The 72089-nt window shown below is 34.7% G+C and overlaps 1 pseudogene; it reads right to left on the bottom strand.

The window, feature by feature from the left end:
• Positions 1 to 35631: 35631 nt before the first annotated feature.
• LOC140600077 (high mobility group protein B1 pseudogene) lies at positions 35632 to 61542 on the bottom strand (annotated as a pseudogene).
• Between the last annotated feature and the right edge of the window lie 10547 nt (positions 61543 to 72089).

Below are 72089 nucleotides of genomic sequence, written 5' to 3'. Positions count from 1 at the left end.
TAAATAATCTGTCAATCATCTATCATCCATCTAAGGTAGTTAAAATTATTCCTTGAGAGACTGATATACATGGAAATTCTGGCTTTCTAATTTTGAACTTTAAATTATTGCCAAAAGAAATGCCACATATATAATAATGCAGCTATTTACTTTTTCAGCAAACCTTTCCATTGGCATTATTTGAATGGCTTTATCTACAACTTTTTCTTATATCATTATTTTAAAATAATATAAAATGACAGCCTAAAAGAGTTTTCTCATCAATATTATTATTGCTATTTATATTAAAATTATAATGGAAACAGAGACAGAAAAAAAAATCACACCACCAGGTTGAGAAATAGAGTCCTACCACACAGGGCAAAATGCCCTTCTACTTTGTATTCTCAAACATAATCCATTCTGTCTCATACAATTTTAATTTACACATATCTATTATCTGGACTTAAATAGAATTCTTTCCTCACTAATTAAATACATTGGTTACCCAAATAGGCACCATTTTTATTCTTGTCATTTTTTTTAAAAAAAGAACAGACATTTGTAAATCTTAAAAAAAAGTTTTCCAGATTTATTAAGGTAGAGATGGTATGCATAAAAGTGCACATATTTAAAGTATACAATTTGATGAGTTTGGACCTATATATTTATCTGTGAAACTATCACTACAATTAAGATAATAGACTTCACCACCACCTCTAAATGTTTATTTGCATCCTTTTATTGTTGTTTGTTTTATGTCTTTAGGTTTGCATATATATATATATATATATATATATAAAATTATATATATAACATTTGTATATATATACTATAATAAATATAAAATATATATATATTTGTAGTAAGAACTCTCAACATGAGATTAAAAACAAGGAGATATCACCTCATATCAGTTTGGATATCTATTATGAAAAAACAACAAAAGAAATTGGAGTCCTTACATACTGTTTGTGGGAATGTAAAATGGGGAAGCTACAGAAAACAGTATGGAGCTTCCTCAAAATTTTAAAAATACAACTACCATATGATCTACCCATCCCATTTCTGGGTATATATCCGTAAGAATTGAAATCAGGATCTTGAAGAGATATAGGTGTCTGGGTGGCTCAGTCAGTTAAGTGTCCAATTCTTGATTTTGGCTCAGATCATGATCTCAGGGTCATGTGATAAAGCCTCACATCAGGCTCTGTGCTGGTGTATGGAGCCTGCTTGGAATTCTCTCTCTCCCTCTTCCTGCCCCCCTCACCTTGTGTGCTCTCCCTCCCCTCAAAAAAAAAAAAAAAGAATAAAAAATACAATAATTTTTTTAATAAAGCAATATCTGCACCCCATACTTATTACAGCATTATTCACAGTAGTCAGGTATAGGAAAAACCTGAATGCCCATTGATAAATTAAAAAATGTGGTGTATACATATAAGGGAATACTATTCAGCCTTAAAAACAAAAATTCCTGCCAAGGGCAAAATGAGGAAACTTAAGGGTATTGTGCTAAGTGAAATAAGCTAGTCTTGGAAAGACAAATATTGTATGGTTCCATTGAATGAGGTTTCCAAAATAGACTCATAGAAGAAAAGAGTAGAATGTTGGCTGATGGGGTTGCAGCAAGGGAGAAATGAGTGCTTGTCTTTCCACTGTAAGTCTGTCTGACTTGATTTTTCTCCCTCTATTCTAATATCTTCCTAATAATTCTCTTATTAAAGATTGGTATTGGGCAGCCCCAGTGGCTCCGTGGTTTAGTGCCGCTTTCAGTCCAGGGCATGATCCTGGAGACCTGGAATCGAGTCCCACGTCAGGCTCCCTGCATGGAGCCTGCTCCTCCCTCTGCCTGTGTCTCTGCCTCTCTCTCTCTCTCTCTCTCTCTGTCTGTCTCTCGTGAATAAATAAAATACTTTTAAAAATCAATGTTATTTGAGCAATAAAGTTTCATATTGCTTTGATTTTGTCAACTGCATATCATGGTACAGATGAAGGAATTCCTCTGTTTCCTTCCAATTTCTGCTCAACCCAGAGAGTCTGTTAGACTCATATGTAATTTTGTTATTGGTATTATATGTATGTGAATGAAGTGATATCTTTAAAATATGAAAAAAACCCACTGTTTAACCTAGAATATTTAGCAAGAGGAAATATATTTCAAATATAAAGGTAAAATAGAACTTACCAGGCAAAAAGAAAACAGAGAAATCATTGCTAGGATAGTTTCATTTAAAAAATACTAAAGTGTATGTTTTTGCAGACAGGAGAGAAATGGTACCAGACAGAAATTCAGATTTATGCAGGAAATAAAAACTCATGATAATTGCAAATAAAGGGTAAAACAAGATATTTTTCTCAGTTTCAATTGTTAAAAAATGTTGACCATTTAAAACAAACATAATTATGATATTTTAGGGTATTTATAGCATATTTACCAAAAAAAAGTATATTCAAGTCTAATATTTTAATAATTATGTTAAATTTAAATAGTTTATACCTTCCAAATTAGAGGTGATAGTTATCAGAAATAATATAAGACCCTTCTGTTACTCACTAGAGGAACTCTACTTCAAATATGAGAATACACATAGAGTAAAAGTAAAAGTGTGGAAAAAAGATTTAACATAAAAACAAACTTTAAAAAACTGAAGTGGGATATGTTAATACTAAGTGGACTATAGAATAAGCAGCAAGGATAGAAGACTCATTCCATAATGATAAAAAGAAGAATTCATCAAGAAGTCATAACAATCCCAAGTATATGCACATCTAATAACAGTATGAAAATAAGCAAGTAAAACCAACAAAGGGTATAGGAAAAGACAAATCCAAACAACTTGGATATTTTTTAAAATGTTAATTTTCTCCATTTTATCTACAAATAAGTGGAACCTTTAAAATCACAGACAATATTTTTTATATAAATTGGAAAGTGGATTTAAAAATGTATACAGATGAATGTTTGTCAGTGTTTTCCCATAAAAGTATTCAATATATGCATAGTGACCCTGAATAAAATATTTGCCTTTTAAATGAGCTCCCAATAAGTCAATTTATAATTGGATGGACTAAAAAATCAGACAATTATTTATAAAGTCTAGAATTCAGAAGAGAGTCTTGAGACCAGAATTCAGGATTTGAGATTCCCCATAAAAATGGTTATTGAATACAGTAAAAGAGACTAGAGTTTCCAGAGTTCATGTAAATTTTTTGAGATTATTTATTCATGAGAGACACAGAGAGAGAGGCAGAGGGAGAAGCAGACTCTCTGTGAGGAGCCTTATATGGGACTCATCCCAAGACCCCAGGATCACGACCTGAGCCAAAGGCAGTTGCCCACCCACTGAGCCACCCAGGTGCCCTAAACTCATGTGAACTTAAGAGAACACACACTTTTGAGAAAAGTGGAATAAGAAGATCTTGGATAAAAAGCCATAGTAAGGCCAAGGGAGACATTTTTCAAGACATTTGTTGAAAAAACAATTGTTTCCAATTGAATTACCTTATTCTCTTTGTGAAACATCAAATGATCATACAGATATGGAACAATTTCTGGAATCTACATTCTTGTACTTTTAAAATTTCTTTTTTTAGTTGAGAATACTTGACCCAGAATGTCACATTAGTTTCACATGGTGATTCAACTCTGTATGTGTTATGCTATGCTCGCAAGTGTAGCTACCTACCATCAATCATCATACTACACTCTTACAGTACCATTTGCTATATGGCTTATGCTGTATCTTTTACTCCTATGACTTGTTCCTTTAAAAAAAAAAAAAGATGTTATTTATTTATTCATGAGAGACACAGAGAGAGGCGGAGACACAAGCAGAGGGAGAAGAAGCAGGCTCCATGCAGGGAACCTGATGAGGGACTTGATGCCAGGGCCCGTGATCATGACCTGAGATGAAGGCAGCCACTCAACTACTGACCCACCCAGGTGCCCCTGACTTGTTCCTTCCATAACTGATAACCTCTATCACCCAGTTCCCTTCACCCGCTTTTCCCATTCCCCATTGCCCTCCCTCTTGGAAGTCATCAGCTTCTTCTCTGAACTTATAGGTTTGATTGTACTTTTTGTTTCTTTATTCATTTTCTTTTGGATTCTACATATAGAGGAAATCATATGGTATTTGTCTCTCTCAGTTTAACTTGTTTCAGTTAGCACAATATCCTCTAGGTCCATCCATATTTTTGAAAATGGGAAAATTTCATCATTTTAATGGATCTATGTATGCTACATATTCTTAATTCTTTCCTCTATCAATGGATATATCTTAGGTATTGTAAATAATGTTGCAATAAAGATAGGACTGCATATGTCTTTTCACATTACTGTTTTTGTTTATTTTGGGTAAATAACCCAGTAGGGGAATTACTGGATCATATGGTATTTCTATTTTTAATTTTTTAAAGAACTTCCATACTGTCTTCTGTAGCGGCTACAATTTACATTCCCGCCAACAATGCACAAGTGTTTTTCTCCATATCCTCACCAACTCTTATTTTTTGTCTTCTTGATTTTAGCCCTTCTAACAGGTGTTAGATGATATTTCACTGTGGCTTTGATTTGCATTTCCCTGATGATGAGTGATGTTGAGCATCTTTTCAGGTGCTGGTTGGCCAGCTCTATGTCTTCTTTGGAAAATGTCTAATCAGGTTGTCTGCCCATTTTTTTATCGGATTATTTATTTTTTTTAGTATTGAGTTATATAAGTTCTTTATATATTTTGGGTACTAATCCTGTATTGGATATATCATTTGCAGAAATCTTCTCTCATTTCATAGGCTGCTTTCAGTCAAAGCAATCTTAAGAAGGACAAAACTAGAGATATTGCAATGCCAGATTTCAAAATATACTACAAAGCTGTAGTAATCAAAACAGTATGATATTGGTACAAAAGTAGACACATAGATCAATGCAACAGAATAGACAGCCCAGAAATAAACACTTATATGGTCAATTAATCAATGACAAAGGAGACAAGAATATACAATGGAGAAAAGACAGTGTATGCATTGGCACCTAGGTGTCTCAGTCCATTAAGTGGCTTCCTTCAGCTCAGGTCATGATCTCATGGGCCCTGGGATTGAACTCCACATTCTCCCATCCCTCTCTGCTCATGCTCTCTCTCTCAAATAGGTAAATAGAATCTTAAAAACAACAACAACAACAAAACTGACCAGTTATGTGCAAAAGAATGAAACTGGACCACTTTCTAACACTATGCACAAAAATAAATTCAAAATGGGTTAAAGACTTAAATGTGAGCCTGAAACCATAACAAATCCTAGAAAAGAGCATAGGAAGTAATACCTCTGACCTGGGTCATAGCAACATCAATCTAGATATGTTTCCTAGGGCAAGGGAAACAAAACCAAAAATAAACTACTGGTATTACATCAGCATTTTCCTTCTTCAAAATTTTTCATTCTCTTGTATCAAAATTGATTTGACTTTTTGATTCTTTGCTTTCTGTATACATTTTTATTTTATTTAAATTCAATTAATTAACATATAGTTTATTATTAGTTTCAGAAGTAGAGTTCATTGATTCATCAGTTGCATATAACACCCAGTGCTCATTATATCATGTACCCTCCTTAATGCCCATCTCCATTACCCCTGTCTCCCACCCACTCCCCTCCAGTAACCCTTGGTTTGTTTCCTCTAGTTAAAGGTATATTATGATTTGTCTCTCTGATTTCATCTTATTTTATTACTCCCTCCCTTCTCCTATGATCGTATGTTTTGTTTCTTAAGTTCCACATGTGTGTGAAATCATATAGTTGTCATTTCTGATTGACTTATTTCACTTAGCATAATACCCTCTAGTTCCGTTCATGTTATTGCAAATGGTAAGATTTCATTTTTTTGATAACTGAGTAATATTCCAGTGTATACACACATGCATCACATCTTCTTTATCCATTCATCTGTCAATGGACATCTGGGCTCTTTCCATAGTTTGACTATTGTGGATAGTGCTGCTATAAATATTGGAGTGCAGGTGCCCTTTGGATCACTATGTTTGTATCTTTTGGGTAAATACCTAGTAGTGCAACTACTGAGTCATATGGTAGCTCTGTTTTTAACTTTTTGAGGAAGCTCCATACTGTTTACCAGAGTGGCTATACCAGCTTGCATTCCCCCAAAACAGTATAAGACATTTGCCCTTTCTCTGCATCTTTGCCAACATCTGTCATTTCCTAACTTGTTAATTTAAGCCATTCTGACCAGTATGAGATGGTATCTAATCATGGTTTTGATCTGTTTTCCCCTGATTCTGAGTGATGTGGAGCATTTTTCCATGTCTCTGTTGGCCATTTGTATGTCTTCTTTGGAGAAATGTCTGTTCAGGTCTTCTGCCCATTTCTTGACTAAATTATTTGTTTTTGAGGTGTTGAGTTTGATAAGTTCTTAAAAGGTCTTGGATAGCAGCCCTTTATCTGACAAGACATTTGCCAAAATCTTCTCCTATTCTGTAGATTGTCTTTGGTTTTATCAAATGTTTCCTTTGCTGTGCAAAAGCTTGATGAAGTCCCAATAGTTCATTTATGCCCCTGTTTCCCTTGCCTTTGGAGATGTGTCCAGCAGCAAGTTGCTTCTGCTGAGGTCAAAGAGGTTGCTGCCTGTGTTCTCCTCTAGGATTTTGATGGATTACTGTCTCATATTTAGGTCTTTCACATTAGTTTATATTTTTGTATGGTATAAGAAAATGGTGCAAATTCATTCTTCTATATGTGGTTAATAACCAGATAAATATGTAACTGCAACAAAAGGTAGACTTTCCACTCAATGCACTGTAAATACTGGTTCATTTAAACAACAATAAAAAAAAAACTCATTTTATTTCAAATAAAGTGTTCTGGCTAAATTTGAGAATAGCTCACTGTGCCTCCCTTACTCTCCAAGACAGTCTTATTGGTAATCCAGGTTTTGAATCTAAATATCTAAAGTTTGTTTAATTCATCACATTAAATAAACTATAGCATAAATGATTTTTCTGTTTCCGTTTAGTATGGATTGTGGATTGTTCTTCTAATATATGATTTTGCTTTACTGTATTTCTAGAAAATTTTGCTATTGTGTTTATAGAGAAGTGTTCCATTGACTTTGTGAGGCTTTCTACCTCAGGGTTCCCAATTATCTTTGTGTTAGATTATCTTTGCCTGTCTTGTTATTCTAAGGTTTTCTCTCTAATTGGTCCAAGAGCTTTGTTATTTTCATGTGGATTCAGTTGTGGTTATTTTAATCCATTCCTCTATGTCATTAATGAGGTTTTTAGCTGTGCTTATTCTGGTTTGTAATTCTATTTTTCCTTTTCCTTCTGTAATGCTATTTATTTTGCACTAGTATGTTTCCCTCCTCTGCAATTTCTGTATCACTAAATTCTACTCTTTTTATCTCATATTTAAACTTCAATTTTATTAAATTATTCAGTATTTTAAGTTTTCTTTAGTGTGAAACGCAGATGGATAATGTTCTTCATTTTTGGCACAGTGTGCTTTGTTCCTAGTTTTATGTGCCTTGTGCTTCTTCTCTCTCCCTCTCTCTCTTCCTCCCTCCCTTCCTTCCTTCTATCTTTTCTTCTCTCCATCTCTTTTCCCTAGTGATATGTTTGCATAAATACCAAATCAGTCCTGTCCTTACCTTCCTAATATGTAAAATGAACATCATTTTGCATGTCATTTAGTTGTGCTGGCAAATTATAGATGAATCTCCCTTGATTCTTCCAACTTACCTTATATTTTTTCACTATTTTTTGTGATTGCTACAGCTTAAGGATTGTGTGGGGATTTTAAATTTTTCTAGTGGAGTTATGGAAATTGGGCAGATCACAGCTTTGCGTTTCAAAAACATGGGTTAAATGCCAAAGTTACATATCAAGCTGTACATAATTTAATTTATTCATGTCTTTTCTTTTGTCTACCAACATTACCTAATGCCTACTAGTAATCCTCTCTTGACTGCCCTTTTCCTTTTATTAAATAATCTGTCTCCTCCTACCTAGTAATCTTTTGCTATTTATCTATTTTATTTTTTTATTTTTTAATTTTTTAAAAAATATTTTATTTATTTATTTATTCATGAGAGACCGAGAGAGAGGCAGAGACATAGGCAGAAGGAGAAGCAGGCTCCATGCAGGGAGCCTGACATGGATCTTGATCCCGGGTCTCCAGGATCAGGCCCTGGGCTGAAGGCCGTTCTAAATCACTGAGCCACTCGGGCTGCCCCTATTTATCTATTTTAAAACATGTATAGAAATGTGTATGTTGAGGGGCCTGAGTGAGTCAGTCAGTGAAACATCTACCTTTGGCTCAGGTCATGATCTCAGGGTCCTGGGATTGAGTCCTGCATGGGGCTCTCTGCTCAGTAGGGAGTCTGCTTCTCCCTATCCCTCTGCATGTTTTCCTGCTTGTGTTTTCTCTCTCTCTCAAATAAGTAAATAAAATATATTTTTTAAAGTGCATATTTCAATTAGAGTAAGGGCATTTTAGGAACTGGCTTTACTCCATGTTTACATCTAAATTGTTCTCTTTAATTTCAAATTAACTAAAACATAAAAACATGCAAAGCATCTTAACACATTCCAGATCATTAGTATAATCATATCCAAACAACAGACAATGTTTGGGTTAAACAAGAGAGATGATTATTTTATGACTACATAGAGTTATTCTTAAGAATGAAAGGTGATTGAATAAGGAAACATTTAATGTTCTTAACTAGATATTTTTAAAACACAGGCAACCACAAACACTTTCACAAGTGCTGGAAATTCGTTTATTGAAGGTAACACTTATTCTTGAATTAAAATAAGAAACAATTGTTTATCAACATAGTATTTCCTTAACGTGATAAAATCTGTCTTCTACCATTTATATATTTAACCATGATGACCTATCACAAGTATTTATTCAAATTAACTGAAAAATTGTCAGAACTAATATAGTCAGTAATCATAGTTTGGCATATATATAATACACCAAAATTGTTGGGTTGAATATAAAGCGACAATTATCAATTAAACATGTCATGGGCTGTACATGTAAACTTTTCAAGAAATTCTCAGTAACTATATGTAAAAAACAAAAGAAAACAATACAAAAAACCTGTAATGAACCACTGCTTATTCTATTCCTGAGACAAGAATGCTAAAAATCTTACATACAATTGTGAATTTCTCTGTTCCTTTTTAAAATTTTAATTGTGGGGTGCTTGGGTGGCTCAGTCGGTTAAACATCTGACTTGGTCTCAGGTCATGATCCCAGGGTCCTGAGATTGAGCCCCACTTCGGGCTCCCTATTCAGCAGGGAGCCTGCTTCTCTCTCCTTCTGCCCTTCCTCCCTGCTCATTGTCTCTCACTCACTCTCTGTCTCGCAAATAAATAAATAAAATCTTTTTAAAAAATTTATCTTTGGTCATTTAGTGACATCTCAGTTTTGAATTTTAACTTCTTGTATCGAGAATTTTGTCACAATGAAATATTCTTCTTTAAATCTCATAATTCTTTTTATCTTAAAGCCTCCCTGTCTACTAAAAATATAGGGACATTGACTTTTTTTTGTTAGTGTGTTCATTGTATATCTTTAACTCTTTTTAAAAACTTTCTTGTACGTTTCTATTTAATATCCACTTCTTATAAGCAACTTTTAGTTGACATTTGAAAAACAAAACAAAACAAAACAACTTCCTAATCCTGTCTAACAATTTTTGGACTCTTTTACTGAAATATATACTCCACTTATATTTAATGTCATTACTAATTTTATTTGGATTGAAATATCTGATCTCACTCTATTATGATACCCTTATTGTATATTACTTTCCGTTAATTTTTGCCTTCTTAAATTTGACTGAGAATTGTTTTAATTTGCTTCCTTCTAAGAAAATGTGTTTTACTTTCTCTTACTTTGTTTACTGTTATTTCAATATATTTAACTGTTTTTTGTTACCACTTTTTTTCATTAAAGACTATACTGAACTTTTGAGTGAATTGTTTTCCCAATTATCACCGCTGTCCCCCACCGCAGCCTCCATGCTCCCCATAGGCCGCTCAAATCTGCCTTCTTTTGCAGGACTATTACATTTCTGCTTCAAACATGTTGCTACTTTTACTAAAATCTTTGAGAACATTCCATACTTTGAATCTGACATTGTATGACATTTTCCCTAGTAAAATCTTTTTTTTTTTTTTTTTTTTTTCAGAGCCTGGCTTACTACATAATTTGATCTATTCAATATGGCTCTTTCTTTTCTTTTTTTTGAAAAAGGTGATCCGTTTATCTGAGAGAATGTGGGCATAGTTGTATCCTCAGAGAACAAAAATTCTGTGTCACAGAGATGTGTCTGCCAGTAGCTTATGGGGTTTATGTGTATTATATTCATATCTGTCTCAGCCAAGACAAATGGGCTGCTACAAGATTTCTCACAATTAAAATTCTCAGTCCCTTTATTATTTTCTGAAAGTCTTCCGCCAAGTCTAAAGGACTACACATTTCTCAATCAGCTCTATGTTTCCTTTGAGTTCATGGTATCAAGTGGTACCATATGCAGTTCCAGGAACCATTCTTTCCCAGGAATCTCCTCACTTCAGAGTGTGTTGGCTTTGCCCACAGTATACCGCCTATTTTTAAGAACTTCATTTAGCTGCTTTGAGAGTTGCAAACAAGTCTTCCCTCACTGACAGTTTTTCCTCTGAGTCTCCATGATTCTGAAAGGTACTTTTCACAACAATTTAAGGTTACTACTAACAACGTGTTTCATTGCCAGTGAAATTTCTTATATCTTTTATTTGATTTCCTATCAAATGAATGCTCTAAATCTAATATCTTATGCCTGGAAAGCATAAACTTACCTTTTTATTAAGTTATATTTTGGGGCACCTGGATGACTCAGTTGAGTGTCTGCCTTAGGTTCAGGTCATGATCCAGGGTTCTGGGCTTGAGTTCCTCATTGAGCTCCTGCTAGCAAGAAGCTTGCTTCTCCCTTTCCTGTTTCCCATGCTTATGCTCTCTCTCTCTCTCTCTCTGTCAAATAAAAAAAAATAATAAAATAAAATCTTTTTTAAAAAGTTATATTTCTATCTATCCCAATGATTTAACAAGGTTCTATTGTTTTTTTCAATTTTAAGCTATCATTACAACTATAGTTTCCTCTGGTGCAGCTTTCTCTGAGAAGTAAAAAGTAATGGGGTTATGCTACTTGACATTATCATTACCTAAATTAATAATCAAGTATATCCTTCTTAGTACCTGGGAGGAATTGAAGGGAGTCATCCTTTTCCCTGATGGTGGGCTAAGATATGTAATCTCTTGAATGTGCCCTTGGGCCAGAAATACCAAAAGTGGGCATGACCGGAGACATGAAAGGTACACACTTTGCACATAGTGGCCACCTGGTAATCATGTGTTTAATTCATGTAGTTGCAGCTGTTGTGACATGTCTTCGTGGGATATTAGGGTGGGTGCAAAGAGCTCCCATCCTTAAAGGCTGTGCAGACACTGCTAGGCAATGCAAAAGAGTGCTCTGTGAGAAACAGCACACCCTGTACTGCATGCAGCCTCAGCCACAACACTGACTGGAAGAAGAACTATTTTGTTTGAAAAGAACACATGAGGTTTGCTGGTGAGTTGAGTGAGAAATGAGAAAAGTAAAACAGTTTGTTGCACTTTGGTAAAGAGCTTGTCTATGAGGTAAAGCATAGCTCTGATTTACAAGAAAATGTCAAAATAACAGAAGGTTTTAACAGAAAGAAGCTAGTCAGAGCTACAAGAAAAAGAGGTAGCTTTGGAGGTTCAGTTGAGATTCCAGTAAAGAAAAAATAACCTCTTGGACTTGTATACTGTTTTTGTAACATACAAAATATAGGGCATGAAGTAATTAAATATTAATGCCCTTTAGCTGATGTTTCCAGGAGAATATTTAATTATAAAAGCAGTGTTATTGTGCAGCACAGTTGGAGACAGGCTTCAGGGAGACAGAAATATTTGGCAGGAATTCCGATGCGGACCATTTCTACATGGTAATGAGTGGACCTTAACTGAACAAGCACAATGCTTTATCAAGGTTTTATTTTAAGCAACAGAAGAACACTCTAAAATAACACATATGTTTCCATTATGTAATGCCAACAGTAGTGCTAGCATCAGCTCCAGCTCTCACTATAGAAATAAGCCTAAGAGTTGTGAGTTTGGAGTGTAAGATATTAGGACGGGAGCACATTTAAATACATAGAACATTAGGTCAGTAATCTGGTTAGTTTCTCAATTTCCAATGAGCCTTTTGGGCTCCATGTGTTTGATCATTATAGCAGATCTGGTTTATTGCCCAATGGTTTATTGTTTAGTGGTATTGATGACCTCCAAAGGAGACAGAAGTCATAAACTTGTAGGCGCCAGAAAGGAAACTTCATTCTTTGCTAAAGAGATAGCAATTGGACACCATATGGATTTAATGAGGATGGCCACTCCATCCAGAGTCACAGTGCTATGGTGGCTAGGACAGCTTGCTCCTTGTCCTGTGTCCCTTAGGTCTCTTGTGGAATAACCCAATTGCACCTTGCCTTCACGGTCTTCATTTCTCCCCATGCTGCTTCAGATAACTTGCAGTCCACCCACGCTTGTGATCTTCTGCTAGAATATACCAACACCAACTCCCAAGTGGATTAACAGATGTGGAAAGCAAATCTTTAACATTTTAAGGATATTTAGTTGTTAAATCAAGTTCATAAAATAGAAAAAAATAAAAAAGATTGATAGTTTCAGCTATGTTGAAAGTAAGAACTTCTGTTAATCAAAATATGCTACCAAAATGATTGAATAAATATTTTCAATACATATAAATGTGAAAATCTATCTAACCTAAAATGTAAAGTAGGAGAAAAGAGTCAACATCAGGCCCATGATATCTTCTTTTCTTTGTGGGACATGCAGAATGATAAGTCTGGACCAGACATTCTTGGAAAAATGTAAATGAAATATTTACTAACAGAATAATATCATTCAGCAAATTTTATATAAAAGCAAAAACAAAACAAAACAAACAGACAAAAAACAAAAAAAAATCCATTTTTGATGCCTGGTATATGTTTCTATTATAAAAAATAGAATCTATGAATTTGGAAGGGGACTGTATGGATTTGGCTGTATGGAGAATGAATGTTTAGTCACATACGTATATTCTACCTATTGCATTGATGTAGCATAAACCTAGGAAGTTCTCCAAACCAAACAAGATTTCTTTGAAAACATTTCACCAATATTCAGCACTCATGTGTCACTCAAAACCAAAGGTATCACAGCATGAAAGAAATGGACATTATTTAGGACTTGTGCCTGATGGATCGGTGCCCCTTTGGTGAGGGATGTTGAGTCAGTCCATATTTGCTTCTGCTTCTGCTTTGTATCCCATGACTCATTAGTAATGTTTATGTTGAGTAAGATCTATGTTTCTTTGAGTATGTTTTGGCAATTCATCCATTCAGGCATTGGAATAAATATTTCCCATAAATCAATCAGAATAGAAAAGGACCCCACAAAAACAAAGAAAAAAATAAGAACACCTATTTCAAAAACAAAAAGTACAGATTTAACCAGATGTTCATTCTTTATTAACCAACATAGTAAAAATTCTACTAAATATGCAATAATAATCAGTATGGGCTAATTTGTCAAACATATTGATGAGAGTTTAATGAAAGATAATGACAAGTCATAGAAGAAAACATATAATAACATTTGCATAAAGTTAAAAAGCATAAAACCAGGAAAAACCAGTCAGTATACTCCATAAAGAAATATACATAGAGTTAAACTATTAGGAAAAGCAAGAGAAAAACAAAATAGTGGTTATTTCTGGAATAGAGGAGCATATGATTACAGAATGCTATACAACTAGCTAATGTATGGTAATGTCCTATTCTTTAGCTTGGTATATGGTTCAAAAGTGTTTGTTATATTATTTTTCATACCTTACATTTATGTTATATATGTATTGCTATAATATTTTTTAAATTGTATTTTGAATAAATCAAAAAGTGGCTTCCATCAACTAAGGTCACCAAAAAAGAGGACATTTGGCAAATTCGGTATTTACTTAAGGCTATGTTGAGAGTAAAGCATAAACTTACCTTCTTGCTTCTTTTTTTTTTTTAAGATTTTATTTATTTATTCATGAAAGACACACAGAGAGAGGCACAGACAGAGGCTGAAGGAGAAGCAGCCTCCACTCAGGAAACCTGATGCAGGGCTCGATCCCTGGACTCCAGGATCACTCCCTGAGCTGAAGGCAGGCCCTCAACCGCTGAGCCATTCAGGAATCCCCCCTTTCTTACTTCTAATTGCCTTTCTCTTTTTGGATATATACTTCTAAGAGAAAAGACAATTTTTACTTTCAAGAACTATTTTTGCCCTTTCGAAAATTTATGGACAAAATGTCAAACTTTTCACTTTTTATAAATCTCATAAAAAATATTTCTGACAAGTTTGATAAAGTGTTTTTTCTGTTTCTTGCTGCCATAACTAGGCATTTTTGAGTCATGAAACATACTCTTCCAATATATCAGCTCAGCATAATTGTGTAGGAATCACACAATATAATTTTAAAATGTTCACCATGGCTTTTATAATGGGCAGAACATACAGATTATATGGTTACTTGCAAAATGTATATCTATATGCACATTATCTGATAGAATTGTTAGTTTTACATAACATTGTGGAAAGTGAAAACCAATGTTGACATTAACAAATAATGTTTACAGTATATTTTAAAATTTTTATCCATTTACTTTTATGAGTAAGCATGAAGTTGTTTTTGCTACAATTTGGGAATTTATTTATTTTTTATAAATTTTTTTGTGAATAGAAATAAATACAGGTTTGCTACTAAAATACATTTTATAATAAAATTATAATAGGCATACCATTCCATAATAGCATAGACATTTTAACAAATATCTTCAATTGATATTTAGTACAGAGGTGATTGATTTTTCATTAGTACTTGCTAAACAAGAAATTTTTTATTTAGTCATTAGTATTTGCTAAATGAGATTTTTAAAAACAGTTTTTACAGTCATAAAGCTGATTTCAGATTTTTGTATTGTGACTGAACTTCTGATTTGTGGGTTGTACTCATCACTAAACATTGTTTTTGGCAACACAATATTCAAACATTAACCACTGGTGGCTCGGTGGTTTAGCACCTGCCCTCAACTCAGGGCGTGATCCTGGAGTCCCAGGATCAAGTCCCACATCAGGCTCCCTGCATGGAGCCTACTTCTCCCTCTGCCTGTGTCTCTGCCTCTCTTTCTCTGTGTGTCTCTCATTAATAAATAAATAAAACCTTTAAAGCAAACGCACAAATATTAACTTTTGGAAAAAAATTTGCAGATTCTTCCAGTTTTCTTCTTTCTTTCTTTCTTTCTTTCTTTCTTTCTTTCTTTCTTTCTTTCTTTCTTTCTTTCTTCTTTCTTTCTCTTCTTTCTTTCTTCTTTCTTTCTTTCTTTCTTTCTTTCTTTCTTTCTTTCTTTCTTTCTTTCTTTCTTTCTTTCTTTCTTTCTTTCTTTCTTTCTTTCTTCTTTCTTCTTTCTTATTTTTGGTGTGGGGGGTGGACTTTCTGATCATTTTTACATATTCCTGCATTGTGTGGTTACTTGCTGATTAATTTGATTAAGTGATTGCATTAATTAAAAACATTAAGTTAAACTGTATTTAACATTCTATGAATAGATCCTTTGGTAACTGCGCCATTCTCATAGTCATGGGTTCATGAGGATCCATCCAAAAGATTGATCTTACTATATTTGTGGGGATGATTATAGTAAAAGGGATAATTCAGGTGCCCATCATTGTTGGGATAATTATTAAAATGATGTACATATACACTGTGGGATACTATTCAGAGGTTAGCAGTATCAGATTAGATATATATACTAAGAAGCATAGATGGTTTTAAAAAAGTAGTTGAGCAAAAATTACACTATTTACCCAGAACATGACTTCACTGATACATACCAGATGCATTAAATCAGTCACTATGGCAAATAGGCACATGGCAATTGGTCATGGGGATAATAAGGAGATTCTAATCAATCAATTAACCTATCAATCAGATGGACCTTACACAAGCATAATTTTATTCAGTGTGTTGGGAAACACAAAAATGCAAAGCATGGAGTTAGATTTTAAACAACTAAAAGAAAGAATAAAACTATTGATGATATAAAAGCTTTGAGTAGAAGCAGAACTGTAGCAAAAAATATAATCCTCCTTCTTTGGACTTATATAGAAGAGAAGACTATAGTCTGTGACTGAACATTTTTTTTGGAGGTAGAGGTTTCAGATAATATGCAATTTGAAGGCATGTTTGAGGAAATGCACAAGAAAAGAGAGAAACATAGTCTACAAAGGACAAGAGTCCAAAGAGGTAACTAGAAGATGATAGTGCAATTCAGAGTCAGTTTAAATGGACCCATGTGAATTTAAGTAAGAAATTCATGAGCAGAGGGCAGGGTACACCGGGAATCTATGCCATCATGGAATGCAACGATAGATAGCAGGTACCCACTGGGAAATAGATAACTCAGGTAAAAATTTTGCATGTCTGCCTTTGAAATTATGATGGAGTAGAGGAGATGGAAAAATTCAGACCAAATTAATTTTGACTATAATATAAAATTAAAGTGTTTGCATTTAACCTACAAAATTCAACAATCTGATGTCAAATGTATGCTATTCAAAAACTACTAATACTTGTCAGTAGGGACACTCTGAGTGGGGGCAATGGAGTGATCTTTGACCTATCTGACAAATACTGTTTCATATAACTCAATAGCTCTGAAACTCTGGAGGCCTGCTTTTTCCTGAATGATCTACTAGAATAGCAAGTTTGCTGATTTGAAAAGATATATAGTCACAGATAAAATATCAGTTTACAACTTTTGGCATAATTGTAATTCTTCTGAGAAAGCATAGGCAAAAGTCACTTGAAAAACATTTTGTAGCATTTTACATTCAAAGAATTTTAAACCAACAGTAAAGTTGCAAGAATAAGAATAAGACAAACAGCCATATATACTTTACCCAGATCCAACAATTATAATTTTGTTTGCTTTATTATCTGTACTCTTCCTTCACTTATATGCATGTATATATGTCTGCATGTATATATATAGATATAAATACAAACACATACATTTTTAAAAATATTTTATTTATTTATTCATGAGAGACACAGAGAAATAGAGGCAGAGACACAGGCAGAGGGAGAAGCAGGCTCCCTTCAGGGAGCCCGATGTGGGACTCAATCCCAGAACTCCAGGATCATGCCCTGGGGCAAAGGCAGGCACTCAACTGCTGAGCCACTCAGGCGTCCCCAAACACATACATTTTTATTCTGAACCACTGAGCCACCCAGTCTGCCCATTATTTATAATTTAATAAAAGACCCAGCCACTACATTGGAAGGAGAGGATAAATATGCTGCTTATATTTTTTATCATCACTATTCATAAAGAGCAATTGTGATTAATTTAATATGCCATCACAAATTTATAGCAGAAGATTATATCCAGTACCTAATCTTAGACTGGTAACAATTTTGACAATTTAATTTTTCAAGAAATATGGTGAATCACAAAAATTCAAAAAGATCAACACCATCTAAACCTGTAAAAATGCCTCAAATGGCAGTTACTGTCAGGTGTAGTTTATGTCTTTTTGCATTAAAATATGGTATCAAATTGTATAAATATTCCTTTTCACTATCATGTTTGATGCAGTGATTTTAAAAGCAGTTGAACTTTGTCATTTGGCTCTATTAGCAATTGTAAAATAAATCAGAATTAATACAGGGACTTTAGCTCAGGCCCTTAAGACAATCATGCTTATTAGAACAAAGTATCAGATAAGAAAATCAGTTTATTTCTCTGGAAACAAACCTAGTTTTTGGTTTTGTTTGATTTTTTAGTAAGTAGACATTGACATACTCTATGCCAGGTGACTGTTACGGGGGAAGCAGCAGAAGCATCTAGAAGGAAAAATACTTTGGAAATCTTTTCCAATAAACCCACAGAGTATTGATGTAACTGATACAGAGGCAGCCACAACTTGGCATTTCTCCCATGTAAGCCCGGCAGATTGCAGAGTACAACCAACTGCGCAACTCTTTGGGAGCTGCTAAGGGATGTGATATTTCCAGTCAGATTATGAAGAGCACAGGCTGAAACTGTTTTTATGTGTTGTTACTGAAGTTCAAACATTTTGTACCTTATAAATCTATTTGTGCTTTACCATATTTACAGGTTAGTTAACTTATGCTTTAAAATGTCCTATTAAAAAAGAAAAAAAAAAAAAAAACTAGAAAATGGAGTATGACCCTGGAAGGAAAGACTAAATATTTTAAAGATGTCAATTGTTTCTAAAGTATAATTGTGATTTTCTCACACATCATATATTTATACTGACATTTAGATAAATATTTTTTTAAATATATATGTTAAACCTGACAAATGCTAAGTTCTAAATCTAAGAAGAATGAGTAGTGAGAGCAAGTGAAAAGGCGAAAACTAGAAATAATGAAGTGATTTCTGTACTCTGTAATTTGATAAGCAATAGTCAAGTAGAAGTCCTAGAAATTGACCTGCTTTAGGAAAAACTTCCAGCTGCCATTCACCCCCTGAGTACACCAGCTGCTCCACCATCTTCCAGAGGACTATCGAACTGATATCATTTCACCCTACTTTCTGCTCATGTTGATTACCCTATGACACCCAGGGTCCCCTCTTAACCCTTCACTGACAGACTGGCACCTCCACATGCCTCCATATTGCCCACCCTTCATACTTCCTAAGCTTCTGAAACCTTTTCATGTGTTTCCCCCTTCAGGAACTCAGTTCCCCACAGCCACTCTTGTGAACTTGCACTTTTTGCCATAACTTAGATGGATTTTCACCCACGGATGTTCTTTTTTCCCCTAGGCAACCTTCCTAACCGGGCCTGAGGAGTATAAAGGTTCTCCTTCTTGCACATGCTTCCTCTGTGTAAAAACAATCAATTTCAACCACAATATGTAATATCAGTCAATCCCAAGCTCCCAGCCACACAAGTACCCACCTGGAAGAATTGTGTGGGCATCTGCATGTGCATGTGTTTCATATATACTTAGATAAGCCTTCCAATGGTTTCTCATGTCCTCACCTCTTCTTCACTGATGAATATGTCCTCTACCCTGTGTCAGATGTTCATGTCCAAGGCTACACTCCAGCTTCTCACTAATGGGGACCCCAGCATAACCTGTTGCAAACATTTCACTCTCTATTCATCTTCTGCTAAACTTCCAGTAAAACTTCTCTGATAGCTCACCTTCAAGTCCATCAGAACATCTGTTTTGTTTTTCACACTCTATCACCCCTGCAATCCTAAATTCCCTTTATATTCTAAATTCCCTAGATTTCCAAGCTTAAAATCCATAGAACATCATTGTAATCACTCCCTTGCAAGCAACCTAAGCTGGTTTATTCCTTTACTCCTCTACTGTGTTCTCCTAAAGAAGCCACACATCTTAATAAGTGTAATCCTTGGGATCCCTGGGTGGCACAGCGGTTTAGTGCCTGCCTTTGGCCCAGGGCACGATCCTGGAGACCCGGGATCGAATCCCACATCGGGCTCCCGGTGCATGGAGCCTGCTTCTCCCTCTGCCTATGTCTCTGTCTCTCTCTCTCTCTCTCTCTGTGACTATCATAAATTAAAAAAAAAAAAAAAGGTGTAATCCTTTGCTTATTGTTGTCTGTAGCCTCACAAATGAACTCGATGAACCTGGTTGCAAAATATGGGTAACTGCAGTGGCTGCTCTGTTTCAATTAGTGGTCAATAATTTCAATATAGACACTTGAGGTTCCCTGGCAACCCTATGATCTTTCCACAGCACTTCCATTCTCTCACACTACCAGATGACATTTCAATGATTCCAGCTTTTCTTCAGACTTCTCCACACTTAGCTTCAGATGGCAGTCATGTTTCCTGCTTCACTCAAAATTTGAAGGCAGTTAAAGAAAACTTTGGGAAGCAACTAATCATCTGAGCCCACTTTTTCTATGTTCTTGCCCAGGTAAATTTTTCTTGCACCCAACTAAGATCTACATGTCCTTTTTTTTTTTTTTTTTTTTTTAAGATTTATTTATTTATTTTTGAGAGGGACAAGGGACAGAGGGAGAGAGAGAATATCAGGCAGATCTCCACTGAGCATGGAACCCAACAGGGGGTTTGATTTCATGACCCTGAGATCATGATCTGAAATCAAGAGTCAGATACTTAACTGAGCCACCCCAGTGCCCCAGATCTATATCTATTCATGTGCATCGATCCACTTTCTCTTGTTTTAGAAAACCTCCTTTTTCTATGGCTTTATCATTTTCTCTCTCACTGAACTATTCAAATTGGCATACAAGATGGTGTTAGCATTTCTATCTTTTTTAAATAAAAATTGCATATATTTAAGAAATACATGATGATTTGATATACATATACACAGTAAAATGATTGCCTCAGTCAAGCTAATTAACATATTCCCTCCTCACTAGTCATTATTTTGGAGAGTAGTGTGGTAGCTCCTGAAATCTAATATCTTAGCAAATTTCCAATATTAATATAGCATCATTAAATATAGTCTTCCCCGGGTACATTAGATCTCTAGAACTAAACTCTTCTGTTTCCTTCACATCCCACATACAGTTTGTTTGGCTATGCCCTCACAGTGTACCCAAAATCTGAACATATCTCTATCAACACTACCCACACCCTGGTACAAGTCACCACTAGCTATTGCCTGGAAAATTGTGAAACCTCCCTAAAGAGTATTTCTGCTTTTAATACATGTTTCCCCTCTGTCTTTCCTCAAGACTGCATTAAAAGTGATCATTTCAAAACATATACCAAATCATGTTCTGTCTTGGTTCAAAACTCCTAAATTTACTCAGAAAAGATTAAAGCTGAAGTTAGTGATATAACTACATGATCTCCCATTTCTGTGTTTACTAGGCTGTTTTCCGTCTTCTACTTTACTCTGACAAAGTAATTTTCTCCTTATTACTCTGCTATTTATTCCACACATAAGGCATTTCTTGAACCCAGTATCTTGACAATCTTCTTTCTGACTGGAAAACTCTCTGGCATCATTCAGCTCTATATACCAGTCACCTTCTCAGGAAAGACTGCCTGAAATTTCAGTATTGCCCAGCTTGCTAATCTTGTACTCTGATTTTGTTGTCATTAGCTCTTCATACTGATATATCATAAATGTTCTTTCATTTATTGCTACTAAGTAAAGCATTTCCCATTAGAATATAAGCTCAACGAGGGCAGAAAAGGTAACTATTTTTTTTCACTTCTCTATCCTAGCTCTACATATTTGTTTAATTAATTGATTAAAATTAAATAGAAAACACTCACTTTATTGTTCTCCCATTTTTAACACTTTGAGTAAAGTCTCATTTAAATTTGCTCTACAATTTATCTCCTATCCAAAACTGAATGAGTCCACCTCAGATTCCGTACCTCTCAGTTTGAGGAGCTCTGTGGACATTGTGAAGCTAAGCATTTACTTGAAACAGTGCCTATGTGATTTCCTCAGTCCGTATTACAGATAAGGAGCATAGCTTGTAAACCACATTCAATTATATTCATGTTTGATACTGTGTGGAGAAGACTACCATGAAGAATATTAGATTATTTGCTATTGTTTTTAACCTTTTCACAACTTTTTATTCTATGAATGAAAATTGTTTATAAGCTAAGCTCAACTAGCTAAATATAGACTCTCACAAACTTTATTACGGATCCAAAATGCTACTGCAGAGTTCCCAATGAGGGGGAAAAATACCGTGAAATCCATTTTAGAACCTCCGGGGGGCAGTGATCCATCCCGATTTCCTTCTTCCGCCCCCTATTAATGCCTTCCTGAATTGGTACCTGCATTACACTTTATCTTCCCAACTCCCCTATAAAGACACATGTACAAACATGATTACTTTATCATCCCCACAAGCGACAGACATATAAATTTCAGCTAACTATGGAGAGAATAGGATCTGCCAGCCAATCCGAGTAACCATGAGCAATCAAGAGAAATAGTTAAATATTGACCATTCTGAAAATTGAAAGTATTTTTAGATCCTGGTAACTTTAAACCAACTTCCAAACTCTAAGACCCTGTAATTTTTTTTTTTCTATATAGTTTCTCTTGGGGGTTTCAGGCAGGAAGTTACACTATCCAAAACAAAGTAATCATTAGTTTATTTTGCATGAGATCTTACTATTTACTTTGGTTGTGACAGAAGTCTGATTCCACTTTCCCAGGATTAGGTTGACATTAATTTGCTGAACAGATGTCAAATAACCTAATTCTGCCATTTACATATCCAATGATAAATAAGTGTGTAATAAAACACATATTCACCAATTTCCAGTGTGTAAAGCATTAAATCATTTTTTTCTCATAATGAACCATATACTGTATAGGGCTGAAATTATTGTTCTCCTAAAGATTAGAGAAGAAAAAAGGCAGCAGCAGAACTTTTGTCCATGTTATACAGTCAGTGGCAATCCTTGTTCATTTAAAATCTACCTTTATGAATTAATTCTAAAATTACTTTTAGCAGATATAAGGAAGGCATTTTATTTGGATCATAATACTAGAAAATAAAGCAAAGACATAATTCACATAAATTTTGCCAACGTAATCTGGCAGAAAATCTTGTAGCTCCATTCTTCCCATTGCCCCTTTCTATTTCATAATTTCATGTCATTTCCTCCTTTCCTTGGCAACTGTTTCAGAAGAAAACTGTAGAAAATACATTTCTTTTTTGAAGTTTATTAACTAAGTCATTTTAAGGTGATTTAGAAAGTCTGTTTTTAAACTAACACATTGAAATATTCTAAATCTTTTATTGAGACATCATAGCATAACAACCTTTGTCCATTCACAATCTGTATTGGTTTATTAATTATCGTGGATTTATTCTAAAGTGTCTTCCTAACACTTAAGGGACTTTAATTCTCAACTTGTGGGATCCCTGGGTGATGCAGTGGTTTAGCGCCTGCTTTTGGCCCAGGGCACGATCCTGGAAACATAAATAAATGAAAAAAAATTTTAAAAAAAATAATAATTCTCAACTTGTTTACAAGATGCCTGCAGTAATTACACTGTTGAGGGGTTTATATTTGCTTCATGTCACTGATGTCTTCCTGGTTTAAAATATCTTTGAATTACATCCTCATCTCTTTATAAGGTATAGACATATGAATTTCTGAGCTTTCCTTAAAATATGACAAAGAACATTGTAATTTTGAATGATCAGTAAACTTCTCAAATTCATTTTTTGCACTTTTTAAGATGAACTTTGCAATAATTTTTTTAGTGCATGTAAAAACAGAGATGTTCTTAAAGGCAAAATTCAGTCTTTATCAAGGTAGGTAGTTTAACAACAAATATTAAATAAGGCAAGAAAACTATGTTGTGGACAAACGCAGGTCACACTGATTAAAAACAGTTAACGTTCATGTTTTATGTAAAAAATATATGCTAAACTCTTGAGTTCTCCAAGATCCAACATTTATACTACACAAAATACTAATGTGGTGAGAATCTTAATTGGCAGCCAGAATCTAATCTAAACACTGATTTGAGAAAATCAAAAGAAAATATAATCAATCCTATTTTCTTACATAGTTGGGAATTATGGTGTTAGCTACTTTTCCATAGAAAGATAATTTGAACTTACCAAGATATTACATTTCCTGTATTTATCAACTTGTTTTTAAATCTTTCAGTAACATGCACATTATTTACAGATAATTTTGGCTTTTCTGTCACAAAAAAATTGTTATACCATCATTTATTTATATGCAATGGATTCATATTTTGGCTCCCTAGGTAGTATTTTTCTTGACCATATATTAAACATTAATAAAAAGTTTCCTATGAAATGCATGTCAGGGGTACCTGGGTGGCTTAGTTGGTTAAGCAATGCACTCTTGGTTTCAGCTCAGGTCATGATCTCAGGGTCCTGGGTTAGAGCCGCACTTTGGGCTCCATGCTCAGCACAGAGTCTGCTTGTCCTTTTGCCTCTGTTCCTACCCCATGTACATGTGCTCTTTTTCTCTCAAATAAATACATAAATAAAATCTTTAAAAAAGAAAAAATAAATGCATGTTATTCAGACTCAGAAAATTGTTCATTCTAAAATTATACATGCATTAAAACTTCTTTCAAAACCTTAAAACAGATTACTGTTTTAAAATTTTCTCATGGTTTTTTTTTTCAAGATTACCAATTATATGTAATTTCCTTTTTTATTCAAAGTTATTTTTTAAATAAGGCTCACAATTTGTAATAATATGACCATATTTCCTTTTTGTGTTCCCTAGTACTAACACCCTAAATTCCCTACCATACTTCTATTTCAGCTTACTTTTCACACAACAACAAAAATTTTTCAACAACCAAAAAAAAAAAAAAAAAAGAAAGAAACTTTATCTCTTTTCTTTGAAAGCCAGTATAAAGTAATTCACTTACAGATGATTTAGAAATTACTTATTTTTAAAAGATTTTCTTTATTCATGAGAGACACAGAGAGAAGGCAAAGACATAGGCAGAGGAAGAAGCAGGCTTCCTGTGGGGAGCCTGATGTGGGACTCAGGCTCAGGACCCCAGGATCACGCCCTGAGCTGAAGGCAGATGCTCAACCACTGAGGCACCTAGACGTCCCTAGCAATTATATATATATTTTTTTTTAATTTTATTTATTTATGATAGTCACACAGAGAGAGAGAGAGAGAGAGGCGGAGACACAGGCAGAGGGAGAAGCAGGCTCCGTGCACCGGGAGCCTGACGTGGGATACGATCCTGGGTCTCCAGGATCGTGCCCTGGGCCAAAGGCAGGCGCCAAACCGCTGCGCCACCCAGGGATCCCAGCAATTATATTTTTAAAGCAACATGTTGAACACATCACATCGTATTATAAAAACAAACAGGTAAAAAAAAATAAAAAAAATAAAAACAAACAGGTATGAATGATTCTATAGTAGTATAATAAAATATTCAACATCGACAGTTTACATCTATATTTTCAGAGGCAAATTATTCCTTTTTCCAGCAAATTCCATGATAATCATGTTTGATAAACATGCCAAGAAGAGCTATTTTAGAATATTTCCCATAATGCTTATTCAAATGTCAATTTTTGGCCACTCATACAACCAGATACTGACCACTGATTCTAACTTTGGCTGCATATTGGAATCATTTATTTTTTATTTTTTTAAATTTTTATTTATTTATGATAGTCACAGAGAGAGAGAGAGGCAGAGACACAGGCAGAGGGAGAAGCAGGCTCCATGCACCGGGAGCCCGATGTGGGATTCGATCCCAGGTATCCAGGATTGCGCCCTGGGCCAAAGGCAGGCACCAAACCGCTGCGCCACCCAGGGATCCCCTATTGGAATCATTTAAAAACTTTTTCCAAAATCAGATTTGGATTCTGGATGGGGTCAGTGATTTTTCATTTCCAGCCATTTTCCACCCCAGGAGGTACTGATGATGTAGGCTTCAGGCCCACACTTTCAGTAACATGGTCCTTGATGAACTGTTTTTGGGGAGTTTGGTCTTTGGATTTTACAAACTATATTTTGCCTCTATCTTTAAGTTCATGCAGATAATCAAATAATTGAATCATTTGTAGTTTAGAGAAATCCAATAGTATTAAATGCCCATTTGCCATTTATTTTCTGTCCATGTATTTTCCAACAATATGTTTATGACAAGTAGTTGATTTTTTTAAAAAAATTCTATTGACCCTAGCTTTATGTCTCATTTTTCAGCCCATAAAATAAAAATCAACTTTTGAAATAATAAGTATCAGTAGAATTTTATAAATGTTTACAGGCTAATAACTTTAAATACATTAAATCATAGGTTACTAATGCCCTATAACTTGAATGAGATTTACCTTACTCCATAGTAAACTTAGAAGTGTACTTAGTTCTATAGTTTAAATAATATTGCTTTCTTTTCATGTGGAAATCATACCCCTTACCCCATTCAACAAAGAGAAGAATATAAATTGTCATTAAACTCTACAGCTAAAAGTGACCTGTTTATTTCATTAATGGAGAAACTGAAATTTAAGGAGTTTATCGTTTAGCAAATGTCTTCCTACATTGTGTAGCAAACACTGTACGATATTAATGTGTGGGCCTAATTGCTGCTATTCGATTATGACGTTACTGCTATTACAAATTAAGATACAGTAGACCAACCACAACTATAAAAATACCAAACACTGTAATAGCTTCTTTTAATTTAGTAATTTATAATAAATGAACTAATCAACTATTTCATAAAAGGTAGGCAATTAATACTTTCCTTTTTCTTTTTATGGTAGAAAATACAATATTCAATAATTTATATATTCATATATTAAAAGGTTGATTTATTCTCTATTCATTAAATTAACATAGTTGATTATGCATAGTAAAAGAGAACATTTTAAATTATTGTGTTATTTCTAAAATAAAATGCCCTATTAATATATTTCTTTCTCTATTACTTAATTATCCTACATGAAGCACATTTTATTTTTTTAAATTAACAGCACAAGTTGGTGTTTGACCTTTTATAGAAACTATTAAAGCATCCTAACAAAGCTTCTAGATACCGAGTCTTCGATGGTTTTTGAAAAAGAATTTTCCTTCTTTTCATCTAAAATGTATTTATTTCCTTGGTCATATCCTATAAACTTTCTTGTAGTGAAATCCGCAAATGTCATCTGGATTTGATTGTTAAACATTCTTGAATTCATTTAATATTTCTAAAAATATATCTCTCCTGTTTTCCCTGTGTCCTGATGTAATTTGTACGGTTTCTGTAAATCAAGACAGTACACTCAGTTATGGTAGATTATTCACAAGTCAACAGCAGGGTGATTTGTGATTTCCATTAAAAATATCAGACAATACATGTGAAATTATAATTTAATGTAAATTAAATTAAGTGAATATATCTATCAATATGGAATTTCCCTGCTAATTGGTCATAAGACTTCCCCCCATGGATGATTCAGCAAAATGTATGCTTGAATGTAAATCAGAAAAGAATCAGTGAATTTTATTTATTAAGTAATTAGATAAGAAGAACACTAACTTCTGTCAGCTGATTTATAGGACTAAAAGTTTTTTTTTTTTAATAGTAATACTGGGGAAAAAATTTCAAAATCATATAAAAGGAAAAAAAATCTTTATATGATGATAATGATACAGATGAACACAAAATCAAATTTAGATTATATGTACATTACTCTTCCATGGATTGAAATTTGTTTCAGGTTTAGAACTATGGCATAAAATACTGCAATTGGAATTATAATGTAGGGATTAATTTTCAGGATAACTAGAAAAATTAATTAAAGTGATTCTAAAAAAAAAAAGTGATTCTAGAATATAAAACATACAGTCTAAAAAAATTCCAGATATTTTATTCTAATGTAAGCTGTATCAACATAATTTTCGACAAATTTAATCTTTTCTTTTATTCCCCAAATTTCTACAAGCAAGGCTTCTAATGTTCTTTCTACCATATCATGCAGTTAAAAATCATTCTTTACTCATCTGCCTGAAAGTACCCTTCAGGAATTATGCCAAGCAAGTTTTTGATTAAATATTAAATGTAAATGATTTTGTTTGTCCTAAGAGCACCAACAGTAAGTGCTTTGTGGACTCTAATGATTCCTTGCTACTAAAAAGATGCCTAAATACTGTTACCAAGAGTTCAATGAAAATTTGTTATCTCTGTCTTATCATCACTGTGGTACTTCAAAAACATATCTTAACTCAAGCCTTCTAAATCACATCCTCCTCATTATTTCTCCATATTCAAGGAAATTCCTGTTTTCAGAAATGATTCTGGATAGGAGTTCTATCTCCATCTTGATTCTCAATGTCACTCTTATCTATCATGGAAGCTTCTTATCATCTCTCTTTCTTATATCAGCTTGAATGTAGAACGTAAATGTCTTGTGATCTCACACAGGAAGTTAACAACAAAAGAACAAGCAATAGTGTCAGCTAAAACAGAGTATTAGGTCTCCTTGTCTCTTAAAACCCAGGAGGCAGTCCAAAGTGTAATTATTTTCTTGGAGCCACAGCAGAAATATTCCTGCCAGTTAATTTTGCATTGCAGTTCAGCTCCTTTCTTTATTTACCTCCAAACTCAAGTTCAGGATTTCCTCTTTCTGTGCACTGACTTCTTGACAACTCCGTCAAAAGAAGGGCCACCTGTAGATCACAGTGCATGATCACTGACAGTTCTCTTTTCTCAATTAGCAATCTCATCCCTCGGCTGCTTTTCTTGGGAAACCAAAAACCAACAGTGTGGTGTTTGCATTAAGATGGGACTTCAAAGAGGAAAGGTAAGTCCTTGCTCAGTGTGTCAGTTGTCTTTTATTTGCTCCTGGACTATATATACAACCTCCTTTCTGTTTTCTGAATGATAGTGTGTCCCTGTGGTCATCTTGGAGAATTATATTTGACACAGGGTCATATAGAAGAGTAAAGAAGTGAGTTGTCTATGGTTTACCAGCACCACCTCACACACATTACATGCATGTGTATGTTTACACATCTGGCTGTGTGTGTGTTTATATACTTACAGTGATGGTCACAGTTACATAATTTTTACGGTGTTGATTGTCAGTGGGGGAGGCAATTACACCTCCTTGGGGAAAGAAGACTTGAGAGTTCATTGTAATAATTTCCACACTGATAAAGTTTTGTTAAAGCTACACCCAGTGTGTTAACTTTGGACTGTTAGTTTGATCCATGTTACCTGTGTTTGGTATGTGACTTTTAAACTATTTTCTTTTCCTACTTTTCAATGGCCTCTGATCTATGGAGGCTAGCTTAGGGTCTTAATAGGAATACCTCTTTGCATAGGGCTTATTACTGATCATAATCCTTAAAGTGATGATAAGAGGGAAATGAATATGAATAAAGTATAAATAGGCTTTTCTATTAATCTAGTTATCAGAACTAATAAGTACATAAGTGAACAATTTAATTTTCTGTGTTAAATACTACTGGATACTGATTTTAGCCTGGATAATATTGCCTTATTATTATTCTTAAATCTGTCATAAAATAAAAGTCAACAATTTAAAATATACAATTAAATGAGTTTTGCCAACATAAGGCAGAATATTTCCATAACTTATGAAGTTCCCCGTATACCTTTGCACAGTCTATCGCCTCTCCCACCCTGGCATCTGTGTTGCTTCCTGTCACTGTCATTTTATATTTTCTAAAATTTTACTTTTTTCTAGAATTTATTTCTGTTGTGAATCTATCAACTTATTGATGGTATTAGTTGGCCTTTTAAATCTCATTTTATTTTTGGATACTATAAATAAAGTCACAAAAATATTTAAGCACATGATTTTGTGCAAACATATATATTTTTTATTATTCTTGAGTAGTTTTCTAGGAATGAAATTGCTGGATCTTATGGAAACTATCTTTGTATAAATCAGTGTAAAGAGTTTCAAAATAATTATACTATTTTTTGCATTCCCATAAGTAATATTTGAGAATTTTAGTCATACAATATTTACACAAACACTTGATTTTGCCAACCTTCAATGTTAACTGTTCTCAAGTATGTGAATATTTGTGTCATATTGTTATTTAATGTACATTCACCTTATGACTAAAGAGGTAAGATGCAGTATCATAGGATTATTGCATTCACACCTGTCTTTGATGAAGTGTCCTTAAAATGTTTTGCCCACTTTTCAAAAACTGGGGGTCTGTCTGGTTAAGCCAGGGAAATTCCACTCTAGAGAGATGGATTCAACATCGTAATTATATCCTAAATGATTATTTAAAGTTCCACTAAATTACATAAGGTACACGTTACAGGTTTTGAAATTAGGCTTGTTTAAAACCCCAGCAGTGGATTGACATGGGCTCTCCAGTGGTCAGTTGTCAGTGACCACTGAGTCTCTCCAGGGAGCCAGAAGAACATAAAGGTATAGAGAGGAGAGGAGTAGAGGGGTAATACCGTTTGGTTAGCTCCCCCTGAATGACCCATTTCCCAAATGCCATTTGCTCTAAAGTATTTACCCTTTTTCCTGATTTAATATATAAACTGATTTAGGGCTTTAACAATAAACTGAGTTCAGAGATTTTCCTACTCCTTCTTTCTTAGACTATCCAATGATGAATTCGTTCTCTGTACTTACCCCTTTTCCCAAAGTCACTACTCAAATCCAGACAGCCAATGCTTTCTTTAGTTGCTATAATCATGTTGGCTATTCCCCTACTTCAACACTCTGTCTATAGTGGAAGCTGAGCTTCAGCTTACATTAGGAAGGGTTTTCCTCACTCTCTACCATGTGCTTTTCTACGGGCATTAGTACTTAATATTTCCCAGGTCCTTGAAGTTGTTGGAAGTGAATGATACATATAACTAATTCTGTGGTGGATGCAGGTTTTTAAACTATTTGTATTTGTTTACTGAGAAGTTAATAACATATCCAGAATATAAAACATTTTGGTTTTCTTTTCATATTAAACTAAGAATAGACCTTTATTGAGAAACACATATTACGTATTCTTAAAACATATTCCATTATTTTTCTCACAGCCAGATTTTGATAAGGTCTGTAGTATAGCACTCGCAAAGTGAATTCTCAGATCGATGCATGCAGTCCAGATATTTTTGAGATGTTTGTTGAGCTGATCTAAATGCTTTAAAGAATATTATTTATTATAGTCCAATTATTTAAATTCATGAAAGATATTAACTATAGCTATGTCCTCAGCATTGAGGAATTAATGTATAGACTTTGCCAATGTACGGCAAAAGTAATGTACGGACATTACTAAACTCTCTACTGATGGATAAAACACATGTGGTCTTCTTATTCTGGCTAGGATAATTTAGGTTGATAAATGATAAAGAGGAGACACACCTACTGTTTTATAAAAATTTGCAAAATAATGTTTTTCAGTTATTAGATGTGATAATAACTATTTTTATTATCAGACTAATTTTGTTAACTACAAGGATTAAATATTTACCTTTAGAAACCTTTATTATTTTTGAATTTGTGGAGAATTACACTATTTTGACACAGTAAAACTCCACAAGTATAGGATTTGGCCCAATACGTGTTTTTCAATTGTCCACATCGATGATCCTGTGCTACTAATGTGGACAAGGAGGGAGGAGAGACGGAAGATAGGAAGTTAGGAAGGAAGGAAGGAAAAAAGGAAGGCAGGCAGGAAGGAGAAATTGTGGGAAGATGTTGAACATGTTATGTTCAGTATATGACAGAAATTGTGTTCAACTTACACACATTTACCTAAAAAGTATCCTATGAGATTAGGTTCATTCCTCTTAACTGTTAGGAGAAAACTGAAGCTCTTCTCAGGTAAATTTCTTACTAACTTGCTGAAGTGACAAAAAGCCAACATTAACAATTTTATAAACATGTACACTACTAAAATTTATACTGTTTTTAACAACTGCTTGACTAATTCAAATTTTCTGAAAATAAAATTAAGAAAATAAATCTATATATTTTTTCTTAATGGAATAACATGGGTGTCTGTCTCAATTCTAAGTATTTATATACATTATTTAGGAAAACCACATTATTTTTGAAAAATACCTTTTGAATTATTTTCCTAGGATGATGTTACCAAACTGCATGACTTTTTTAAAGTTCAAAGCACAATGCTTATCTTTCAAAAAGTTTATTAACTTAGATGATGTAAATTAATTATATCATGTGGCTTAAAGAATTTCAGAGGGATTATCTTTGAAGATGTTGTGTAGTGTCCCACAGAGTACCAGCAAGTGAGAAATTGTGATTTAACAGAGGATGTGTCATGCTAAAACTGCAATTTGCTCAAATATTTGTTTTGCTCATTTTTTAGTTAACATATTATACAACTCATTGAACTTAATACTCGAGTCATCCCCAATGTGCTGTTAAGACCACATCCTTTGCAGTATTAGGTTCAGTAGTGCATTTTAGTCCTTAAGAAATTACAATAATATACAAGTAGATTCATTTCCACTAAAGAAACACTATCAAATAAATTATATATATCTAAGTCTAGGTAGATATATGAAAAAAATATCAAAGTGTATGTGATTTTAAGCCCAATTAGTCTAGATAAGAGTCAATAAACTGGATTATTAATAGATAATGAGGAAATAAACAATTGGCCTGTAATAAAATTACTCTGTACATTTTTAGGCTTTCTGTCTCCTAAACATTCTATGCTTGATGTCACATCCTGTTTTTTTGAGTATCACCATACATATATGGCATTAATCCATTTAAATCTTACAATGAAGCAGTTGACATCTTACATAAATTTTGAGATGCCTTGCCTGTGGGAGAATTCAGGTCGTGTTGGTTGTAGGACTGGGGCCCTTAGCTCCTAAAGACCACAGACAACTCCATTTAACATCATGAGCTTTTATTCCTATAAGATCAGAATAAGAATGTCTCTTTTCTCAGGAAGGGCCCAGTTCCTCTTTAAAGAGGTTTAATCACTTGATTAAACCAAGCCAACTCAGGTTAATTCCCTCTAACTCAAAACCAAGTGATAAACTGGCTCCAGCTAATGTGAAGCACTACCTACATCAAAAAAGAAAAAAAAAAAATCCCTTTACCTCTGGCATAAACTAAACCTAATTACACTCACATAAGGGTATATAGCTCAGGTTGCAAATCTGGAGAGTCATCGTAGAATTTTACCTACCACAGGGCACTTGAGTGGCTCAGTTAATTAAGCATCTCCACTCTTGATTTCAGCTCAGGTCATGATGTCAGGGTCATCAGATTGAGCCCTGCATCTGGCTCCACACTCAGCATGGAGCCTGCTTGGGATTCTCTCCCTCTCCATTTGACCCTCCCCCTGCTAAAACTCTCTTTATATATAAATAAGTAAATAAAATCTTAAAAAAAATTATCACAACTCCCTATACAATAAGATACCTGGTATTTTTAAATACTAAGTGAAATATACCCTTTTGGCTAACCAAACAAGTCTATCAATAATGACAATGACTATAATAGTCACAGTAGGCCAGATTATGCCACATTAAGAAATGAAGAAAAAGAAGAAGAAATCTGAAAGGCGACTGGATGAACAAAACAAAGGTTAATTTACTCACTATATGTGTCCAGTGTGGGCCCTTCACTTCATACTAATTCATAGATCCAGGATGACAGAGATTTTATTTACCATTTTGTAGCTACATTATGTACCTCCTTCTCTTGCAGCCCTGATAATTCTTATTGATTTTACCTCTTGGGTATCTGTCCATTTCATGTTCTTTTCCACCTACTAGAATTTTTATTTATTTATTTATTCATGAGAGACATACAGAGAGAAGCAAAGACATAGACAGAGGGAGAAGCAAGCTCCTGCAGGGAGCCCAATGCGGGACTCAATCCCAGGACCCGAGATCATGACCTGAGCCAAAGGCAGATGCTCAACCACTGAGCCACCCAGGTGCCCTCCATCTACTAGAATTACCCCAAAATTATTTTGCTTCTTTTCTCCTGACTTACAATCTATCTTCAATTTAGCAGATAGAATGAGCCTTTTAAAAAATTTGTCATATCATGTCACTCCTTTATTCAAAACTCTCTTAAATGCTTCCCATTCACTAGAGGAAGGGTCAACATTCTGGAGCTTCCACTTCTGTAACAGCAGTATGAGGAGGGAAAAAGTGCTCAAAACAGCTTTAATGAGCCTTAAAATACCCCAAAAGTATTTTTTTTCTAGTTTGATTCTTGAAGTACTTGTTATTCCATAGAGTGAAAAGGGTTACAGTTAATGAAGAAAGTGAGTGAAAATTCAGTCATTTTCATTTAAGAAAATTGTAAAACATACTGCCAGGTGCTTTATCTCTTTCTCTCCATTGGCAGTTTTACTTTATTGTCATAATATAATGTTGTTTTGGGGCATGAATAGGATGTCAAAGGACATTATTCTCCAAGAATAATATTTGTCTTTCTGTCTATGTACATTAATCAGAACTATAGTAGACTCACTTTTTCCTTTTTCAAATTAGCAGTTACATATGGACTGTGCTGCATCAATTCCAAAATGAATGTAGAGAAGATGAAAAACTAGATGGAACATAGGTTAAAAAAAAAAAAGCAAGATTAAGATAGATAAACAGAAGAAACACAATGAAAATGACAGAAGGCTAGGGAAAAGAAACCAAGAGATGATTGCTACAGAATGAAGTAAAAAACCTGGCCAATCAATGTAAAAGTTGTAGCTCGAGTCTGCCAGGGTTTTGGCAAGAGCATACTGTAGATATTTTATACATGGGAGGGACAAGATTTCCTTATAGTGTTTCTAAAGTCCTACCATGTCTCTCATTTAGCCCATTTCCAAAGACTGCATGTGCTATTGAAATGCTTCCAAAATTAGTTATAAAGTAGTAGTTGCTCCCGTGTAATAAGAACGCATACAATGATATTTATGGGCATATTCAGAAATAATAAATTTCTCTGTAAATTGCTTAGACTTTAAGGTGCATTCCAACAGTTTTCTATCATTTATATGTCAGTGAAAGAGAATTCAAAATGTAATAGACTTTAAAAAGGTATGAGTATAACTGTTTAAATAAATAAAGATATGTAATTTAATTTTCTAACTAAAAAATTGTATTTCCTGGGATCCCTTAGTGGCACAGCAGTTTAGCGCCTGCCTTTGGCCCAGGGCACAATCCTGGAGACCCGGGATCGAATCCCACGTCGGGCTCCCGGTGCATGGAGCCTGCTTCTCCCTCTGCCTGTGTCTCTGCCTCTCTCTCTCTCTCTGTGACTATCATAAATAAATAAAAATTTTAAAAAACTTATAAAAAAATAAAAAAATAAAAAAATAAAAAAAATGAAAAATTGTATTTCCTTAGAAGCATTCAGAATGTCAACCACACTGCTGCAACTTTTTTGCATAAGCTTCATCAGAGACAACTGTAAATGAAAAAACAAAAACAAAAACAAACTGCCATCCTCATATATAACTAATTTGTGGTGGGCACCAACCTGGACCTGCTTTAAAGATCCGGGACAGGGGATCCCTGGGTGGTGCAGCGGTTTGGCGCCTGCCTTTGGCCCAGGGCGCGATCCTGAAGACCTGGGTTCGAATCCCACGTCGGGCTCCCGGTGCATGGAGCCTGCTTCTTCCTCTGCTTATGTCTCTGCCTCTCTCTCTCTGTGACTATCATTAAAAAAAAAAAAAAAAAATTAAAAAAAAAATAAAGTAAAGTAAATATCCGGGACAATTTATAACTCCCATTTTAGTCCCAGGCAAAGTTACTGGCTACTGAGAATACCACTAGGAGAGGGCTCTCTAAATTCCATAGTGTGTTAGCCATAAAAAAAAAAAAAAAAAGAAAGAAAGAAAAAGAAAAAGAAAGATACTGTACTCTTTAAAAACAAATCTTACACAGTCTTCCATTTCATTTTTTTTTTCTTTAAAAAGAATAAGTTGCGCACAGGGTGCTTAAATACTTTATTGACAAGAGAAAAAATCTATCCTAGAACCAACTTATTCATCATCATCACCTTCTTCTTCCTCCTCCTCTTCCTTTTTTTTCTTGCTTAATCAGCCTTGATGACTCTCTTTTTTGTGGCATTAGGCTTTCCTTTAGTTTGGTATGCAGCAATATCTTTTCCCTATTTTCCTTCAGCCTAGCAGAGTTTTTCTGAGACTGCTTGTCATCTGCACCAGTGTCATTCCTTGTCTCTCCCAGTTTCTCTGCAGCATCACCAATGGGTAGACCATGTTGTTCTCCTTTGATTTTGGGGTGATACTTAGAACAAAAAACAAAAAGGCCGAAGGAAGCCTCTTGGGATCATTGAGTTCTTGAACTTCTTTTTTGTTTCCCCTTTGGGGAGATATAAGTTTTCACTTCTTTTTCATAATGGGCCTTGTCTGCTTTTGCCATGTCTTTAAATGTTCTTTCACCTTTCTCAGCACTTCTGAGAAAACTCAGAGAAGTTGACTGAAGTGTCTGGGCACTCCTCTTGGCACAAAGAATGCATATGATGACCTTTTGCCTCTCAGCTTCTGGAATCTTCCTTGCCCGTGTTTAATTGTTTTCCTGAGCAAGGCACAGAGTCACCCAGTGCCTGTCTGGCACTCACCCGCCCAAGCTCTGTCTCTGTGGAGCTCAAGGTACTCCAATGATCCACTACTTATTATCCATAGAATCTCAGGGCTAATTCAAAAGAATTCTATATTTACTTATAAAGCAATATCATACTCTCACAACCACATGACTCTATTTCATTGTACTTTGCATATTTATTATACTAACTTTTGACATAATTAACTCAAATTTGTTTTGTTGGATGGACAAGCCTAAACTTTTATGCCATATCTTTTGCACTTTTCCAGTGAATATCACATTCTATTTCCTCAACTAACCCAAAATGGTATTACTGTGCTTAATCAATCATAACAAATGTTCACAATCCATATGTTTTACTTTTTTGCATCCTCAATCTTGCCATTCTTGTGGCTCAGGGGGATATTTGCATCACTATTGTTCCTGTTTTGTACTGAAGCCCCTATTTTTTATTTTGTTTATTCTTTTTTTTTTTTAACATTTTATTTGTTGGGCACTTGGGTGGCTCAGTGATTGAGTGTCTGCCTTTGGCTCAGGGTGTGATCCCGGGGTCATGGGATGAAGTCCCACATCAGGATCCCAGCAGGGAGGCTGCTTCTCCCTCTGCCTATGTCTCTGTCTCTCTCCATGTCTCTCATGAATAAATAAATAAAATATTTAAAAAAATAAAGGCTTTATTTATTTGAGAGAGAGAGAGTATGAGAGACACAGAGAGAGATTACAGGCAGGAGGGAGAAGCAAAAAAGAGGGAGGATCAAATTCCCCATTGAGCAGGGAGCCTGATGCAGGGCTCCATTACAGGATCCCAGGATCATGACTTGAGCTGAAGGCAGACTCTTTACCCACTGAGCCAAAGCCATTGGTACCCCAAAGCCATTACTTTTTAGTTTTATAAGAAAAATATGCATTAATCTGGACTTTCAAAGTTTAACAATATATATATTTTTATGAATGTATAAAATATGTATGAACCTTTTTTCCTGACTTTTAAGTTAATACAGCTGTCATAGATATTTGTATACAATCATTTTGGAAATAATTTTTCTTGTTTGCAGTATTTAGAAGCAGAAGGAGTGAAATGTTGGGGAGACATATATATTTAAACATTGTTAATCACTACACACTTTCCTAGACATGGCATGCCATCTTAACTCCTACACTCAATGTCTGAGAGCTCCATTTGCTTCTTCCTCTCCCATCCTTGCAGCCTTAACCATCCTTATGCACAGACAGTGACCTCCTTACAGTTGTCATTTACATTTCCTTGAAAAGTAAGTCTTGAATGTATTTTAATTCCCATGCCTCTTGGATAACCTCATTTCTGAAGTGACTGTTCAAGTTTCTGACTATTTCCCTCCCCTCAAATTGGATTGTTTGTCTCCTATTTGCTGATTTGTAAAGGCTCTTTTTATGTTCTGGGAACAGATTCTAATTCACAGTGCCTTAAATCAGCACTATAAATGTTGAAAAAATTCCACCTTCTCTTTGTGATTTCTGTGTCTTGTTTAAGAAATATCTGACCACTTCAAAGTCTTCAAAATTTTCTACTACCTTCATTTTTATAAATTGTAAAGTTTGGGATGCCTGGGTGGCTCAGCAGTTGAGCCTCCCTGCCTTCAGCTCTGGGGCTGATCCCAGAGTACCGGGATCAAGCCCCATGTCAGGCTCCCTTCATGGAGCCTGCTTCTCCCTCTGCCTGTATCTCTGCTTCTCTCTCTCTCTCCATGTCTCACATGAATAAATAAATAAATTCTTAAAAAAAAAAAGTCATAGAGCTTTAGTTATTACATTTTGGTCTGTGCTCCTACTCCAGGTAATTTTCTTTTTCCCCTTATAGTGTAGATAGAAATTCCTTTTTTCCCCATACAGATATAATATTGTTTTTCTATATTTTGAAATGATACTAACTTTTCTGTTGTAGTGCATGGGCCCTTTGTCTGAAAATCAAGGAAGAGTTTAGGTCTATTTCTGTATGTTTTGACATGTTATACTATACTTTCTTCAACATTGCTCATCCATTTCAAAAATGCTTCCACTATTATATATTTATGACATTTCTAAATGCATTTCAGAATCATCTTGTCAAGTTTTATGTATAAACCTACTGTCGTTTTATAAGAATAATATTGAATCTGTAGTACAAATTGATAAGTGGCATCCTAATGATATTAAGACTTCTAATCCATGAACATGGTATATGTCTTCATCTTTGGTTCCTTAATTCCTATTAATGAAGTTTCACTTGCCTTTGTAAGATACACTTATATTTATTTATCTAATTTCTAAAACAAATTGCTAAAGATTAAATGTGATGTAGTTTGAGAGTATAGGGCCTCTGGAATCTACAAACACAGGGGAAGCTTGTATACAATCACAAGCTCTTCTCCACAGTAGGGAGGATGCATTTCCAAGAAAGACTACAGAAAGGGCAGGAGAATTAAGTGTTACAGCCTGAACAAGGCTATTGGCCCCTGCTAAAAGAAAAGCATAAATCCCTTTTCAGATCTTCTTCCTGTGGAAGAGCTTGAACCACTGGGAAGGGGAGTGAGGGAATGAAATGCTAATTATGCTAATTAAAGTCAGAACTAGACAGTATTGAATACCTAAAATTAAAAATCTGATAATAAAAATGCTGCAAAGTATGCAAGACAACTGAATTCTTTAAATAGGCTGCTGGGAATACAAAATGATAGAGTCAACTTGAAAAACAGTTTAGAACTTCCTTAGATATTTAAACATGTATTTACAATATGACCCAAAAATTCCACTCCCAAATATTTATTAAAACATATGTTCACCCATAAAAATAAAGCTTTTATATTCCAGATATCTATACATAGTCATCCACCAATAGAAACAATTCAAATGTCCTTCCATTTGTAATATTAACTAACTGTAATCCATCTTTTTAGTGGAATACTACCTACCAATGAAGAGATCAAGCTACCAATACAATATAAATACTGGATGCAATATACTGAGTAAAACCACACCAGAATAAAATGACCACAGACTGTATGATTCATTTATATTATGTTTTGAAAAGGCAAAACTGTATGGATGGAGGGGCACCTGGGTGGCTCAGTGGTTGAGCATCTGCCTTTGACTCAGGGTGTGATCCTGGAGTCCTGGGATCAAGTCCCACATTGGGCTCCCTGCAGGGAGCCTGCTTCTCTCTCTGCCTATGACTCTGCCTCTCTGTGTGTGTCTCTCAGGAACAAATAAATAAAATCTTAAAAAAAAAAACCTGAATGGATGGAAAAATAGATCAGTATTTTTTGGATCTGGGGACAGAGAGGCAATGACTACAAAGGGCATGAGGTAACTTGATTATGAAAATGTCCATATATTGACTGCATTGGTGGTTATGATGCTGTATGAGTTTGTTATAATCTAGGGACCTAGACATTTAAAAATGAATTTTAATGTATGAAAGTTATTACCATAATTAAGAAGAATCAATCACACACACACAAAATAAGGAGTTTTAACCTGTTGGACTCTCCAATCCCCCACCCATTTCTCCTTTGTAGTTAGAAATAGTAATAATTTCAGACCAGGAGAAAGTATTCCTACCTATGGAATCTTGGTTGTCTTGTTTGTTTGTTATCTATGTGTTTATTCATTCATGTTCATGCATTATTCGATATTGGATTCTCAAAATATAATGTGCCAAGAATGAGGCTATGCATCAGGCATAAATGAAAAACTCATAACTTCTGCTAAAGGACCAGAAAATTCCTTTCACCAAAATCAACTGCAAAACTAGACAAAATAGATGATGTACTGGGTATTAGCCAGTGGCTAATATTAGCTTTTGTTAGCACTACTTGGAAGAATTTCACTCAGTTCTCTGCCTCAGAACCACTTCTGACCTAGGGTGAAAAGAGAATGAAAACTGGAATATGAACAGAGCATAGGAATCTTGCTGAGCTGAGGAGACAGAGATCAAAGTTTGGGTCAGCTGAAACAGTGGGAGTATGTGTGGTAGGTACTGTAGAGAAGTTAGCTGTGTAGAAAAGGAAGCTTGGTGGGGGGATTACCCATTAGTTCTTGGTTGCAGGCTGGGTCCTAAATGAGCTGGGCACAACCTCCTAGGGTTTATCAGAGAACACATAATACAGGGATCAGAACAAAGTGGGGATATTTGAAATTGAGCAGGGTTGGTGAAGCGCCTTGTCAGTGGATCGCTTTCATAGTGAAGGGATGCTCATTAACACATCTTTAACACCTAAGCATATACCTGAGACGTAAAAGAGTTGCCATATTCAAAATTAAAACTGAAAAAATTTTAAAATGTTTAACTTATTAATCCACTTAAAATAGCAATAATAATACACTAAATGGAAATGTTAACAATATAATTTTAGGAAAATTAATATATTTTCCAAAACAAACCAAACTGTAGTGAGAAAAGTACATTGTTTTACATTTTTGCAAATAACCTAAATGACTAGCCTAATAGAAGTCAGCTGGATTCTTATGTCTGCCTTCTTCATTCAGTCTGACTTGATATACTATTTAAGGAAGTATATGAGGGAGAATATGACCTCACATAGACGTGTGGTTTTAAAAGGAGAAATATTATATTTTTTCTAATAATTTTGGATAGTCTTTTTGTTTCTACATTTCAAATAAAAAATTGGTTGTTTCTTAGTAACTAGCTGCAAATGGGGAAGCTGGAATCATATAAATTAATGGATCTTTTCCATGTATGTGGTTTTGTAACATCAAGTAAGCATCGTCTACTTGGGTTCAATGAATTACAGAGATATTTCCAATGTTGACACATTCCGTTATAAACAATAAAAACTGACAGCCCTATTAGATCTTATGAGAAATATTTTAAGTTTTGTCAAACTTCTGGCTGAAAAGTTTTCCAAAATTCTCTCTTTCTGTCTTTTCTTCAAATATCTCAAATGACATAAATAAAAACAAATACAGTCAATTATTTTCTTTGGAATGACAGTGAAGTGAGCCTTCACTTTGTTAATTTTTGAGAAACTTGTCTGAATAAATATAATTTGTCCTTCAGCCACTTAAGTCATATTGATGTTGCATTAAAAAATTAAAAAGTGACTGGTTCAGCTTCAAACTCTGTATCCAATAGATTTTCTCCAAACCCATCATTCTCCAGTATTCAGAACGATACTTCCTTATGTTTTCTCATACTGAATATTCAAAAGTATGCTCAAAGTTACAGTATTTAATAAATTAGTGATTTATACTTCTTGATCTAAGGTATTTAAAAGTGGCTTTTTAAAATGTAAATAGGTAAAGTTGGAGAATATATATTTAACAGCACATTTTGGTGCCACTGTTTTGATTTCTGTGAAGACACAAGCAGATTTATCAACCAATGCTTAAGCACCATCTTTATAAATGTTAACATAGTAAAACACCAAAAAAGAAAAATCCCACACATTATATTTATGAAAATGGGCTTAAATTAACAGATCTCTAGGAAGCATATTGGAATGCAGCAAACTGCACTTTGAGAATTGCTACATTAAATTATACTTGCCCTACAACCATCCTAACTTAGATTAGGGAATATCTGTCAAGCCCTGCAGGGTGACACCATATGATATACATCTTGCTAAATTGGAGCTGCTTGGGGAATATCTATGAGTTTCTCTAGATTTAACCTACACCTTTACAGATTTCAAATTGTTCAAACACTAGCTAAATTCCTGAAAAGCAGAAATTGTCTCTTTGAGGATGAAGCACAATGTGAAAATATCTGTAAGATATAATCAAAGTGCTAAATATTTCATCAAACATCACTAGGCAAGTAAATTCAAAACATGCAGTTTATACTAAACCAGTGATCAACAAAAATCATGCCCACTATGTCTCAGATGATGAATTTAGAAGACTACAAGTTTTGTATAGATTTATTTTTAAAACCAAAAAAATAATATGATTTTAGTGAATGAGGATAGAGAAACCGGATAAATATAAAATAAAACAACAAGCCAAATGGAAATTCTCAGACTAAGAAATAGAATAACTGAATAAAAATTTACCTAGTGGAGATGGAATAAAAGAAGACCTGTAAAGTTAAAGGCAGATGAATAGAAATTATGCAATCTAAGTAACAGGAGTGATGGGTGGAGGGTTAGGAGTTAGGAGGAGGGATACAGATCCCAGAATAAAAATAATCAGTGACTTAGAGACCTATGTGAAGGTCTTACATATGAGATGAATAAAGGAAAAAAATAGTTTAAAACAAGTATGGACACACACATATATTCACATATATTTGCATATATTTATATATAAATATAAATAGTTGTGAATACTATGCACACACAAACAAAATGAATTGTTAAAAAAAAGTAGGCATATATTAAAAAAAACCCTATGTATTCCTTTTAAAATTTTTGAAAAGACAAAAGACTTCAATGAAAAATGAAAATTGTAAGATGAAATTTATAACGTATGTTCATATAAACTATAGTAACAATTACCAAAAAATGGGAGGACAGGTAAATAGATTTATGTCATACTAAGGTTACCATGCTTAGAAAGTGGGAATGTTAAAGAGAAAATTAGGGAATTTCAAGTAGGAAATAAAAAATGCCAATTATAAAGATTGAAGGGGAAGGTTGAAATCAGAATTTTGTAGTATTTAGCGTGAAATTGGACAGATACAAAAATGACTCAAAATAGACCCTGATAAACAAAGAACCCATATTGCTAGCATAGAGCAAGCATTACTGGAACAATAAAATATAAATTAAAAAGCTATAGAGGAAATAAAAGTAGACACTAAAAATATTTAATTAACCAAAAAGACAAGATTAAGGAAGAACAAGGGAACAAAAACAGAAAAGTAGAAAATAAATAGCAATATGGTAAATTTAATAATAAAAAATTTAATTGAGCATAAATTGAATGAACATTCTTTTTTTTTTTTAAGATTTTATTTATTTACTCATGAGAGACACAGAGAGAGAGAGAGAGGCAGAGATATAGGCAGAGAGAGAAGCAGGCTCCACGCAGGAAAACTGATGTGGGACTCAATCCCAGGACTCCAGGATCACACCCTGGGCAGAAGGCAGATGGTCAACTGCTGAGCCACCCAGGTGTCCCAAGCATTCAAATTAAAAGGCAACATTTTTCAGCCTGTGTAAAGGCAGAGAGCCAAACTATATTTTGCTAATTAGAGTAAGATGAAACAAGAGAACATATGCTTAAAAAAAAAAAAAAACTGAGGGTGGGGGGAGTTGTGAATACTATGCACACGCAAATCATTAGGAAAGTGGTGTGTTTATTAGATAAAGTAGACTTTAAGACAAAGACCATTTTCACAGGGGAACAATGTAATGAGCAATGTCCTATGAATACATAACAGTCTTAAACATATATGCAACAGATAACAGAGCACCAAAAACCTTGAAGCAAAAGCCTAGCAGAAGTAACACAGATATAAATCTACAATCACAGTCAAATATTCTAACAGTATTCTTTCAGGAGATGACAGGTAAAGGATATAGACATTCAGTAAGACTACAGGATACATGAGCATAACTAAAATAATTAACAACCAGATTTTCCTGATTGACATGGGAAACAACACCTGATTAAATATTATACCTTATTTTCAAGTGTACATAAATTATTCATATAATAATGGTCAATAGTGGTTAATCAAAAGCTTAAATGAACTTTAAATGGCTGAAGTATTGTTTCTTAATCTGAATACCATGGAGCACTTCAGGTATTTGTCTCAACCAGTCTAATGAAATTAAGAATTACATTGTTAAAAAACGACAATTCACTGTTTTCCTATCTGTCCATCCTTTCCCCATTAGTCATTGTTGCTATAAATTTACAGCATAGTTATTAGTGATGATTATATAATTGCTATAGGAAGATGAAGATTTAGTATAAACCATGCGGTGATTTTTCTGCATGTCTGTAATTATTATATCACAGATATCAACACTTCTTACTAACTTCCTGTGTAAAGAGTATTTAATTCTCCTGTGGTTATTAATGCTTCCTTTAAAGAATAGTCTATAAATATCATCATTTCTTTAACCACCCGTTTCCTTCATTGTTATTACCTTATTTCTTAACTCTAGTATTTAAACTTTGTGGAATATAAACATTTTCCATCCACGGAATTAGAAACATACGTTTTAATTTTTTTACCTAATATTCTGGTGTTTTAATCTCCTTTATCTTCTGCTTCTGAATCTCATTTTGTTTATTAATTAATGAAAGTCTCTGGACTTTTCCCACAATGTATACTTCACCATAGCAGATTTCCTTCTGATTTACTTAATAACTTCTTTATCTTTCTGTTAGATCTAATATCACACCTCCAAATTTCTTGATGGCATATATGATTACATTTTCCAATCAATTTACAAACACTAATTATTATGTCAGAGGCTAATATTTAGTGACTTCTTGCTAATTAGAGACCTGGCTAAGCACCAATAAAGAACTTGAGTTTTTTCTGTAACATGATTTATTTTTAGTATCAAAAGTTTATGTGGGGAAAACAAAATGCTTTATAGATCAAAGGATGTGTCTTATACCACATACCTAGTGTGGCAGAGTAAACACTTTGCAGGAGGAGCTTTATCATTTTAACTAGTCCAATATATCCCTCATAGTAGTATTAGTAAAGTTGTAAAGAAAAATAACCCTTCTCAAAATTACAATAAAATCCTCTGATTTACTGTTTTCTTATAACTTGGTGATTGATGAAATAAAGAAAGAATCACACATCTCTTTTTCAGATCCCATTGGCTAAGTTATGTACTTCTGGAAACAACATTAATAAAAAGTTATAAGCCAATGCATGTGAACTATCTCCTTGCAATATTGACTTTGTCACATTTTCACAGTGACTATATGTCAGCACTAAAACACATCAGGGAACTCTTGGATGAGATACAACATTAGTATTGTTCCCACATTTAAACACCTCACATTTTTAAGTCTTGATTAATTATAATTTTGCTATTTAATTGATGATGTCTTAGTATATTACAAAGACTTTTTACTTGAAAAGGCATAAGACCTATGGATTGAGGGTATCTCTGCACACTGGAAGCACTTATGAAACATACTAAAATGTTTTCATGAAGAGCCACATCTGAAGATTGCTTCAGTAGATCTGGGACATTTCCAGGGATCTATATTTAAAAACTACTTATGCACATCAATATTAAAAACTACTCTAAATATTATCTTGATGCATTTTAATTAAAAATGAAATATAATTAATTTTATATTAATGTTACCTTTCTTTACAAAGACCAAAAAATAAATTTATATTCTTTTCTTTTTCTTATAAAGAGGAAGACCTGTCAAAGGTAGTTTGGGAGATATAGATTGTTGTTAGCAATAAAGTTATCATACAAAAATTAAACTATTTTTAAATAGTCACATCAGTTTGCTGCTCTAAAATAAACACAGCCTAGGGCAGTCAATAGCAAACTAGACAATTTCTCATTTGCACATAGCAAGCGGATCTTGCCTGCTCATGCTGAGATTCTTCTTTTATCTGTGGACTTACTTGCTTTTTGCCTTTCCCTGTAGAATAAAAATACATGGGAAGCCCTCTGTATTTTATGAATGGACTCTGCTGTGAAACCCAGCAATGGTCACACAGTCAGGGCATCATGTTTCAGAGGGTGGCCAATATCCCTCAGATGCTCCAACCTGAACATAGTAGAAGGAAAGCTCATAAAAGTTTGTTCATTTCTCTAAGATTATGCACTACGAGCAAAACTTTTTTTTCAAAAAAAATCTTGTTCAAAAAGTTCAAGAGATTTTGTTCATACATACATGTTGAGATTTTATTTGTTTTTTTAGTTAAAATGCATCAACTCTTGCTGTCATCTGAGGTCATAGTCTTGGATTTGTGAGATTAAGCCCTATGTTGGGCTTCACACTCAGCAGAAGGTCTGCTTGAGATTCTTTGCCTCTCTCCCTCTCCCTCTGCCCCTCCATCCACTCCTGCTCTCCCTCTCAAATAAATAAATAAATAAATAAATAAATAAATAAATAAATAAATAAATCTTTAACAAAATAAAAATATAAAGGTCTAAAACTCATCACAGCCAAGAGAAGCCTCAAGAGACCTAATAGCTAAGTGTAATATCATACCTTAGGTTGGATCCTGCAACAACAACAAAAAAACAATAGATTTTACAAACTATGGTAATATGAACAAAAAGTGTGGGCTTTACTTACTATCAGTCTATCAATACAGGTCCATTTACTGTAACAAGTGTACCATGCTGATGTATGATGTTAGTATTATGGAGAATTCCATGGAATATTTGAGGACTCTATTATCTCATACATTTTCTATAATCTAAAATTTCTATCTCAGTCTTAATAGATGTAACTTCAAAAATTTCAATGATATTAATTAGGGAGGCTCTTCTTTATTCTTTTTCATTAATATAGTGGTTATTTTTGTTCTTTATTCCATTGTATATATTTTTGTCAAATTTTACCACAAAATTTTTGATTTTCTATTGAATCTACAGATCAGTTAAGGAATATGGATTGTCTGTATGGTATTGTGTCTCCTTATTCATGAAGCTGACATGTGCCTCCACTTGACTTATAATTTTGTAACACATTTCAATATAATTTTGCAATTGCCCCAACCAGAACTTACCTATGTTTTGTTACACTGATTTATAACCACTGTCAATATTAACTAGCCTATTTACATCTATTGATTGCAAAAGGAACTTTAAAAATATTTTATCTAATTGTTCACAGTGTAAAAGATATAAACAAAAACTGATTTTTTTAAAAAATCCCAAACACTTGCAAAACCCTACTGCTAATTCTAATTACTGATCTCAAAGTTAAGTTGGTTTTCTTCAAAGACCAACATATTGTGTATAAATAATGAAATTCTCAGCTTTCCAATCATATATAGCACTTAATCCTTTTATACACTGCTTTTATACACTGCATATACACCCAGAAATATATTTAAAATGTTGAAGGGCTTGCTTCTAGCATCTCACTATCAATAAGAATATTTGCTATTATTTTTAAGTAAATAACTTTATTAGACTCCAGGAGTTTCCTTGTATTTTTAATTGCTAAGAATGTTTTTACATAAAAATTAAATTTATCATACTCTATATTATTTCTGCATTTATATATAATCACATTGTCTTCTCATCTCTTAATGTAGCAAATCATGTATTAATTTATTTTCAACTGGTAAGTCAACATTACACTGAGATATACATACAATCTGAATATGTACTGCATTGATGTCTGTGAGAACAACTGGCCTGTGATTTGTCTTTTACATACTATCCTACTTACATATTGGTGTCAAACTATGCTGGCCTTGATTATGCAATTTTTCTTTATCTCTTTTTAAGAGCGTATTTCCATATGACTAGAATAATTTCTTCTAATTTTGTTGTAAAACTGATTCTAAAATCACCTTTTTAAAAGGTTTTCTTTAAAGGAAGTATTTATTAATACTGTATCTCAAGTGGGAAGACCACTTGTTTTAGGTAATTGTTTTTTTGGTTTTTTTTGTTGTTCTTAATGAATGCAGAAGTTATATTTCTTCTTTTTTATTCTTTTCTTTTTTTTTTTTTTACATTTCTTCTAACAATTTCAATGTACTGGCATAAAATATCATAGCATCTCATTATTTTTAATTGTTGACATCTGTTATTATGCCCCAATTTCATCGGAGCTCTCGTTTATGTCTTTTTCTTCTTTGTAAATTTCATAATAGATATGTCATTCTCATCAGTGTGTTAAGCAGGATTGGTGTTGTTTATATAGTTTGAATTTATTGTCTTTCCTGGTATGTTCTACCTTACATGGTTTTGGATTCATTTTGTTCTTTTTAATCTAAATCCTGTAACTTCTTTGTTGACTAATTTTCAGCCATTCATTTTCAATGAATGTTATAGTGTAAGTCACAATGTCTTAGCTGTGTTTCCTCATTTTTTATTTATTTTTCTCAATTCTAAATATGTTTATGTGTAGTGGTTATAGTTCCTCTGTTAACAAGCTATCTTCGGTTTCATTTCTTAATGTCCTGTCTTGCAGTATTTTTCTATATATTTTTAAAATTGATTCCTGGATTATTTGGTCTACATATCAACCTTTGAAACCTATAACAATTTCTACTATGATTTATTATATAAGTGTTTATAGATGGCTACAATATTCTATTTATATACCACATATCAAATGTGTTATTTTTGCATTTTATATTTCTATAGCTTTACTCTCATTTTATGTTTGATCACATAAATACTAAAATTACTAAAAAGGTTATAACGTTCATATCACATATAACATACAAGGGACATATAAGTTTAAAATTGCTGTACTTTTCCTATGAATTTAATTTTTCATTATGAAATGATGATTCCATTTACCTCTAGTAATACTCTTTGCTTAAATGCAATTTTTTTAAAGATTTTATTTATTTATTCATTAGAGACACAGAGAGAGGCAGAAAGAGAAGCAGGCTCCATGCAGGAAGCCCCATGTAGGACTCGATCCCAGAACCCCAGGATCACGCCCTGAGGCAAGACAGATGCTCCACTGCTGAGCCACCTAGGCATCCCAAATGCTATTTTGTTTGATAATTTACTCACATATGGTAGATCTACAAGTTAATATCTGTCAGAAGGGAAGAACAATTGGTGATGGGTCAGAACAATATATGTTGATTTAATATAGAGTTCCTGAATAACTATTAAAAGAAACAATCATTTTATTATGGGATAGAATTCTAAGACATTCTACATAGACCAATTTAACACAGGCTAACTTACTAGGTAGTCTGCAATTTTCCCCTCAAGTATATTTTCATTCTCATCTCTATGCTATTGAATTTCTATTTTTTATAAACATTACTCTAAATCATGGAAAGTATTTTTATTTATTTAAATATCAATTGGAGTGACACCTGGGTGGCTCAGCAGTTGAGCTTTTCTGCCTTTGGCTGAGGGTGTGATCCCAAGTCCTGGGATCAAGTCCCACATTGAGCTCCCTGTGAGGAGCCTGCTTCCTCATCTGCCTGTGTCTCTGCCTCTCTCTCCCTCTGTGTCTCTCATTAATAAATAAATAAAATCTTTAAAAATAAATAATAAATATCAATTGGACTTTATACAATTTTTTTTATTTTACAACTGAAGATACTATTTTCCTAAATGTGTTTCTTTCCAGCATGTGTCCTCCATGTATTATGTATCTTCTGAGGCCCACAAATAGATAATTTTCCAGCTTTCTTTGCACTCTTTTACATGATACTCAAACTTCAAACCCATCTTTAATGAAGATGTATTCCATTTCCCCTCCTTAGAGGCTAGGGCATAGAGCAGTGTGTGACAAAGCCAGAATCCCTGACTAAATGTAACTGAGAGTCTGGCAGCATAATTCACCTCCTCAGTTTGGAAACCAGTATATATGGGTAGCAAATATCATCATCACTTGTCTGCAGACTCTATTGTCTTGATATTAGCTTTCTCGTAGGTCTTTCCCACACACACACTGCATTTTTGTGGATTGTAGCACACAAAAGCAGCTCTCATCACTGAAAATAAAATGTCTATGTTAAGGATTCTGTAGAAAATATACATTTCACAGCAAGTAGTTCTCAGTCTCAGATTAAGGCATTCATAAAACTGCACATATTTGGTTACAAATAAGATAATTTTAAAATAAAATGTGTGAAAAAGTGAAAATGTAAGCTTTCTTTTGGGGAGAGCATGAAGTTTTCTGAAACATAAAATTGTTCTCCAAGAAATGTATTAATTCATGTAAAAAAGATTTCTTTCAGAAATAAATTTGTATATAGAAATACTTTCCTTCCTCAACAGCTTTCAATAAAACGAGTCAAGTTCTAACAATAAGCTACTAAGTTTTGTGACATTGTCTATGGTTCGTGAAACCTATGCTTACTTTTTCTTGGAAAGGGAAGCTTATTGTGATAGTGTTTCAGTTTGGTATATTTTCTGCCAGAAATTATTGATTTATGAGTCTTTATAAGATATTAGTTTCTGCCTGGTGCCTCTTTTGATGTTAAAGTATTTTTCTCTGACTAACTCATCCTATCTGTTGTCTCTTCACTCCTGAGCAGGCAGGAGGCTTTCGTGAATCTGAAGCTTAGACAAATCTCTATTATGTGGACCTCACGTCTTCATGCTTACACAAATTCCAGCCCCTGCTTGCTGTCCTCAACTATGCATGTTTGGCATTTACATTTATTGTCTGTACCTAGCTCTCTTTGTGCTAAATGTTTGGTTGAGAATGTCTTTTCCGTTTAAGATCCCTGAGCCCACTTTTCACCAAGACATTGTTATGAGTTTTATGTTGTTTGAACCCCATTTACCATTTGGAAGCCCAATCTATGTGAGCACTGATTCCTATTTCACCCTCTAGTCAGATTTCTGACTTGTGCTAGAGACTTTGCAGTATGCAATTTTGTAGGTATAGTCATATTCTGAGTATGATTCAGAACTCTAATATTTAAGACCTCAAATATAACAATATGGGTATGTGCAGGAAGGGGTTGTTAACTCAGTGTACTTTTACTGGTGTCCTAGAAAAACAGATGAAAATAATCTGCCCTCAGTTACCAAGACTGTAGCACAATTTTTGAAGGCTTATGGGAAAATACTGATCAACACCAGTTATTTTTCATTCAAAGATACTGTGATTTTTTTTTTTTTGGTGGGGGGGGTAGAACTGTAAACAAATGAAAAGAATAAGAAAGAGGAGGAAAAATTATATTAAAAAACAGGAAAGAATAAAATAATTATTGACCAAATAGATACATTGTATGAAATTATCATTAAATATCATGAGAGGATGTCTGTGATAACACAGTAAATCAAAGGAGTTGACTCTTCATTAATAGCTTGAAATATTATATAGACAAACACACACCCACCATGTCGATTTGCTTCATGAAACATTTTCTTTTTCTCTTTGCCTCTGTCTCTTTCTTTTTTGCCAGTTTTGATTGTAAGCCTCTGATTTTGTGTGTAGAGAAAGCATCTATCCATTTTGTTTTCCAGTTTTTAAAGATTTTGTAACATGTGTTCCTAAGGGAATGCCCTCCATCCATAATACCGTCTTCTGGTGATAAATTTTTTATCACATTTAAAATAGAAACATTAGTTCACCTCAAAGCACATAAAGATTTAATTCAAACATTTGGGCCAAGGTAGGCAACTCAAAATGAATACCCACTGACCAAGAAGGCCTTAATGTTTCCCAAAGTCTCAACTGGCTTTATACAGGCTTCTTGCCTACAAGGCCCTGACCTCCCTCTCAGAGAGGGAGATTCTCTATTTTTTTTTTCTTGTATATTTTTTATTAGAGTTTGATTTGCCAACATATAGCATAACAGCCAAGGCTCATCCTATCAAGTCCCCCCTCACAGAGGGAGATTCTTATAGAATCCAGATGACCTGATCAGAAGCACCCCTCCATTTTCTTTATAGAAAAGTTTCTCTTTTATTTTCTTTATTTTTAAAGTATAGAGACTACACATTTTTAAAAGTGTAATTGTGAATTCTCTCTCCATCCTTTTGTGATGTAAATCTTATTTTTTTAAAGCCTCTTGCTAGTTTCACAACCCAGGGGTGTTGTTTCTCAGGGACCTGGGAACCATCCCTTTGAAATATGTGATCAAGGAAGATAGTTCTCCATCACCTAATTTCTGTGGGTAGGTAGGGACCTAACTTCCCTGAGAGCCTTGTTCCAAGCTTCAAAACTACCTCCTATCATGAGAAAGTTTACTTCACCTTCAGATAAAGCCAATTAGAAAACACAAATGGCCAATGAACACTCAGATTTTGTCCTCACTTCTTTCTCCTTTTACTGTCATGCACAGATGTAATTTTGAGGAATTTAGCAATTATCTGTTCTTTAATACTACACTGGTCTTAATTTTCAAAATTTTCAATATGCATTATTTCAGTTAGCTATTGCAATATAATTAACCATATCTGAGCTCAATATTTTACCACAACACAGTTATTTCTCATTAATTTATGTTTTTACTGTGTGCTTCTTCCAGTCTCATCTGGGATATTCATGTGCCATGGGCAGCTCCCATTGGCCAGGCAGCTGTATTGACATGGATGAATTCTTTCGCACAATTCAGTAGCCTAGGATTGGTTTGCAGTCAGCTAGTGTAGGTTGCAGATGACTCATCAGTTTCCCATGTACTTTCTCATTCCTATCTGTAGTTGAGTCAAGACAAATTCACCTGCTAAGCCAGACATGTCTGTGTTTTCATGGGCACTGAATAGAAGCAAGAAAAAGTAAGCTACCAGGAGCTCATGCAAAAAGGGTGACACACTGGTGTTTTTTAGTTTATTTTAAAATTTTGGAAATATTGCTTTGGTCAGAGTAATCTAAATAATAAACACAAGTCAGAGTGCAGTGGACTAGGCCCTAATGGGGAAAAGCCACAGACACAGGAAAGCCATCATTCTCATTTGGTAGATTATGTTTCCAACATCACAATTCTCCAGTGTCTTGAATTGCATATTTTCAATGACTTTGTCTTCATTCCACTCATACTACCTACAGTCAAAAGCATAAATTAGATATTCTTATAACTGCTAAGAACAGCTTATCCAATTATGTAAATTCCATGAGTTCCAGTTCTCTTGTGCTGGTACCCAAGTTCCAATTATTATTATTATTATTATTATTATTATTATTTATTTTTAGTGCTTTGGAATCTTCAATTCTATTAGCTTTTGGCTCTGCCTAACCAGTTGACACATTCACCCTGTCCTCATCCTATTTAAACTTCATGGTCAGGCATTATAATCACTTCATCATGTATGTGCCGGAATCTTTGCATCTCTCTCTTTCAGCTTTATTAGTTCGGCAAAAAGTTGCATTTATGGTTAAATCCGTCTCTATACCATAGAATGCAGCTGGAAAAATCTATTGGCACACTGATTGGTTTCATTTAAAATATGCGATCACAAAAAAAATCGAGAGGGCCCTTAATACTGCCAGCCGTCTTGTCCTTCCTTGGTCCATTTGCAATGGCACTTTCCCAAAGTCTCAGGCCCAGATGCTCATGCCACACTGTGCTTTCTCCTCAATCCATCCTACAATCCTCTCTTCTTTTCCAACCTCAGTGGACTGTAATTTTGTCCCGGTCAAACTATACATTCCACATTTGCTTGATTCTTTATCTTTCTAGTCTTACATCCAATTTTTTAGAACATACTCTTTGCTCTACATGAAGTATATCCTCCATCTCACCATTTCTCACTTCTACTGTTATCCTGGTCTGAGCCACCATCATCTCTCACCTATATTACTGCAATTACCTGCTAACAGATCTTCCTACCTATGCTTATTCTTTAATCTGTTTTCTCACAAAAGGCCACTTGTGTTAAAGTATTTCATTGTATCTGAACATTCACTGTCCCTCTTTGTGAAAGCATTATACTTCCTATCCCATTAGCAAGAAATTTGACCAAAAGACCTAGATTGGTAAATAAACTGCGAGAAATGATTATGTCCTATCCAAGAAGAAATTTTATGAATTAGTCCTCCCCTCATCCCACCAGGAGATTGGCAAACCTCAAATAACAATTGCCTACTTATCCTATGCCCTGGAAAGAACAAAACATAGAGGAGCACAAGAGCTGACCTGCAAAGACTATGTGACGAAAATGGAAGAAAAAATATTTGTTATTGCAAGGCAATGAGATTTTAGGGTTGTTATATCACTGTAGCCGAATATAAGAAAATCGACTAATAGAGAAATTGGTACATGAAACAGCGGTATTGCCACAACAAAAGAAGCTTAAATTATGTCACATTGGCTCTGCAGCTTAGTAGTAGGCAGGCCAGAAAATGCTATTGAAATCTGCCAACATGGAGCTCAGTGAAGCATTTAGTAAAACCGACAAATGTGATAACCTCGAAGCTTGATAATGTTCTTAATGAGTCTTTGGTCTTAGGTGAAGAGGTTTGGAAACAGAATGCTATTAGTGTTTCTTTGTTATTTTTATTTTTATTTGACATGAAATTACATGAGCTAAGAAATGATTGCCAGGTTTGTAAGCAGAGTTAAAAGATTCATTGGCTTCTCAGCTAAATAGCTTAAGGAGAATATTGAAGTGTTTTAAGATACAATCATTGATTAACGCTTGCCTTCATGATAAGAGCTTTGTTCAAACATCTTAATTCATTAAGCTGACACCTGTTAAATTCTTTCCATGCCTTGGGGAGGGAGGAAAGGAGTGGTGAATGCAGCTTTCCCAGGAAAGTCTGATGAGCTCGAGGCAATTAAAATGAAATCTAGAAGGGGAAGAATGCCTTATAAAGAATTGTGACTATAGATGTTGGTCTATGAAACAGATGGAAAAGAAGGTAGGTGTGTCAGTTGATATGGGTATTTTGTGATTCTTTTTAAAAAGTCCTGAATAGGCAGTACATTAAACTAATTAAACATGACTTTATATCAGAATTTACTAAGTGATCAACTTTTATAAGCCCATGACTTTTTTTCCCCATCTCTTAATTAAGCAAATCATATAGATCTATATTATGGAGCAACTATGGCAACAATAAAACACACAAAAATTATTCTGTTATATCGAGTTTCAGTGAAGATAATATAGGACAAAAAAAAAAAAAAAAAAAGATAATATAGGACAGCCTTCCAGGAGACTAAATTGGCCCTCAAATAGCCTCTGATTGACTATTGTAAAGTTCATATTCATTACTTAAATTTTAATGACTTAGGAAGGATGCAATCTTTCCTTTTTTTTTTTAAGATTTTATTTATTTATTCATGAGAGACACACAGAGAGAGGCAGAGACACAGGCAGAGGGAGAAGCAGGCTCTATGCAGGGAGCCCGATAAAGAACTCCATCCCAGGACTCCAGGATCATGCCCTGGGCCAAAGGAAGGCATTAAACTGCTGAGCCACCCAGGGATCCCCACAATCTTTCCATTTTGCTGCAATATCTCCTCTCCATTTCTTGTTACTTATATAATCCTCCACTTTCAAATTTATACCTGCCCAGAACCATGGATATTTGATGTTTCCTTCCCTACCTTAGACTTTCTAAATGTAATTAGATATTAAAACGTAAAACTAGCCTTAATGTATCAGATCAGCAAACTCTTTAATATATTGGTTTTCCCTACTTAAAGCAACTATATTATTAATATGACATCAACTCTATCAGTTTACAATTTAGAAAACAAGATTTTATTATACCATAATCACCACCAGTTAATGACTTAATAAATACCAAATAAATGAAAACATACCTAGAAATATTGGTAAAATTGCTTTTTGAAAAATTTGTTGGTAAAAAGCCTAACTACACACAGGCATGTAAATAAACAGACACAAATTTGAACTTTAGTTCCTGCAATCACTAATATGTAAGCAATTTGCTAAGTTCTATGGTATACATTTAGATTTCTTATAATGTTCGCAAAGTATATTCACAAGCATCATAAAAACCTTTTCAGAGAAGAAGTAGATATTGAAGTTGTACAAATCATGAAAACAGACTGGTTTCAGTGAATAGTGACTGCCTTAAAATGGAAGAAAAAACTGTTGAAAACTATCATAGTTATGCATATCATATTTATATACTCTAAAGCAAATATAAGGTCATTCATATAAATTGCTACTAGAAAATTAGATTTTTCTTAAAGGAATCAACCGTATATCACTTATTTTATGAAACTAGAAAAATTAATGCCAAGAAAGAGAATTTAGATAATCTAAAGCAATTAATTCCTAGGAATGATGTTATTTAACATTTTTATGAAGTAGTAAGAATGCATTTGCAGCTGATATGAGATTGTGAATTTGGTTAGTTGTATCTTACAAAGTAATACTTCAAGTAAAGAAATCCTAATAACATTTTAGTGCCCAATTGCAAATAATATGAATTCAAAGAATACATTTCCTTGGCAGGAAAATTGTTAACAAAATCACAGAATACAATGCAGTTTCCAGGAAAATAAAATCAAATGTAGGAAGCATTTGTAGAAGTAAAATGTCCAGAAAAATAGTAATGTTTTTCTATTCTAGTTTGCATTAATTTGTCATATTCCTCTTGTCTGTCTGTCTTAAGTAGATCTTCAGTTTCTTAAGGTAAAAACACAGATTAACTGACTTTTTTTCTTCAAAGCATCACATCCAAAATGTTGCTTACGTTAGAAACCAGTAAGTGAGCCTTTACTGACTTCTATCCTGTACCTAATCCCTGCTCCTGTGCAGTTCGCACCTCTCACCTACATCATACTCCTCTTAGATCAACGTCAAACGTCACGTCTATCCGCTGTCATCTTTCACCTGGATTAAGTGAAAGCCTCCTATTTGATTTGCGCACATTCAATCATCCTCCTCACTTCCAATTTATTCTCCAGAGTGTGACCTGAATTATCTTGAACATTCCAAGCACAATCCTCCTTCCTGAAGAGCTTCTGCTTCCTACCCTCTCTCAGTTTTCCAATCACACAAGATTTACTATAGGTGCTCAAGTGTGCTTTGCTCCTTCCTGCCTCTGTTGGAACTTCATTACCCATCTTTGGCCAGAAAGTGGGTAAGATATATGACCTCAACTGTTATATTTGGGACATTTAATTGTCTAGAAATACTCACCTTAAAGCAAATATACTTGACTTTTGGTCCCTTTGAGTGGGAAGACTTATTTTGCTACTGAGATAATTAGTTATTTTACCCTTGGAATTAGTAACAACACAAATTAACCTTGATTTTTGAAATAAAATTTGACCTTATCAAGTCTAAGACTTTTCTTCCATTGAAGCTGATCCACAGAGAGTCTCCCCATAGCCTTTCACTCTCTTCTGGTGGCTGAAATGTGTCACTGATAATTAGAGACTGCAACACCTTCATCAAGCTACCTCCACTCTACACTATTTACAGCCAAACACACAGAACATATGGGGCTTTCTCATATGTAAGAACATCCATTGTTATAAGGACAACAGAAACCATGAATAGGAGATCATGGCATCTACTTAAATCAAACATTGAAAGATCTGCAGACCTTTTAAATAACTACATTAGATACATAAGACTAATCCAACTTTATTTTTTCGTGTTTACCTGATGAGACAGCTGGTCTATGTCTTTTCCAATCAACATGGAGGATTGTCCCTGGTTTAGAGCAATTCTGTGATCTTTCTTATTTCAGAAAAAAAAAAATGTCTAAAGAAACATTAACCATCCATGGAACTAAGGAAAATGGTCCCTGGTTACTGTACAGCATGCCATGCATAACTACCTTACTACTGCACCATCACTTACTGCCTGAGGCAACAAACTCATGAAATCTATAAGAAGACCTGGGGATGGTTTTCATTTCTGACTGTGAAATACTTGGATTACTTGAGTGGTCAGGAGTGGTTGGGGAGCCATTGGAAGGAAGGACTCTACTGCCATCTCGAGGAACAGGTTCTCTGGCATCTGTGGGCTGAACGCAACACTGCCACCCTTCCCTGGACTGAAGGTCTGAGATAGGACTTGGATACAGCAAAGTTATTCTACCTTCTATTTGTTTTTATTTGTCTTTGCTCTCCTTTTCCCAATATTTTGGAGTCAACAGTTGTATTATGTATTTGAGCTATTTTAACATAGACGAGTGCACCTATAAATCTCTGTGTATGCTACTTTAGCTTGAGAAATGTTAGGTCTTCCCATGTCCTTCTCTGCTTCCTCCTTGAGTGGAGGTCCCTACTACCTGTGTGTTACCTGCCTAATCCCTGGGGTTGACTGTCGTCCGGGAGAGTGTGAGGTCCAGGTGGCCTTCCTAGCCATCTCTCTCTCTCTCTCTCCTTCTCTCTCTCTTTCTATTCTTTGTTAAACTGCTGATTGTTCTATCATTTTTTCTTGTCGCTGCTTGTATTGTAGACCTATGAGTGCCCTCTTAATTGCTCTCCAGCAAGATCTCTGTAGTTTTTCATGATGTTCCATGTGTGGGATTCTCCTGCTCTATTGCAAGTAAGTCAGGCACACTGTGGAGCTCTTGCTTTTAAAGGTCTGCTTCTCCTCCTCAACAGAAACTTCATGGCAATTCACTTTATAAGACCTAGGGATGGGATCCCTGGGTGGCGCAGCAGTTTGGCGCCTGCCTTTGGCCCAGGGCGTGATCCTGGAGACCCGGGATCGAATCCCACGTCGGGCTCCCGGTGCATGGAGCCTGCTTCTCCCTCTGCCTATGTCTCTGCCTCTCTCTCTCTCTCTGGGTGACTATCATAAATAAATAAAAAAAAATTAAAAAAAAAAAAATAAGACCTAGGGATGAGGACAGCAGGCGGCTGCTCTGGGAGTGCCAGTTCTACTCTACGAGCAGGTGCTGGGGGGACATGGGGAGGGGTGGTGGTGACTCTGGTCTTCTTGGTTTGCCCTTCCCAGGATGAAAATACTGCCCTATGGACCAGATGTTTGAGCTCACTTGCCTTGAACAGAGCTTCTACAATAGGAAGCTGGGTAATTGGGAATGCTCCTGGCCTAGTCCTCTGTTTCCCCACTTCTATCTTCTATCCTAGACTAGGAGCTTTGGAAGAGGGAGCCCCCATTTTGGTGAGCTGCAGAAGGGGAAGGAGAAGGCAAGCCCGCTGCCAGACTTTACCCTCTCACCAAGATCTAGTCAATTTTTTTTTGCTAGGCAATTTTTGATAATTTGTATTTCTTTTTTTGCTATATGCCTTGGGACACATTTCTACAGTCTTTACATTATTCTTGTTTTCAATCAATTAATTTCCTCTGGTTAGATAATGATTTGAGAAAGAGTCCACTACTCCTCTTTCTTCCATTCCAGAAGTCAGGCTTCAATTTCCCTGTTTTCCAGGTTAGCTTTTTGCAATTTTTACCAGTATCTACTGAAAGTAGACTCGTATATTTAATATATATTGAAAAGATCTAAGTATCTTCGAATTAAAGTTGAATAGATTGGACTCAAATTCAAATCAGAAGCATGAAGAATTTTGATATTTTGCTTGTAATGTCAAGCAGAATTTTGAACACACACATTATTTAAGAATAACTGATCTATCCAAGTGACTTTTTGGGGAAATGGAGGTGATGTAAGGCAGAATTGTTATTAGTTCATATACAAACTTTCAAAGAATCCATGTGTATATATTAAAAATTGAGATCAGGGAAATGAAAAGATGAGTTAATATTATCTTCTGGGGACACCTGGGTGGCTCAGTGGTTGAGCATCTGCCTTTGGCCTGGGTCATGATGCTGAGGTCCTGGGATGGAGTCCTGCATCAGGTTCCTCACAGGTAGCCTGCTTCTCCCTCTGCCTGTGTCTCTACCTCTCTCTCTGTCTCATGAATAAATAAATAAAATCCTAAAAAAGAAGATATTATCCTTGGTGAACATTGAAATGCACAAAGTACATCACACCCCACACCCCCTCCCCCGACCCATGTCCCCAGGCAACTAGAGGAATCCCTCTCTGCTAGATGAGAGTGCCAAGCACACAATAATGCACACTAAAACTTTTTGCTGAATTAAATTGTCAAGGCACATCTTAGACATTTGCCATTGGCAGAAACTGACTAAAATCTGGCCCTTCAATGTGGGGAGCTGAAATGCAGAGCTGATGGAAAAATTTTGCTGATATTTCAGCCATGTGCTTAAAACTTACCCGATGCTTACTATCAAAATTGCTTTTGATTAATAAAGAAACCAAAGAAATGAGGTATGGATTAATCTCAGTGTACTTGAGTACCCTGTAGCCATATATCATGTATTTGTTGAGACACACCAAGCACCACACCAGTGTACATACATGAGTTTATTTAATTCTTACAAAACCAGATGAGGTTATTCATATTCCTCTACCATTTTATAAAAGAGGATATTAAGTTAATTGACCAAAGTCTTCAGCTAGCATACATTAAACCCAAGACGTGAACAAAGGAAGTCTGCTTTCATAGATAAACTCGAATAATATTCTACGCTAGTGAAATCACACTTTATTGATAACCTACACAATCACTCATTTCCAGTACAATGATAATCATCAGATGGACACATGCTCTCCCCTCCACTTTGATGGAGGGTCATAGAGGTCTTGCCCTTATTTTTAAACTAGTGTAAATTTATTGCATTGCTTAGATATTTCACTATGCATAGACACTGATGACCACTGACACAGAATTACTAAAGTACTAATGTGAATGTTTGAAATGATGTTTCCTATTTGTATTGAAAGGAAACTTATATTAAAGATTGTATTAAGCATATATAAAATTTTTTTGAGATATCCTTTGGTGCGTGTTTGTGTGTGGTTATGTGTAACTCTTGTGGGAAATATTTTATCTGTTTCAACAAGAAAAATCTAGTTTTCAAAATTCAGGACAACAGTCATGGCAACCTTTGACTAACATGTGGAAACATGTAAAAATGAAAACATATTTGTTTTATATATTACAATTTTTACAAATGTTTTAATAAATTTTGCGATCAACTTTGAGCCTTTACTTCGGAGTAATTCTATGATCTGCCATGGTACTGTATTACTCCTCTTATGAGACCCTGTGTGACTAAATAGTTGTTGAATTCCCTGTGGGTATATTACGTGTTTCTATCATAAATAATTTAAAAGGGCAGCTCAAAGTTGTTAAAATGCCTGCTGATGATATTATATGTCCTTTCCTCATATCCAGAGTACCTTATTACCTTACACCTGGGTATCAGAAAATGAAAACCATTTGCTTTTGTAAAAAAAAAAAAAAAAAAGGGGGAGTAAATCAAATATTGATTATGTATAGAGATGCTGACCATTTTCATTCAGATTATCACTTTAGCTTTCTCATGTTACCTCTGATTTCATTTGAAACAATTATCTAGCTGTTGATATTTCTGCACATGGTTTATTCTCAATGCCATGGTGTGTTGTGTGTGTGTGTGTGTGTGTGTGTGTGATTTTTGTTTGGTTGCTTTAGATATTAGGACTGTCCCTTGAAATTTAGGCAAGTATGTTATACAGTTAGTATTCAGAGCTATTTGAACAGTCACCTGAATCACAGTATTTGAGGAACTACAATAGTAACTCATCAATCAGAAACCCCTGTATAGAAAGCAGATGGAAATAGTAGTATAAAAGCAGGTTGCCTTAGCAAGATTTACAGCATTATAAATGCCAAGAAACTTCACCTCTTCAGATTTCTGTGACCTTCTGGCACAGATGTTATAGAATGGCACTAAACCATATTTTCACCTTGTCCCTAGACTACTGCAAACAATGTTCTGATTGATGACATCTTCTGACTCATCTATAATCCTAAGGCCCATAGTTTTATCAGAGCCCGTTAGCAAGGCAAAGGCACATATATAGATTCTGAAACTTACTGAATGGTTAGATTATATCCTTATTATTCACTTAGTCCTGAAAGCCTGGCAATTCAGAAGGATGACAAATATTGTCTCACCAGATGGGAGTAAAATAAGGAAATTTCCAACTGAAAACCTGTGCTTGAGAATTACAATGCCATTTATTTCAAAACTTAGACTTGCCATAACTGAGGAATATAAAAAATATTGGTGTTTGAAAGAGAAAAATTAAATTGCACAATCATAGTTGGCCTGCCAGAAAATGAGATTAAAACAATTCCTATTGTATAGATCTGTCCAGAAACAAAATATAAAAAAGAAAATGCTCCAGTAAGATCTATAAAAATTTCAGTTAAACTGTAAATCTAATCAGTATTGATTAAATGAAAATTTAGAATTCATATATGTTCTAAAAAAGCCTGTTTTCTATTTTTAACTGGGCATTAAGACTAGGAGATTAAAACAGATATAAAGTCAGTATCGATTTCTTTTCATGATAAAGTTCAGTCTCTTAAAATATATTCATTAGAATGTGACTATTTTGCTTCTTTCCTCTAGTTGTTCACTCTGACGATTCTTATGACAAAAGTTGTACCATTTTAAACATCAAATTATGATTTACATTTTATTTTCCATCAGTACCCTCCAGCAGTTCTGCAGGGGAATAAAAACGACATTTGTCAGAATCCAGCATGTAGTTCCAGTTATTCATCCATTTGACACACAGTTTCCATATATTGAAACAGATTATTTTAGCCTAATAAAAATCTGCTTTAACATCATATGTTATTATTTTATAAATAATAATCTGGAATTCATTATATAGGGATATATTTGAAGCACATCTTTTTTTCTTCATGTAATTTTTCAATACATTTCATATGTGTTGAGAATGATAACAGATTTTAAATTTAGAAAGAGGACATCAGCGATCCCTGGGTGGCGCAGAGGTTTGGCACCTGCCTTTGGCCCAGGGCGCGATCCTGGAGACCCGGGATCGAATCCCACGTCGGGCTCCCGGTGCATGGAGCCTGCTTCTCCCTCTGCCTATGTCTCTGCCTCTCTCTCTCTCTCTCTCTCTCTGTGACTATCATAAATAAATAAAAATTTTAAAAAAAATGTTTAGAAAGAGGACATCATTAACATAAGCACACTATGTCTATATAGAGTTAGTCTACAAATACATTTCTCCGAATATTTTAATGTAATATATATAACAATGCTTTCAAGGACAAGAAAATAATTCATGGGTGATTTGTATGTGTGTGTATGTGTGCATGTGATTAGACTTAGCTGGCTCTTGTCACTTCTCGAATTCATGATACTTGGTAGGAAATCTTTGTATGCGTAGATATTGGTGCTTATTTAGGATAAAAAATAATCAGCATTTTTACAAGAAGAATCCCTGGTGGATTTACTGCTTATGCAATTCATGTGCAGCTTTGAGCAAAAAAGCAACACAAAATATTAGCAATTGAGAGGAATATTTCTTTTGGCTTTCATGGTATTGAATCATTCACTTTTTATTTTTTTTCCCTAGACAAGTTTACTGTACTATTAAACAGAATTTTCAACAGTTGGTTTGAATGACAATAATTATTGAAGGAAGTCATTGAGTAAAAGAATAATTCTACAAGAGCACTTGAATCTAAACAAAACATGGGGAGATGTGAGAAATAGTAAAATGGAATATATATATAAAAGACATTTTTTCCTTTTTGAAATATATTTCACAGAAAATTAACTGTTGAAGCAAAAAATAACAGTGTTTTGCAGAATTTATAGTATATCTAGAAATAAATATGTGACACAAAACCACAAAGGCAAGCAATCAGAGCATGATATCATACTTGAAATAATGTCAACAACATTTAAAGGTGGACTGTACTCAGGTGAACACTCTATTTTAAACCTTAGAGAGGGATCCCTGGGTGGTGCAGCAGTTTGGCGCCCGCCTTTGGCCCAGGGTGCGATCCTGGAGACCCCGGATCGAATCCCACGTCGGGCTCCTGGTGCATGGAGCCTGCTTCTCCCTCTGCCTGTGTCTCTGCCTCTCTCACTCTCTCTCTCTCTCTGTGTGTGACTATCATAAATAAATAAAAATTAAAAATAAATTTAAAATAATAAACCTTAGAGACCTCTCTAAAAACACAAAGGAAACAAGGTATCACTACACATCATGGGCAATAATTGATATAAAAATATTCTAATAATAATAAATCAAAAGAAATACAAAAGTAATAAACATCAAAGTTGAGAATTTAATGAAAGTACATCAACTACATAAAAGAGTAAATCGCTATAACAACCCAATTGAAAAGTAGAGATAATTGGGTGTATATAAAACAATTCTCAACCAAATGCTTTCCACAAGAAAGAATTCACAAAAAACACAAGTACGATGGGAAGAATTCTGAGGATGCTCGTCCCAAGATCCCTCTGTCTTGGATATTAAATTAATCAGTAATCTAGGTGCTACTGAAGGAAGTTTGTAGATGTAATTAAATTTCTACACCTTATAATAGGGAGATTATTCTGTGTTTTTCAGGTGAGCCCAATTTAATTACTTGAGCCCTGAAATGCAGAGAATTTTCTCCAGCTGGAGCCAGGGGGATATGGTAAGTGGGGAGGCAGCAGGGAGACCAAAATGTGAGGAAGACTTGGTCTGCACTGCTAGCTTTAAAGTTGGAAGAAGGGGACCATGGGCAGAGCGGTGTGTCCAAACTTTAGAAGCTGAGAATGACCCCCTCTCAGAAACCAGCAAGGAAATGAGGACCTTGGCCTCACAGCTTTTTGGAACTGAGTTCTGCCCCAAAACGGAATGTGTTTGGAAGCAGATTTATCCATCAGGCCTTCCAGAAAAGGATTCAGTCCTGCCAAATGGAGAAGGCCGAGCTACCTTGTGCCCTAACTCCTGACCCATGGGAACTGTGAGAAAATACATTTGTGTTGCTTTAAGACAAAGATCTGTGATAATTTGTGACAGCAGCAATAGATAAATAATATACATGTAAAGGACAAAAACATATACACCATGGAATATCAATCATAATGATACGGGAGAGCTTGGTTCTTGACTCATGGAGTCAAAGAATGAATCTCACAGAAAAAGGAAAGTGAGTAAAGCAATAAAAGTTTATTTATTTATTTATTTATTTATTTATTTATTTATTTATTTATTTATTTTAATAAAAGTTTATTAAGTGAGGATATAAAGAAAGCTCTCAGAAGTGAGAGGGTCCCTAACAGGGTTGCCACTGAGGGCTTGTATAGGGTTGTTTTTTTTACTGGAAGCCACTGAGAGATCCTAAATCCTTTATCTACTGGTATCACTATTGAGTAAGGACTCATGATAACATCTTTCAAGGCTCGCTCCTCTTTTGGGGTCTGGTTATTTTTTCGTCGCAGAAGGCTGTCATAAAAGACTCTCCCCACTCACACGTAGGTCAGGGTGGTCTGGCCTACTCCCTTATCTCTGGTTTCCTTACATTTCAGCATTTTGGGAATTTTTATGAGCCTGCTTCCGTGGCCCCCTACCTAGCCCTGCCTACCCCCGTTTGTCCCTAACTCAATAAGAGAGCTGAAGTGGTTATATTAGTATCAGACAAAGTAGATTTGAGACAGGTTACATTACCACAAATAGAGAGCAGTTTTACATATTGATAAAAAGGGCTGACTCACTGAGAGTCATCTTAAACATCTAAACACCTTATCACAGTCATTTAAAATACAATAGCAGAAGCTGACAAAATTAAAGATAAGTAGACAAACCTACAATTCATTTGGAGATTTTAACATCCCAATCTCCGTAATTGGAAGACTGTGTACACAAAATAGACATAAACAAATGTCAATAACGATGCAGAAGGCATGACAGTACAAAGTGATTTACTTAATGGACATTATGAACCACTGCACATACATTACATGCATTCTTTCCAGAGAACAGAGGATAATCACTCTGATAATCATATGCCAAGCCATAAGATGCGTCTCAACAAACCAAAAGGATACTTAAAATCATATATGGCATATTATTTATCCATAAACAAATTAAATTTTATATCAATAACAAGGAGATGCCTGAGAACTCTCCAAATGTGTTTAAAACAAGGAACACACTGCTGAGTTAAATTGGATCAGAAGAGAAATTAGATGATGCATTAGACGATGATGTGAACTAAAAAATAAATAAGTAAAAATAAAACCACTGAACTTTGCTGATGCAGGCAAAACGAAGCTGTTCTTCCTTTTTCGTGATGTTTTTCTTGAGTTTCCCTGTTCCACTGTTTCTGCAGTTTCTTAAGTGGACCTCTGAGCTCTCTCAGAGCAGGTTGTTGCTCATGGATAGCTACCTGATTTTGTGGGGGCGGGGAGAGGGAGACAGAGGCTGGGGTCTCTTGCTTTGCAATCTTCAGGACATCTGAAAACACCAAGGAGTATATATTTGAAAAAAAAAAAAAAAAACCACTTCAAACATTGAATCAAAAGAATAGTAAAATACTGTGTTAGGGTATATTTTTTAAAAAATCTATCTTTTGTAGGGGTGGCTAGATGGCTCAGTCAGTTAAGCCTCCAACTCTTGGTTTAGGCTCAGGTCATGATCTCAGGGTGTGAAGTCAAGCCCCCTTGAGCTGCATACTCAGCTCAGAGTCTGAGATTCTTTCCTTCTTCCATCCCTCCCCATCTGTTCCTCCTCTGCTCGACTCTCTTTTTCTCTCAAATAAAGAAATAAAAATTTTTTTTTAAATCTACTTTTTATCTTTTGTAACTTCCTACATTTTTTTCAGCTTACAGAAGAAGTAGGGTTTCCTGATGATAATCACAGCACTTGAAAAACCACAGCACTCCAAGGTAATTTCAGTTAACTTGGGTTTTGTGTTTGGAAACCCTGACTACCTATTCTAACATTGTGTTTAATCTGGAGGCAATAAACCCAAAACCACACAGGCTTTTTCTCTTTCTCAAACTCCCAGTATGCCCAGTACCCAATAATTGTTTTATAGATCATTTCCAGTTATGGTTTTACCAGAAATACAGTGCATCTGGTTATCTTGTAAAGATAATTTGAATGGTTTCATTATCCTATATATACAACTTATCAAACCTGTCTTGTAAATCAGTGTACACTTCATCAACACCAGCAAAGCTTGCATAAATAAAAGCCTTATGAGTCTTAAATGATAATTACCACAATCTAATGAATTGCATAAATCACTTATAATGAAGGGAAATAAACAAGTACGCTGAGATGAGCACATTAATAACTTAAGTTTTTCAAAAGCAATGAGTAATTTAATTTATATGGTATGTCCACAGACAGTAATAATTTGAATTTTATTTGTGAAATAATTAGCTGTTAATCTAAAGGGATACGATTTATTTATCAGCAATACTTTAAACTGAAAAATAAAGATTAATTTTATCTTTGATGAAAATTATTCTGATAATACCCTATGATTTGAAAGTCACTATATAGAGGGAAAAATGAAGATTGATTTAAGTTCATACTGGCAAACCTCAAATTTATTCCAAAATATGAATTAGCATGCTTCACAATTCCAAGCAATTTGGATATGCTATAATTTTTAGTGATCCACTTACTCAAGTGCTAATTGGATTTTATTTTTTTATATATTTATGAAGGAAGGGAGGGAATTTATAACTTCTAGCTTTAACATTTTAATTTGGATCATGAAAAACACATAATTCATTCATGAGGTTCACTTTCATTGGCTAAAAGAATATTCTCCTAGGTAACAAAAACCTCAAATATAATTAGCAAAACTGCTTTGCCCCACCTAAGTAGCATGAATATTACCTAGGCTAATATATTTTATGTACCTTATTTCTTTTGGCTTACCTAACCATCATCTTGTCCACAATTAAGTTTGAAAACAGTATTTTGTGGGCACCTGCTTGGCTCAGTGGGTTAAGCATCTGCCTTTAGCTCAGGTCATGATCCCAGGATCCTGGGATAAAGCCTCGCTTCTAGTCTCCTTCTCCCTCTGCCCCTTCCTTCCACTTATGCTCTGTCACACAAGACAGAGCTCTGTCTAGCTCTGTGCTCGCGTGCTCTCTCTCTCTCTCTCAAATAAATAAATAAAATCTTAAAAAAAAAGAGAGAAAACAATATTGTGTTTCCAATCCAGTAAGCTTTCAGTTAATTCCTCCACTGAAAACTAAATATATCACAATAGGACTCTCTCATATTTGAAATCTACGCATTTGCTCTCCTATTGGTTTATTCAACTATGCACCAAGCTCTATGTTAAGATTGGTGTATTAAAATGACCAACATATAACCTTACCTCCAAGGAGTTCCTATCTGATGGTGAAAAGTCATTTCAATAAATAAGCACAATTTAATGTAAATGTCATTTCTGTATGGTCTATGCCCAAGACTTGGTATCAAAGGAAGAGTCATGCTCTGGCTAGGTTATTGGGATTTTTTTCACTGTGGAGTTTCCCAAATGAGTGATTGGAAATTGTCAAAGCTTGTTATAAATGAAACCTGGAGCTGCCTTAGAAAACAAAAATACCATGTCTCATCACAATACATGTACAGACAAAACTCCAACAGCAAAACAAGAAAATGCAGGGACTTAATGGACACCAGAAATAAGTCTGAATAGTACAGTAGATTGGCAAGAAACCAATACCTGAGAAAGAGCTCGTCTATGGACATCAAACTCAAAAGGTGAGGGGTAACTGCCCTTACTCACCTTAAAAAACAATGTTGCTGTTCAAGGCTTTCCCTTTCAAGCTGACCTGCTCATAGAGGTGAACCAGTTAGACCTGAAGAACTAATGTGTAATAGATAAATGTTAATATTTGGAATCCATAAAGAAATTACTTGTATTTCTATTGTTTTTAACCAACACTTCTTGTTTCACGCGCTGCGGCAACACGATCAGGGTCCTGAGGATAAGAGGATGAGGAAAATAAAAGTAAAGAGATGGGGACAGGAGGGACACAGTGGATGATGTCCAAGCAGTGCCAGCTTTATTCAAGGTTTTACAACATTTTATAGCATAAGCAAAACAAAGCCAAGAAGGTGTTTATTTTTAGCAGGTTTGTGAAACCCTCCAAATTTCCCCTTTTTCAGCATGTAAGACAGACTCACGGGTGCCAGAAGACCTTGGTAAATAGATAAGCTTGTTGCTCCAGATGTGCATACTTCAAAGGAATATTAGGTATGGTAAACAGACCAGCAAGGACAGACAGACCCTTATTTACATTTATGACCAGGTCAGAATAAGTTTTATCTATTGTGTTATGTGGGCGATCACGTACAAGCGAGCCCTGAGAACTATTGCTCAAGCCCTTTCTCAAGCGTCTACCAATTATTCACCCTTTAGGCTCTCGAGCCTTTTGAGTGAATGAGGGACATAAGTCCGGGCCTGGTTTGGTTCAGTTACTCCAGCTAGTTCGTGGTCGCCCACAACCTCTTATAATAGAAACAATATATCTGGACAACAGATTATTGACTGCCATTTCATTCAAGCTAAAATAAAAGTGTGTATTATCTTATTTCCTGTTTCTGTTATTTTCTCATGAAATAATTTACTAATTTGAAAGGATAGTTGCCTTTATTGATGCATTTTAGGTGTACAGTACATTTTAATTTAATCCTTCCATGAGAAGAGCTCAAGGGCAACTTCTTTCTGACTACTTTTCTTCCAGATGTGTTGACATCTATGCATATCTCTCCCAATTTATAAAACTAGTGTATTCCACGAAACATGGAATAAGTCTCTAAGGAACTGTGATACAGTAAAAACGATGTATATTTCCATTTTTGTTACTAGTTCTTGGCACAGAGCTCCTAAACATCTTGGAATGAATGATTGATAGGTGAGTCCTTTGTAATACATAATGAGCCCTTTCTGACCATCCCTGAGCTTATGCTAATGTGATGACTCTTGGTGGGCTCCTAGATTGCCTCAAGGTGGGAGCTAGTCACCAGAGACATCCAAGAGAATAGAGGGTTGGAAATTTCAGCCCTATCCACAACCTCTGGGGAAGGAAGGGGACCAGAATTGAGTTCAATCACAAATGGCCAGTGCTCTAATTAGTCATGAGTATATAATGCAACTTAGATTAAAAACTCTGAAACAATGAGCAGAAGGAAGCTTCTGGATTGGTCACATCTATGTGCCAGGAAGATGGCATATTCCACTTTCAAAGGGACAGAGGCTCCTATGCCTGGAACCCTTCTGGACTTGCCTGTTCCTTTTTATTCTTTATAATAAACTTTAATAGTATGGATTGCATTTTCCTAAGTTCTATGAGTCAATGTAGCACTTTATTAAACTTGAGAGGAAGTCATGGGAAACCTGAAGTTAGAGTTGTCCAGACAGAAGTATGGTAGCCTGGGTAGTCATCCAAAGTGAGGGAAGTAATACTGAACCCTTTTTGGGTCTGCATCAACTTAAGTCAGAACTTAACTGAATTCTAGAACATCTGGTGGGTGTCAGAGAATTGGGGGACTATTGCTTAGAAAATCATAGAGGAACATAACAAAAGAATTCGGATGCAGTAATAGACCATTAGAAGAGATTACCTTAGAGATATAAGGCTCTTAATGATGGCAATGCTTATTTGGAAAAAAAAAATATTTAATTTTATCAGAATCAGAAATGTTAATTTCCCGGGTTCATAAAGAGTTTCACTGGGCTCAATTTGGAAGGATATGTAAGAAAACAAATGAAAGCAGAGATAACAGTTTCATCCCAACATGTGGTAGAGAAAAAAAAGGAAACCATCCAGTGAGCAGTTCAAGGTTTTCAAAATTCAGCAGTGTCTACATTAAAGAAAGGCAGAATGGAAATGGAACATCACAGAAAGTAGCATTGGGGGCTCACTGCTGCTGGAGTACAGATGGTAGAGAGGGATTTCTTTGGCAATTACAGTCCTAGGAAATTCAAAAGTAGCGGAAAACAAAGCTTTAGGGGAGAAGGAGCAAAAATACTCTAGGCATAGAAGCTCCCGAGGACGCAGATTTTGGACGTTTCAGCAACATCCCTCAATCAGAAATAACCAAATGCGGTTCTCCAACTAGGACAAACATAGATACAAGGGACTGTACCATCTTGGGGAAAGAAAGGCGCAGGACATTGGAATTCCTGCAAAGAACACTGATTCGTTATGTTGAAAAATTAAATGAGCCTTGGTTCCTTGGGAGACTGGAGAGATGCGGAGGTAGTATAAAACACTCAGGATTGATTCCAGAACAAAATTTAAGGTCCTACTATCAAGAGAGAGTAGATTCTCTTTTCTAACTGTGAGAATTCATTCAGCTTAGCAGCAAGGAGCAAGAAATAGGAAATTCAAGGGGGCCATGCATATATGAGATCTTAAATACACAGATGGGTCGCTAAGAAAAAGACCTCCTGAAAGAGCAGTTGCCAGGAAAAATATGAGCTTTCAAGAAGCTTGGACTACTTAAGATACTATTCTGAGTATGAAAATGTTTGTTTTGATAGTTGTTTCCACCAGATATAGTAACCACTATAATAAAAACCTCTTAGTGGAAGGTTTCTCCCTATATAGTTCCAAATAAGTATCTTAGGATATTCTGAGCATTAACAGGTCACCATCCTGGCAAAAGTGGAAAAAATATAATATGTCTTTTATTTTCAACACAATCCTCTAAGAAAAAAAGAAAAAAGAAAAGAAAAGAAAAGAAAAAAAAAGAAAAGAAAAGAACATACATACATAACAACTTCAAATAAATTTCAGTTCAAACCTGAATAAGGTCAGAAGACAGTCTCAACCAAACGTCTGCATGAGATGCATCTTCATAGGAGTAATTAAACAATGAAAAAAAGGTATTTTTAGAAGGTAAGTCCTTCAAGATAGTACAGATAAGTTGTGCTACCTCAATTTATCAACTACTCCCTTAATTGTCTTAAGCAAATCATAGAGCTAAATTTGATATTTTCATACTGTTTCCTCTTGAGTAATTCATAGTAGAAGACAGTCCCAGAGAGGTCCTCCTATTCTCCATGGCTCATTCCTTTTATTCACAGTGGGTTCACTACAGAGTTGAGGAGCATGAGAAGGTCATCAAGGAGGAAAGGAGAGAGAATTGACAGGAATGCAGGTAGACAAAATTTGAAAACCGTATATAATCAATCTTCTAGACCTCTACTCTATAATTTTTTTATTGAATTTTCCCATATTTTTGACTCTGTGATTATTAGTGCAATTAAGCAAAAGGGGAAATATGTTACTCAATGCTTGTGTTGAAGGATCCTGAGGTGTTTAGCAAATCTTCAAATTTTGGTATATTGTATCCTATGCATGTATTTTAGTAAAGAGGGGAGTATAAGTTGTTCTGTTATTGGAAAATCAGCTGAAAAACCTCTAGCCTCTAGCACGGCTCCCCCTGTTCTATTATGAATTACTTGTGAGTTTCATTCTACAGGCAAGTTTTTCTCAGAATTGGAAGTTGCATCGATTGTATTTTTATTTATTTACTGGTTTTGCACCAATTATAGTTT

Source organism: Canis lupus, chromosome 1 (genome assembly GCF_048164855.1).
Source record: "Canis lupus baileyi chromosome 1, mCanLup2.hap1, whole genome shotgun sequence".
Lineage (NCBI taxonomy): Eukaryota > Metazoa > Chordata > Mammalia > Carnivora > Canidae > Canis > Canis lupus.
The sequence above is the reverse complement of the archived record's forward strand: the minus strand, read 5'-3'. Positions and strand labels throughout refer to the sequence as shown.